This window comes from Triticum urartu, chromosome 3A, assembly GCF_056163025.1.
Source record: "Triticum urartu cultivar PI428250 chromosome 3A, HENAU_Tu73, whole genome shotgun sequence".
Classification (NCBI taxonomy): Eukaryota; Viridiplantae; Streptophyta; class Magnoliopsida; order Poales; family Poaceae; genus Triticum; species Triticum urartu.
This window is the reverse complement of record NC_141875.1, coordinates 438,106,220-438,178,308: the sequence shown is the minus strand read 5'-3', so window position 1 is coordinate 438,178,308 and position 72,089 is coordinate 438,106,220. Positions and strand designations below refer to the sequence as shown.

The 72,089-nt window shown below is 44.6% G+C and overlaps 2 protein-coding genes across 2 annotated transcripts; both read right to left on the bottom strand.

The window, feature by feature from the left end:
• Positions 1-35,017: 35,017 nt before the first annotated feature.
• Positions 35,018-36,976, bottom strand: LOC147979999 (phospholipase A1-II 1). The gene is made up of 2 exons (XM_087547312.1): positions 36,375-36,976; positions 35,018-35,835 (listed from the first exon to the last, which is right to left on the bottom strand). Exons 1-2 carry the CDS (start codon positions 36,972-36,974, stop codon positions 35,251-35,253), a joined length of 1,185 nt encoding a protein of 394 aa, XP_087403438.1. The 5' UTR covers positions 36,975-36,976; the 3' UTR covers positions 35,018-35,250.
• Positions 36,977-39,185: 2,209 nt separating this feature from the next.
• On the bottom strand, positions 39,186-41,043 carry MEF1 (mitochondrial RNAediting factor 1). Its single transcript, XM_048707861.2, has one exon. It carries the CDS (start codon positions 40,982-40,984, stop codon positions 39,188-39,190), a length of 1,797 nt encoding a protein of 598 aa, XP_048563818.1. The 5' UTR covers positions 40,985-41,043; the 3' UTR covers positions 39,186-39,187.
• Positions 41,044-72,089: the final 31,046 nt, after the last annotated feature.

The window sequence follows — 72,089 nt, the reverse complement described above, 5'->3', positions numbered from 1 at the left end:
GCCTTCGTGAGTTACATTTCAGCATGTCTCAGTTTTCTCCAAGTCTGAAAACTGATTATGTTTTTGCTATGTTCGTCTGCTCGTTTATATATTTTGTGATCCCTTTTGACCCCAGGTCACTTTGGGACTTTTGTTAAGCTTGTTGAGTAGCTCCATGCCATGTTCTTACCTTTCATAATAAGATCATGTATCACGTTGGTTTGCTGCTCCGAAGAGGGCTTCGTGATCTGAAATTTCAGACAAGTGTTAATTTCACTAAGTCTGGAATCTGTTTTGCATTTGCGTTTTTGCCATGCTTGTTTGAACCTCTTAATGGATGAATTGGATGTGGCTCAGTGCTAGTCTTTTGTTAAGCATCTTGTGTGCATCCCTGCCATGTATTTTATTGTCATGTTTGGTGGCTTTAGCATGTTCATTGCATTGCATTTAGATGCCTACTTGCTGTAAATCGCAGACCGGTGTCATTCTTAAAACGCTTGCCATTTCCAAACCGTAACTCCGATTCCGGCGTTCTTTATATCGTTTTTAAGCGATTTCATCTCATCTTTCGAGTGGCACCCTTGGAATTCTAAGTTGAGGCCAGGTTCTTGCATTTGCTGTCATATCTTGCATTTTGCATCCCGCATAGCATATCATCATTTCATCATATTGCTTGATCTTGCACGTGGTTGATTGTATCCTTGTTGCTTGTTTGTCTTGTTGAGTAGAGCCGGGAGACGAGTTCGCTACCGAGGAGCCCGTTGAGTTTGCTTCTGAGGATCCATTCAACTCTGACAACTGTGCAGGCAAGATGATCATAACCTCGAAATCACTACTATCTTTGCTATGCTAGTTTGCTCGCTCTTTTGCTATGCCAATGCTATGATGCCTACCATTTGCTTGTCAGCCTCCCAATTGTTGGGGAACGTAGCATAAATTCAAAATTTTCCTACGTGTCACCAAGATCTATCTATGGAGTCATCTAGCAACGAGGGAGGAGTGGATCTACATACCCTTGTAGATCGCGCGCGGAAGCGTTCAAGAGAACGGGGTTGATGGAGTCGTACTCGTCGTGATCCAAATCACCGATGATCCTAGCGCCGAACGGACGGCACCTCCGCGTTCAACACACTACGGAGCAGCGACGTCTCCTCCTTCTTGATCCAGCAAGGGGGAAGGAGAGGTTAATGGAGATCCAGCAGCACAACGGCGTGGTGGTGGAAGTAGCAGGATTCCAACAGGGCTTCGCTAAGCGCTGCGGGAGGAGGGAGATGTGTCACGGGAGGGAGAGGGAGGCGCCAGGCCTTAGGTATGGTTGCCCTCCCTTCCCCCCACTATATATAGGGCCAAGGGAGAGGGGGAGGGCGCAGCCTTGCCCCTTTCTCCAAGGAAGGGTGAGGCCAAGGGGGGAGGAGTCCATCCTCCCCAAGGCATCTCGGAGGTGCCTTCCCCCTTTAGGACTCTCCCCTCCTCTTGTTCCTTTGGCGCATGGGCCTCTAGGGGCTGGTTCCCTTGGCCCATGTAGGCCAAGGCACACCCCCTACAGCCCATGTGGCCCCCCGGGGCAGGTGGCCCCACCCCGTGGACCCCCGGGACCCTTCCGGTGGTCCCGGTACAATACCGGTGACCTCGAAACTTGTCCCGATGGCCGAAATAGCACTTCCTATATATAATTCTTTACCTCCGGACCATTCTGGAACTCCTCGTGACGTCCGGGATCTCATCCGGGACTCCGAACAACTTCCGGTTACCGCATACTAATATCTCTATAACCCTAGCGTCACCGAACCTTAAGTGTGTAGACCCTACGGGTTCGGGAGACATGCAGACATGACCGAGACGTTCTCCGGTCAATAACCAACAGCGGGATCTGGATACCCATGTTGGCTCCCACATGTTCCACGATGATCTCATCGGATGAACCACGATGTCAAGGACTTAATCAATCCCGTATACAATTCCCTTTGTCTATCGGTACGACACTTGCCCGAGATTCGATCATCGGTATCCCGATACCTTGTTCAATCTCGTTACCGGCAAGTCTCTTTTACTCGTTCTGTAACACATCATCCCGTGATCAACTCCTTGATCACATTGTGCACATTATGATGATGTCCTACCGAGTGGGCCCAGAGATACCTCTCCGTTTACACGGAGTGACAAATCCCAGTCTTGATTCGTGCCAACCCAACAGACACTTTCGGAGATACCCGTAGTGCACCTTTATAGTCACCCAGTTACGTTGTGATGTTTGGTACACCCAAAGCACTCCTACGGTATCCAGGAGTTGCACAATCTCATGGTCTAAGGAAATGATACTTGACATTAGAAAAGCTTTAGCATACGAACTACATGATCTTGTGCTAGGCTTAGGATTGGGTCTTGTCCATCACATCATTCTCCTAATGATGTGATCCCATTATCAATGACATCCAATGTCCATGGTCAGGAAACCGTAACCATCTATTGATCAACGAGCTAGTCAACTAGAGGCTTACTAGGGACATGGTGTTGTCTATGTATCCACACATGTATCTGAGTTTCCTATCAATACAATTCTAGCATGGATAATAAACGATTATCATGAACAAGGAAATATAATAATAACTAATTTATTATTGCCTCTAGGGCATATTTCCAACACCAATTGCCATGTCAAACCTCTAACCCACCATGTCCTAGCAAACCGTTGATTGGCTATGTTACCGCTTTGCTCCGCCCCTCTTATAGCGTTGCTAGTTGCAGGTGAAGATTGGAGGCGTTCCTTGTTGGAACATCTTTTACTTACTTGTTGGGATATCATTATATTGCCATGTTATCTTAATGCATCTATATACTTGGTAAAGGGTGGAAGGCTTGGCCTCTCGCCTAGTGTTTTGTTCCACTCTTGCCGCCCTAGTTTCCGTCATATCGGTGTTATGTTCCCGGATTTTGCGTTCCTTACGCGGTTGGGTTATAATGGGAACCCCTTGATATTTCGCCTTGATGAAAGCTTGTCCAGCAATGCCCAACCTTGGTTTTACCATTTGCCACCTAGGCTTTTCTTTCCCTTGGGTTCTGCAGACTCAAGGGTCATCTTATTTTACCCCCCCGGGCCAGTGCTCCTCTGAGTGTTGGTCCAACCTAGAGCACCGTGCGGGGCCGTCCCTCAGCAACTTGGGTTACGTTGGCTCCCGTACGCTTAGCTTATCCGGTGTGCCCTGAGAACGAGATATGTGCAGCTCCTATCGGGATTTGTCGGCACAGCGGGTGGTGTTGCTGGTCTTGTTTTAACCTGTCGAAGTGTCTTGAGTTACCGAGATACCGAGTCTGATCAGAACGTCTTGGGAGGAGGTCTATTCCTTCGTTGACCGTGAGAGCTTGTCATGGGCTAAGTTGGGACTGTTGGAAATATGCCCTAGAGGAAATAATAAATTGATTATTATTATATATTTCCTTGTTCATGATAATCGTTTATTATCCATGCTATAATTGTATTGATAGGAAACTCAGATACATGTGTGGATACATAGACAACACCATGTCCTTAGTAAGCCTCTAGTTGACTAGCTCGTTGATCAATAGATGGTTACGGTTTCCTAACCATGGACATTGGATGTCGTTGATAACGGGATCACATCATTAGGAGAATGATGTGATGGACAAGACCCAATCCTAAGCCTAGCACAAAGATCGTGTAGTTCGTATGCTAAAGCTTTTCTAATGTGAAGTATCATTTCCTTAGACCATGAGATTGTGCAACTCCCGGATACCGTAGGAATGCTTTGGGTGTATCAAACATCACAACGTAACTGGGTGACTATAAAGGTGCACTACAGGTATCTCCGAAAGTGTCTGTTGGGTTGGCACGAATCGAGACTGGGATTTGTCACTCTGTGTAAGCGGAGAGGTATCTCTGGGCCCACTCGGTAGGACATCATCATATGCGCAATGTGACCAAGGAGTTGATCACGGGATGATGTGTTACGGAACGAGTAAAGAGACTTTCCGGTAACGAGATTGAACAAGGTATAGGGATACCGACGATCGAATCTCGGGCAAGTACAATACCGCTAGACAAAGGGAATTGTATACGGGATTGATTAAGTCCTTGACATCGTGGTTCATCCGATGAGATCATCGTGGAACATGTGGGAGCCAACATGGGTATCCAGATCCCGCTGTTGGTTATTGACCGGAGAACGTCTCGGTCATGTCTGCATGTCTCCCGAACCCGTAGGGTCTACACACTTAAGGTTCGATGACGCTAGGGTTATAAAGGAAGCTTGTATGTGGTTACCGAATGTTGTTCGGAGTCCCGGATGAGATCCCGGACGTCACGAGGAGTTCCGGATTGGTCCGGAGGTAAAGATTTATATATAGGAAGTCCTGTTTCGGCCATCAGGACAAGTTTCGGGGTCATCGGTATTGTACCGGGACCACCGGAAGGGTCCTGGGGCCCACCGGGTGGGGCCACCTACCCCGGGGGTCACATGGGATGTAGGGGGTGCGCCTTGGCCTACATGGGCCAAGGGCACCAGCCCTAAGAGGCCCATGCGCCTGGGGAAACCCTAAAGGAAGAGTCCCAGCAGGGGAAGGCACCTCCTAGGTGCCTTGGGGGGGGGGAGGACTCCTCCCCTGGCCGCCGCCCCCTTGGAGATTGGATCTCCTAGGGGCTGGTGCACCCCCCCTTTGGGATCCCTATATATAGTGAGGGTAGGAGGGCCTCTTGAGATACACCTTTGCCTTTGGTGCAGCCCTCCCTCTCTCCTAAGTCCTTCTCCTCTCCCGTGGTGCTTAGCGAAGCCCTGCAGGATTGCCACGCTCCTCCACCACCACCATGCCGTTGTGCTGCTGTTGGATGGAGTCTTCCTCAACCTCTCCCTCTCTCCTTGCTGGATCAAGGCGTGGGAGACGTCACCGGGCTGTACGTGTGTTGAACGCGGAGGTGCCGTGCGTTCGGCACTTGATCATCGGTGATTTGAATCACGACGAGTACGACTTCATCAACCCCGTTCACTTGAACGCTTCCGCTTAGCGATCTACAAGGGTATGTATATGCACTCTCCTTCCCTCGTTGCTAGTCTCTCCATAGATAGATCTTGGTGACACGTAGGAAAATTTTGAATTTCTGCTACGTTCCCCAACAGTGGCATCATGAGCTAGGTCTATGCGTAGTTTCTATGCACGAGTAGAACACAAAGTAGTTGTGGGCGTTGATTTTGTCAATTTACTTGCCGTTACTAGTCGTATCTTGATTCGGCAGCATCGTGGGATGAAGCGGCCTGGACCAACCTTACACGTACTCTTACGTGAGACCGGTTCCACCGACAAACATGCACTAGTTGCATAAGGTGGCTGGCGGGTGTCTGTCTCTCCCACTTTAGTCGGATCGGATTCGATGAACAGGGTCCTTATGAAGGGTAAATAGCAATTGGCATATCACGTTGTGGTTTTGCGTAGGTAAGAACCGTTCTTGCTAGAAACCCATAGCAGCCACGTAAAACATGCAAACAACAATTAGAGGACGTCTAACTTGTTTTTGCAGGGTATGCTATGTGATGTGATATGGCCAAAAGGATGTGATGAATGATATATGTGATGTATGAGATTGATCATGTTCTTGTCAAGGGAATCACGACTTGCATGTCGATGACGAGACAACTTCAAGAAGACACGATGATGGAGATCATGATGATGGAGATCATGGTGTCATGCCGGTGACAATGATGATCATGGAGCCCCGAAGATGAAGATCAAAAGGAGCAATATGATATTGGCCATATCATGTCACTATTTGATTGCATGTGATGTTTATCATGTTTATACATCTTATTTGCTTAGAACGACGGTAGTAAATAAGATGATCCCTCATTAAAATTTCAAGAAGTGTTCTCCCCTAACTGTGCACCGTTGCTACAGTTCGTCGTTTCTAAGCACCACGTGTTAATCAGGTGTGATGGATCCTTACGTTCACATACAACGGGTGTAAGACAGTTTTACACATGCAAAAACACTTAGGGTTAACTTGACGAGCCTAGCATGTACAGACATGGCCTCGGAACACAGAAGACCGAAAGGTCGAGCATGAGTCGTATAGAAGATATGATCAACATGAAGATGTTCACCGACGTTGACTAGTCCGTCTCACGCACAGATCGGACACGGCCTAGTTGACTCGGATCATGTAATCACTTAGATGACTAGAGGGATATCTATCTAAGTGGGAGTTCATAAGATGAACTTAATTATCCTGAACATAGTCAAAAAGGATTTTGCAAATTATGTCGTAGCTCGCGTTTCAGTTCTAATGTTCAGATATGTTCCTAGAGAAAATTTAGTTGAAAGTTGATAGTAGCAATTATGCGGACTAGGTCCATAAACTGAGGATTGTCCTCATTGCTTCAGAGAAGGCTTATGTCCTTAATGCACTGCTCAGTGTGCTGAACCTCGAACGTTGTCTGTGGATGTTGCGAACATCTGACATACACATTTTGATAACTACGTGATAGTTCAGTTAAACGGTTTAGAGTTGAGGCACCAAAGACATTTTGAAACTTCGTGAAACATATGAGATGTTTTGAGGGCAGAAATTGGGATTTGAAGCTCGTGCCCACGTCAAGAGGTATAAGACCTCCGACGATTTTCTTAGCCTGCAAACTAAGGGAGAAAAGCTCAATTGTTGAGCTTGTGCTCAGATTGTCTGAGTACAACAATCATTTGAATCGAGTGGGAGTTAATCTTCCAGATAAGATAGTGATGTTTCTCCGAAGTCATTACCACCAAGCTGCTAGAGCTTCGTGATGAACTATAATATATCGGGGACATGTATGATGATCCTTGAGATATTCGCGATGTTTGACACCGCGAAAGTAGAAATCAAGAAGGAGCATCAATTGTTGATGGTTGGTGAAACCACTAGTTTCAAGAAGGGCAAGGGAACAAAGGGATACTTCATGAAACGGCAATTCAGCTGCTGCTCTAGTGAAGAAACCCAAGGTTGAACCCAAACCCGAGACTAAGTGCTTCTGTAATAAAGGGAACAGCCACTGGAGCAGAATTACCCTAGATACTTGGTAGATTAGAAGGCTGGCAAGGTCGATAGAAGTATATTGGATATACATTATGTTAATGTGTACTTTACTAGTACTCCTAGTAGCACCAGGGTATTAGATACCGGTTCGGTTGCTAAGTGTTAGTAACTCGAAATAAAAGCTACGGAATAAACGGAGACTAGCTAAAGGTGAGCTGATGATATGTGTTTCCAATGATGATATAATCAAATATCGTACGCTCCTTCTACCATCGAGATTGGTGTTTGTGTTGAGCATAGACATGATTGGATTATGTCTATCGCAATACGGTTATTCATTTAAGGAGAATAATGGTTACTCTGTTTATTTGAATAATACCTTCAATGGTCTTACGCCTAAAATGAATGGTTTATTGAATCTCGATCGTAGTGATACACATGTTCATGCCAAAAGATAGTAATGATAGTACCACCTACTTGTGGCACAGCCACGTAAGTCATATCGGTATAAAACGCATGAAGAAGCTCCATGTTGATGGATCTTTGGACTCACTCATTTTTGAAAAGTTTGAGACATGCGAACCATGTCTATTGGTGTGTATGCATGAAGAAACTCCATGCAAATGGACCGTTTGGACTCACTTGATTTTGAATCACTTGAGGCATGCAAATCATACCACATGGGCAAGATGACTGAAAGCCTCGGTTTCAGTAAAATGGAACTAGAAAGCAACTTGTTGGAAGCAATACATTTTGATGTGTGCAGTCCAATGAGTGCTGAGGCATGTAGTGGATATCGTTATGTTCTTACTTCACAGATGATTTGATTAGATGTTGAGTATATTTACTTGATGAATCACGAGTCTGAATTATTGAAAGGTTCAAGTAAGTTCAGGGTGAAGTTGAAAGATCGTCGTGACAAGAGGATAAAATATCTATGATATGATCATAGAGATGAATATCTGAATTACGAGTTTGGCACAGAATTAAGACATTGTGGAAATTGTTTCACAACTGATACAGCCTAGAACACCATAGTGTGATGGTGTGTCCGAACATCATAACTGCACCCTATTGGATATGATGCATACCATGATGTCTCTTATCGAATTACCACGATAGTTTATGGGTTAGGCATTAGAGACAACCACATTCACTTTAAAGAGGGCACCACGTAATTCCGATGAGATGACACAGTATGAACTATGGTTTAGAGAAACCTAAGCTGTCATTTCTTAAAAGTTTGGGGCTGCGACGCTTATGTGAAAAGTTTCAGGTTGATAAGCTCGAACCCAAAGCGGATAAATGCATCTTCATAGGACACCCAAAACAGTTGGGTATACCTCCTATCTCAGATCCGAAAGCAATAAGGGATTGTTTCTAGAATCGGGTCCTTTCTCGAGGAAAAGTTTCTCTCGAAAGAATTGAGTGGGAGGATGGTGGAGACTTGATGAGGTTATTAAACCGTTACTTCAACTAGTGTATAGCAGGGCACAAAGAGTTGTTCCTGTGGCACCTACACCAATTGAAGTGGAAGCTTATGATATTGATCATGAGACTTCGGATCAAGTCACTCCCAAACCTCGTAGGATGACAAGGATGCGTACTACTTCAGAGTGGTACGTAATCCTGTCTTGAAAGTCATGTTGCTAGACAACAATGAGCCTACAAGCTATGGAGAAGCGATGGTGGGCCCGGATTCCAATAAATGGCTCGAGGCCATATAATCCGAGAGAGGATCCATATATGAAAACAAAGTGTAGACTTTGGAAGAACTACTTGATGGTCGTAAGGCTGTTGAGTACAGATGGATTTTAAAAGGAAGACGGACAATGATGGTAAATGTCACCATTAAGAAAGCTCGACTTGTCGTTAAGATGTTTTCCAACAAGTTCAAGGAGTTGACTACGATGAGACTTTCTCACTCGTAGCGATGCTAAGAGTCTGTTGGAATTATATTAGCGATTACTGCATTATTTATGAAATCTTGTAGATAGGATGTCAAAACATTGTTTCCTCGACGAAAGGTTGTATGTGATACAACCGGAAGGTTTTGTCAATCCTAAAAGATGCTAATAAGTATGCAAAGCTCCAGCAATCCTTCTGAGGACTGGAGTAAGCATCTCGGAGTTGGAATGTATGCTTTGATGAGATGATCAAAGATTTTGGGTGTATACAAAGTTTATGAGAAGCTTGTATTTCCAAAAAAGTGAGTGGGAGCACTATAGAATTTCTGATGAATATATGTTGTTGATCGGAAATGACGTAGAATTTCTGGAAAGCATATAGGGTTATTTGGAAAGTGTTTTTCAATGGAAAGCCTGGATTAAGCTACTTGAGCATTGAGCATCAAGATCTATAAGGATAGATCAAAACGCTTAATAGTACTTTCAAATGAGCACATGCCTTAACGTGATCTTGAAGGTGTTCAAGATGGATCAGTCAAAGAAGGAGTTCTTGCCTGAGTTGTAAGGTATGAAGTTAAGACTTAAAGCTCGACCGCGGCAGAATAGAGAGAAAGGACGAAGGTCGTCCCCTATGCTTAAGACATAGGCTCTATAGTATGCTATGCTGTGTACCGCACCTGAAGTGTGCCTTGCCATGAGTCAGTCAAGGGGTACCAGAGTGATCCAAGAATGGATCACAGGACAGCGGTCAAAGTTATCCTTAGTAACTAGTGAACTAAGGAATTTTTCTCGATTATGGAGGTGGTAAAAGAGTTCGTCGTAAAGGGTTACGCCGATGCAAGCTTTGACACTAATCCAGATTATTCTGAGTAGTGAACTGGATTCGTATAGTAGAACAGTTATTTGGAATAAGCTCCAAATAGAACGTGGTAGCTACATCTAGGAGATGACATAGAGATTTGTAAAGCACACACGGATCTGAAAGGTTCAGACCCGTTGACTAAAATCTCTCTCACAAGCAACATGATCAAACCCAGAACTCATTGAGTGTTAATCACATAGTGATGTGAACTAGATTATTGACTCTAGTAAACTCTTTGGATGTTGGTTACATGGCGATGTGACCTGTGAATGTTAATCACATGGCGATGTGAACTAGATTATTGACTCTAGTGCAAGTGGGAGACTGTTGGAAATATGCCCTAGAGGCAATAATAAATTGATTATTATTATATATTTCCTTGTTCATGATAATCGTTTATTATCCATGCTATAATTGTATTGATAGGAAACTCAGATACATGTGTGGATACATAGACAACACCATGTCCCTAGTAAGCCTCTAGTTGACTAGCTCGTTGATCAATAGATGGTTACGGTTTCCTAACCATCGACACTGGATGTCGTTGATAACGGGATCACATCATTAGGAGAATGATGTGATGGACAAGACCCAATCCTAAGCCTAGCACAAAGATCGTGTAGTTCGTATGCTAAAGCTTTTCTAATGTCAAGTATCATTTCCTTAGACCATGAGATTGTGCAACTCCCGGATACCGTAGGAATGCTTTGGGTGTATCAAACGTCACAACATAACTGGGTGACTATAAAGGTGCACTACAGGTATCTCCGAAAGTGTCTGTTGGGTTGGCACGAATCGAGACTGGGACTTGTCACTCCGTGTAAGCGGAGAGGTATCTCTGGGCCCACTCGGTAGGACATCATCATATGCGCAATGTGACCAAGGAGTTGATCACGGGATGATGTGTTACGGAACGAGTAAAGAGACTTGCCGGTAACGAGATTGAACAAGGTATAGGGATACCGACGATCGAATCTCGGGCAAGTACAATACCGCTAGACAAAGGGAATTGTATACGGGATTGATTAAGTCCTTGACATCGTGGTTCATCCGATGAGATCATCGTGGAACATGTGGGAGCCAACATGGGTATCCAGATCCCGCTGTTGGTTATTGACCGGAGAACGTCTCGGTCATGTCTGCATGTCTCCCGAACCCGTAGGGTCTACACACTTAAGGTTCGATGACGCTAGGGTTATAAAGGAAGCTTGTATGTGGTTACCGAATGTTGTTCGGAGTCCCGGATGAGATCCCGGACGTCACGAGGAGTTCCGGATTGGTCCGGAGGTAAAGATTTATATATAGGAAGTCCTGTTTCGGCCATCGGGACAAGTTTCAGGGTCATCGGTATTGTACCGGGACCACCGGAAGGGTCCCGGGGGCCCACCGGGTGGGGCCACCTACCCCGGGGGTCACATGGGCTGTAGGGGGTGCGCCTTGGCCTACATGGGCCAAGGGCACCAGCCCCAAGAGGCCCATGCGCCTGGGGAAACCCTAAAGGAAGAGTCCCAGCAGGGGAAGGCACCTCCTAGGTGCCTTGGGGGGGGGGAGGACTCCTCCCCTGGCCGCCGCCCCCTTGGAGATTGGATCTCCTAGGGGCTGGCGCACCCCCCCTTTGGGATCCCTATATATAGTGAGGGTAGGAGGGCCTCTTGAGATACACCTTTGCCTTTGGTGCAGCCCTCCCTCTCTCCTAAGTCCTTCTCCTCTCCCGTGGTGCTTAGCGAAGCCCTGCAGGATTGCCACGCTCCTCCACCACCACCATGCCGTTGTGCTGCTGTTGGATGGAGTCTTCCTCAACCTCTCCCTCTCTCCTTGCTGGATCAAGGCGTGTGTTGAACGCGGAGGTGCCGTGCGTTCGGCACTTGATTATCGGTGATTTGAATCACGACGAGTACGACTTCATCAACCCCGTTCACTTGAACGCTTCCGCTTAGCGATCTACAAGGGTATGTAGATGCACTCTCCTTCCCTCGTTGCTAGTCTCTCCATAGATAGATCTTGGTGACACGTAGGAAAATTTTAAATTTCTGCTACGTTCCCCAACAGGGACTCCCCTGCAGGGTTTGAACTTTCGAAAGTCGTGCCCGCGGTTATGGGCAGATGGGAATTTGTTAATGTCCGGTTGTAGATAATTTTAACCTTAATTAATTAAAATGAATCAACTGAGTGTGTTATCGTGATGGCCTCTTCTCGGCGGAGTCTGGGAAGTGGACACGGTGTTGGAGTAATGTCTGCGCAGGTTTTTCTCTAGCATTCCGCTCGTTCTTTGCCTCCTCTTCTCGCTCTCTTTTGCGTATAAGTTAGCCACCATATATGCTAGTCGCTTGCTGCAGCTCCACATATATTTGCCTATCCTTCCTATCAGCTTAAATAGTCTTGATCGCGAGGGTGCGAGATTGCTGAGTCCCCTGTGGCTCACAGATTACTATAACTCCAGATGCAGGTCCAGGTGATTCCGCTCCAGGTGACGAGTATGAGCTCAAGTGGGAGTTCGACGAGGACTCTCAGCGTTATTATGTTTCCTTTCCCGATAATCAGTAGTGGTGCCTAGTTGGGGTTCAATTCAGGGCCTTGTCGCATGTTGGGTTTTCTTCTATTTTGGCGCCGTAGTCGGGCCATGAGTGTTTGTATGATGGGTGTTATTTATGTACTCTGAAGTGACGTGGCGAGTGTAAGCCAACTATGTATCTCCCCCTTTTATTATATTTTACATGGGATGTTGTAATGATTGCCTGACTTGCGACATTGCTTTCAATGCGGTTATGTCTCTAAGTCGTGCCTCGACACGTGGGAGCTATAGCCGCATCGAGGGCGTTACAAAAGCATAACCCCAAAACGATAGCGGTAAATCAGTAAGAGACATCATAGATCGCACCATATCTAATAAAGTGCGGTTACGACGTTCAGACACACCATTACGCTGTGGTGTTCCAGGTGGCATGAGTTGTGAAACTATTCCGCATTGTTTCAAATGAAGACCAAACTCGTAACACAAATATTCTCCTCCACGATCAGATCGTAGAAACTTTATTTTCTTGTTACGATGATTTTCCACTTCACTCTGAAATTCTTTGAACTTTTCAAATGTTTCAGACTTATGTTTCATCAACTAGATATACCCATATCTGCTCAAATCATCTGCGAAGGTCAGAAAATAATGATACCTGCCACGAGCATCAACACTCATCGGACCGCATACATCAGTATGTATTATTTCCAATAAGTCTGTTGCTCATTCCATTGTTCCGGAGAATGGAGTCTTAGTCATCTTGCCCATGAGGCATGGTTCGCAAGCATCAAGTGATTCCAAAAGCCCATCAGCATGGAGTTTCTTCATGCGCTTTACACCAATATGACCTAAACGGCAGTGCCACAAATAAGTTGCACTATCATTATTAAACTTATATCTTTTGGCTTCAATATTATGAACATGTGTATCACTACTATCAAGATTTTGTAAAAATAGACCACTCATCAAGGGTGCATGACCATAAAAGATATTACTCATATAAATAGAACAACCATTATTCTCCGATTTAAATGAATAACCGTCTCGCATCAAATAAGATCCAGATATAATGTTCATGCTTAACGCTGGCACCAAATAACAATTATTCAGGTCTAAAACTAATCCCGAAGGTAGATATAGAGGTAGCGTGCCGACGGCGATCACATCGACTTTGGAACCATTTCCCACGTGCATCGTCACCTCGTCCTTAGCCAATCTTCGCTTAATCCGTAGCCCCTGAGTTCGAGTTGCAAATATTAGCAACAGAACCAGTATCAAATACCCAGGCGCTACTGCGAGCATTAGTAAGGTACACATCAATAACATGTATATCAAATATACCATTCACTTTGCCATCCTTCTTATCCGCCAAATACTTGGGGCATGTCGGTGTCAAAACCGGTGGATCTCGGGTAGGGGGCCCCGAACTGTGCGTCTAGGCCGGATGGTAACAGGAGGCAGGGAACACGATGTTTTACCCAGGTTCGGGCCCTCTTGATGGAGGTAAAAACCTACGTCCTGCTTGATTAATATTGATGATATGGGTAGTACAAGAGTAGATCTACCACGAGATCAAGGAGGCTAAACCCTAGAAGCTAGCCTATGGTATGATTGTTGTATATGGAGTTGATTGTCTACGGACTACAACCCTCCGGTTTATATAGACACCAGATAGGGTTAGGGTTACATAGAGTTGGTTACAATGGTAGGAGATCTTGAATATCCGCATCGCCAAGCTTGCCTTCCACGCCAAGGAAAGTCCCATCCGGACACGGGACGAAGTCTTCAATCTTGTATCTTCATAGTCCAGGAGTCCGGCTGAAGGTATAGTCCGGCCACCCGAACACCCCCTAATCCAGGACTCCCTCAGTAGCCCCTGAACCAGGCTTCAATGACGACGAGTCCGGCGCGCAGATTGTCTTCGGCATTGCAAGGTGGGTTCCTCCTCCAAGTCCTTCATAGAAGATTGTAAACACCAAGAGTAGTGTCCGGCTCTGCAAAATAAGCTTCCACATATTGCCATAGAGAGAATAATATTAACACAAATCAAATCTGCTGACGTGTTCCATAGTGCATCAACACACTACAGCCAAGTCCTTCACTCGAATCGTTTTCATTTTTCCACCTCAGTGTGTTTTGAGAGGCGGTTTCCTTGGCACGTCTTGTCAAAGCAGAGATCGTGTGCCCCCCTTTTACGGGATTCTCATCAATATGGACGTGGGTAACCCGATCGTGCCCGTTAGCTTGTTTTCTCGATTAAAGGTGAGTCCCAAACGGTTACGGGGAGGGCTCCTGGTATTCAACCTCTTATAAAGAGACCAGGGCCTTACTCCTTTTCTCCAATCCCAAAACAAGTTCGCCCGTCGCCTCGAGTTCCAACACCCTAGGCTCCAGATTCCGGGCGCCTCAGACCTTCGACAATGTCCGGTTTCGACCTTCAGGGCCGATGGATGCCCTCCTCCGTCACGGAGGAGGACGTGCTAAAGTTGAGAGAGGCTAAGTTCTTGACCGCCGAAATTCCGCACAGGTTGCCTGCTCAAGGGCAGGCTATCCCCAGTCCCCAGCCCGGTGAGAGCATGGTGTTCGTGTCTCACTTCCTTCGGGGGCTAGGCTTCCTGATGGATCCCTTTGTGAGGGGACTGTTGTTTTATTACGGGCTGGAATTCCACGACTTAGCTCCGGAGTCCATCCTCCATATCTCCTCGTTTATCATTGTATGCGAAGCGTTCCTCTGTGTTACCCCTCACTTCGGATTATGGCTCAAGACTTTCAAAGTGGAGCCGAAGATGATCAAGGGACGGCACGCAGAGTGCGGAGGCGCTGTTATAAGCAAAAATGCTGATGCTCCATGGCCCGAGGGCTCTTTTCAAGAGGAGCTAGGCTTGTGGCAACGAGAGTGGTTTTATATCACCACTCCCCGGAGCACCAAGTGGGTGGTGCTTCCTGCCTTTCGCTCGAGTCCCCCACCACGGCTAGCATCATGGGTTAATAGAGGGTTAGATTGGGGTTTGCCCAAAGACGTGCCCTTGTTACAGGGCCGCATTAAGGATCTCTTGGAAGGAGACCTCAGCCTGGTCAAGGTGACGCAGGTCATGCTGATTCGCCGAATATTGCCCGGCAAACGTCGCTCCCTTCGCTTGTGGGAGTTTAATCCAGAGGGACCGCGAGCTCTCCAGAATTTCATGGGCGCAACGCCCGCGCAGATGTATAAATTGTTCTTCGGATCACGAGAGATGTGTCCGGATTTAACCGAGGACGCAGGCCTAAGTTGCAATCGCCCGGATACTCAAGTAAGCAACCTTGTGCCCGGACCTTCTATCCGTATAATTGTCATAAACTTGCCCCTAAAAGAGCCGTCCTTTTAAACAGGAGTGGATAGCGAAGGCAAAGCTGATCAGGTGTCCGGCTCCCCTTCCTGAAACCAGGCCGGATCTCGTGCTGGTCAGGATGCTGGAAATAATGCCTTTGGAGGGGGAGGACAAGGAAGCTATGGCCTCCTCGAAGGAGGCTGCTCCGAAGGGAGGAACCAACAATTCCTCTCCTAAGGGGAAGAAGAGAGCCGCCTCTGACGACCCAGAAACCATGGCCTCGAAGCGGGGGAAAAAATCCTCGTCAGAGGGTCCGACGCCGGGGAGTTCCTCGGCCGGACTACGCCCTCAAGGGGATCAGCCCTCCAGTGAGCCGTAAGTAGAGAAAGATTTTCCTTTTAAGGGATGAGGGAAATCCTTGATTTATATCTGAGAAGATTAACCGAATTTTTACCTTGTAGCTCGGACCTCAGCCCTTCTCAGCAGAGCTCGTCTTCGGGGGATCTCCTTCCGGAGATGATGGAGAGCGGGACGCCTCCCCCTGCCGTGCCGCCTAGCGAGGCGGGCAACCCTGAGGTGTCGTCGTGGAGGGTTTCTCCGAATCCGGCAGGGGCGGAAGATAGCTATGTGGCCCCCCGAGGTTCTCCGCGTCCGGCCTTCGAAAGAGGTCGTGGGACAAGTCCGGCACCGTCTGGTGCTCGACCAGAGGAGCTAAAGATTCTGCTGGGGCGAGCTTCTATCTCGGAGGAGCACCGTGCATTGATGGGCACGGTGATTGAAAGGATCTCATCCGCAGAGAGCGGATTGCATGAGGCCGTCAAAAGTTTACTGACGGGTTTTGAGGTACATTAGATAATGTACACTTTTGTCAGTTGCGCATGAATAAGATGCGCCCTGTGTAGATAGTAGCCCCTGAGACTCTGCGCGTCGTCAAGAAATGACGGCACGCAGAGGATCATAATCCCAGGTCTAAGATGTCACCTTTGAATGTAGGCGGCAGGGTGTCCGGAATCGAGCCGAACTGAAGATTTTGCCGAACTAAAGTGGCAACTGGACGTGGCAGGTGCCGACATCACGCTTGTTAATAAGCGGCTTGATGAGGCTCAAGGTATGTAATTCCTCGGGCGGCATCAGGTAAGAACAGTTTTATGCATGTGTCTTACGATGTGTGTGTGTTTGACGCAGATGGTGCGGTCGCCGTGGAGAGTCTTAGGGCAGAACTTGCCCGAGCTAAAGAACAAGCCAGAGAAAGTGATGCGGCTGCCAAGAAAGCCCTTGAAGAGCTGAGAGCCGAACAGGCTGCTCATTGCCGAAGCAAGGAAGAGATGGCCGAGATGGCCAAAAAGTTAAAGAGTGCTGCAGACCGTTGCAGACTTCTTGAGAAAGAAGACCAGGCGAAACAGACGGACTTAGAGAAGGCCGTTGCCAATGCCAAGGACGCGCGCTCTGCGATGAGAGCTGCGAAGGAGGAGCTGCATCAGGCCAAACAGATTGCGGCTGGAAAGCCCTTTATGTTGCGAAGGAAATTTTGCGATCCGAAGTTTGCTCCGTTGGACCGGATGTGGAGTGTGGAGGATACCTATCTGGATTTGGCAGCAAGTGCTGCTGATGCGACCGAACACTTTCGAGATCAGAAAGATCACAAAGTGGAAAAGCTTTCTGGTCGCAGTTTCACAATCCAGAGCGTCCACTGGCAGTGGACGGTCGTTTGGCTCAATGGGCCGAACTGAATAGGTTGTCCGGACTCGCCATGAAGTACGTCATGGGTCATCTGTGGCCGGGGAGATCGGAGCTGAAGAGTTATTTCAGCTTGGTGCAGCAATTCCTTGACGCGGTGCCGCGTATTGATGCAATGAAGAGGTCAGCATGCATAGAGGGCGCAAGGATGGCTCTTGCCCGTGTCAAGACATACTGGGCAGAGATGGAGACCACCGTTGTTGCATCCCGAGATTCGGACAAAAGCCGAGTACCCTCCGAGCACTATTTTCAGGAAGCCCTTGAAGGCGCTCGTGTAATAGAGACGCAGTGCTCGAAAGATGCTATGTTATGAGAGCATATGTAATTATAAAGTAATATTTTGATAAACTGTAGTGGCCTTTTTATACTTGTGCCTTCAAGTATTGGGAACACCTCCTGTGCGGCCGTTTTAAGATATATATATACAAAATCTGAAAGATGGCAGTCGTTGGCTTCAGCCCCCACGCACATAGTGCGGGGGTGCTCGCAGAGGACGCATTTTCACACTTAACCCAATGTCTTGGTCCTACAAAGGAGGTGATAGCGCAGCGGGCTAGGCAACCGGACTATAATGCTTTAACACTTTCACTTAGCCATAGGAGCTTGACAGTGAGACTATTTAGGTAGCCCCTTGGTGGCGACTGCGCTCGCCCCAGTTCGGGGCGCATATGTGCCTGACCGGGAAGCGGCCCTTCGTTAAAGCGGAGGAATTCGATAGATTCTGATAGGTCATCGAGTGGCTGACCAGTCTCATGCTACATCATGACAGTTAGTTTTCGGCTTTCTCTACTGAGGTGCTCGCCCGGCCGAACCGGGGCACAATCGCAGTAGTTCTCCTGGTGCTACCTTAGCTGATAGAGCGGAACATAAGGTAGCCGAACTCAGGAGCCGGGCAACCCAACATTTGACCAAAGACATGATTCGGAGCTGATGCATATAATGCCAAAACTCGCGACGCCGAACACTCCCTAAGGTGTTCGGTCTTTATGAGTGCGGGCGAAACAACACTCTTTATTATTAAAAAAGCCCCTAGTGTCCAGGTACATGCAAAAATTCTGACGTGGCCACATGCCAAGACGCCAGCCTCCTCTTTGGTTATATCAGAAAGAAAAAACCAGGGGATGTGTAGCAACAAGAGACAGTAAAAAAGGTTTACGCAGGGTCTTAATCTAAAAAGAATCCTTTAGGACGGGTCCCTACTGCACGTCTGCGCCTGTGTCTCCGTTGTGCCGTATCCTGGACGGGCGTCGCGCGACGTTCATCTGTAAAAGAGAGGAACTGAGTTGAAAACGGGTCGTGCCAAACAAAAGTTTAAAATAAACAAAGTATAAAGTAAAATATATAAGATTGAGCTTTATTGTCTCTTATTGTATATGCGTGGAGCCCCTAGTGCGGGGGTATATGGCTTCTAGGCCTGCATCAATGATGATTTTGCGCCGAACTCATCTATCTGCGTTCGCGGTCTTGAATGACCTATTTCTAAGTTTTTTGGCCGGTGAGGCCATTTTGCTGTGGGGCTGTCAAAGCGGCCGCACAGTCCTCCGCTTGGGGAGGCGCACTTTAGTGCTTCCCCTTCAAAGAGATGATGCCTCATGGACCGGGCATCTTAAGCATGAGAGATGCATAATGCGGTATTGCGTTAAAGCGGGCGAAAGCTTCGCGTCCCAGTAGTGCTTGATAGCGACTTGAGAACGGGACGATATGGAAGGTTAGCTTTTCGTGGCGGAAGTTATCGGTAGAGCCGAATATAACTTCGAGCCAGAGAAAACCCATACAATGGGTGTCCGGACCGAGTGTTACCCCTTGAAAGGAGGTTTTACTGCGGCGGATTCTTGCTGGGTTTATCCCCATGTGATGGATTATATCCTGATATATCAGGTTTAGTCCACTATCGCCGTCCATAAGGACATTTGAAAACCGGAGTCTGCCAATTATTGGATCGAGTATCAAGGCAGTCCAGCCTACATTCTTGATATTTCTAGAATAATCTAGCTGATCGAAGATGATCGGTTTTGACAACCAGTGGCGGGACCCTTTGGGGATGGGCCGTGTGGTGCGTATCTTTACGGACGCCGCATGTTTTGTTATGTGAAGTGAGTTCACTGTTTTTACTTCTTGTGGGAAGTTCTTTTGTTTCCTGGTGCTCTGCTTTTGGGGTTCGTCCTCGTCTTCGCTTGGTGTGTCGAGCCCCTTGTGTTCGGCATTGAGTCTGCCGGATTGTTTGAAAACCCAACAGTCTCTGTGGGTATGGTTAGCAGGCTTCCCGGGAGTACTGTGTATCTGACATATCCTGTCCAGGATTTTATTTAGGTTGGATGGATCGTCCGTGTTATCCTGGGGGGCGATTTTTCCTGATTTTGTCATGAGCCTTTGAATCCGGCATTGACTGCCGTGCTCTTCGTACTTTTGTCCTTAGTCCAGCGACGGTCCTTGTTGCGTCGCGGTTTTCCGTTTCCATCCCTAATTTCGGATGTACTTGGGTCGCTGGGGCTACACCTTGCCAACCAGCTGTCCTCCCCTGCACAAAAGCGGGCCATGAGGCTTGTTAGTGCGGCCATTGTTCTTGGCTTTTCTTGGCCGAGGTGTCTGGCGAGCCATTCGTCTCGGACGTTATGCCTGAAAGCTGCTAAGGCTTCGGCGTCCGGACAGTCGACTATCTGATTCTTTTTAGTGAGGAATCTATTCCAGAACTGCCGAGCTGATTCTCCGGGTTGCTGAGTTATGTGACTAAGATCGTCTGCATCCGGAGGGCGGACATAGGTCCCTTGAAAGTTTGCTCGAAAAGCATCCTCGAGCTCTTCCCAGCTTCCAATTGTGTTTTCGGGAAGGCTTTTAAGCCAATGCCGGGCTGGCCCTTTAAGCTTAAGGGGTAAATATTTTATGGCGTGGAGATCATCGCCTCTAGCCATGTGTATGTGGAGGATATAATCCTTGATCCAAACTCTAGGGTCTGTTGTTCCATCATATGCCTCTATGTTTACGGGTTTGAATCCCTCTGGGAATTCATAGTCCAGGATCTCATCAGTGAAACATAGGGGGTGTACGGCACCCCTGTATTTGGGTGTGTCAGATTCTGATGATGGCTTCATAGCGTTGCTTACGAGAGCTTGCTTTCTTGGCCCATAAATGGACCTGACTGGGCCATGATGCGAATCCTTAAGTGGGTCGCATGCCGATTTAGGTGCGGCGCCGCTTGCCGCTTTATGGGGTCGTCTATCCGACAGTGTGGCTTTCTTATTTTTTGAATGCGAGGGCTCTAGGGCCTCTTCATCGAATTCAGGCAGTAGCTTTCTTTTCGGATAGCTTTTAGTGCGGCGACTGTCGCCGTATTTATCTGCGGTATTGATTACTTTGCTCCATCTAATCCAGAGTGCATCTTCCGCTGTTTTTAGCTTCCGCTTCTTCTTTTTTAGGCTGCGTGCAGTTGCAACGAGCCTCTCGTGGAGATTCTTCTACTCCATAGGTTTATCCGGCGTGAGGTCGTCCGGAATGCCGTTTTTGCCGGAGGAGGGATGTTCGGTTTCTCTATCCGTGTTGCCCTGTTTGTACGGTTGCTCTAAGGCCTGCTCGTCGTCTACCGGCTCGTCCTGCTCTATGGCTGGGTTTTTTTCGAGGCGGGGCTTGGGTCGGTGTTTACGCCGACGCATTGATTGCTTTTCGGGGGGTCGATCTCCCGTCCCATCCCCTTTTTCCTCGTTGTCGCTTCCTTTAGGGGTGTCCACCATGTACACATCGTGAGATGAGGTGGCTGTCCAATGCCCTATGGGTGTTGGTTCGTCGGTATCTCCTGCATCGTCATCCATGCTGTCGATGTCTCCGGAGTCGAAGTTGAGCACGTCGTTTAAATTGTCGACAGTGGCTACCAAGTGGGTGGTGGGTGGGCTTTGAATTTCTTCATCGTCCGTATCCCATCCTCGCTGACCGTAGTTCGGCCAGGGCTCTCCTGATAAAGAGAGAGACTTGAGAGAGTTCAGGATATCGCCAAAAGGCGAGTGCTGAAAGATGTCTGCGGCGGTGAACTCCATTATCGGCGCCCAATCAGATTCGATCGGCAGGGGCGTGGGGGGTTCGGAGTTTGGAAAGGAGTCCGGATCCCCGGAGTCACGGATCATGCAGAGTGCGGGGCTAGCGTTCGGCTCGATCGCCTTTGAGATCGAAGCCCCCGAGGTAACGTCCAACCGCTCATCCTCGATTGGCGCAATAGGCTCCGAGTTAGGGGTCGGAACCGATGCGTGTGCGGCCTCTAGGACACTGTCTGGGGGCAGAGCTAGATCATGCCCCTCGAGGTAGTGCGGCGCGCTTAGCCGTGGCTCGAGCCCGTCGAAGATCAAGTCTCCGCGGATGTTAGCCGTGTAGTTTAAGCTTCCAAACCTGACTTAATGGCCAGGGGCGTAGCTTTCGATCTGCTCCCGGTGGCCGAGCGAATTGGCCCGCAGAGCGAAGCCGCCGAAGACGAAGATCTGTCCGGGGAGAAAAGTCTCACCCTGGACCGCATCGTTGTTGATGATCAAAGGAGCCATCGGGCCTAAAGGCGACGACACAGAGGAACTCTCAATGAAAGCACCAATGTCGGTGTCAAAACCGGCGGATCTCGGGTAGGGGGTCCCGAACTGTGCGTCTAGGCCGGATGGTAACAGGAGGCAGGGAACACGATGTTTTACCCAGGTTCGGGCCCTCTTGATGGAGGTAAAACCCTACGTCCTGCTTGATTAATATTGATGATATGGGTAGTACAAGAGTAGATCTACCACGAGATCAAGGAGGCTAAACCCTAGAAGCTAGCCTATGGTATGATTGTTGTATATGGAGTTGATTGTCTACGGACTACAACCCTCCGGTTTATATAGACACGGGATAGGGTTAGGGTTACATAGAGTCGGTTACAATGGTAGGAGATCTTGAATATCCGCATTGCCAAGCTTGCCTTCCACGCCAAGGAAAGTCCCATCCAGACACGAGACAAAGTCTTCAATCTTGTATCTTCATAGTCCAGGAGTCCGGCTGAAGGTAGAGTCCGGCCACCCGAACACCCCCTAATCCAGGACTCCCTCAGGGCAGTTCTGCTTCCAGTGACCAGTCCCTTCGCAGTAGAAGCACCCAGTCTCAGGCTTAGGTCCATACTTGGGCTTCTTCACTTGAGAAGCAACTTGCTTGTCGTTCTTCTTAAAGTTCCCCTTCTTCCCTTTGCCCTTCTTCTTGAAACTGGTGGTCTTGTTGACCATCAACATTTGATGCTCCTTCTTGATTTCTACCTCCGCAGCCTTTAGCATCGCGAAGAGCTCGGGGATTGTCTTATCCATCCCTTGCATATTATAGTTCATCACGAAGCTTTTGTAGCAGTGATTGAAGAACTCTGTCAATGACACTATCAACCGCAAGATTAACTCCCAGCTGAGTCAAGTGATTGTGGTACCCAGACATTCTGAGTATATGTTCACTGACAAAACAATTCTCCTCCATCTTGCAACTATAGAACTTATTGGAGACTTCATATCTCTCAATCCGGGCATTTGCTTGAAATATTAACTTTAACTCCTGGAACATCTCATATGCTCCATGATGTTCAAAACGTCGTTGAAGTCACTGTTCTAAGCCGTAAAGCATGGCACACTCAACTATCGAGTAGTCATCAGCTTTGCTCTGCCAGACGTTCTTAACGTCATCAGTAGCATCTGCAGCAGGACTAGCACCTAGCGGTGCTTCCAGGACGTAATTCTTCTTTGCAACAATGAGGATAATCCTCAAGTTACGGACCCAGTCCGTGTAGTTGCTACCATCATCTTTCAACTTAGCTTTCTCTAGGAACGCATTAAAATTCAACGGAACAACAACACGAGCCATTTATCTACAACAACATAGACATGCAAAATACTATCAGGTACTAAGTTCATGATAAATTAAAGTTCAATTAATCATATTACTTAAGAACTCCCACTTAGATAGACATCCCTCTAATCATCTAAGTGATCACGTGATCCATATCAACTAAACCATGTCCGATCATCACGTGAGATGGAGTAGTTTTAAATGATGAACATCACTATGTTGATCATATCTACTATATGATTCATGCTTGACCTTTCGGTCTCAGTGTTCCGAGGCCATATCTGCATATGCTAGGCTCGTCAAGTTTAACCCGAGTATTCTGCTTGTGCAAAACTGGCTTGCACCCGTTGTATGTGAACGTAGAGCTTATCACAGCCGATCATCACGTGGTGTCTCGGCACGACGAACTGTAGCAACGGTGCATACTCAGGGAGAACACTTATACCTTGAAATTTAGTGAGAGATCATCTTATAATGCTACCGCCGTACTAAGAAAAATAAGGTGCATAAATGATAAATATCACATGTAATCAATATAAGTGATATGATATGGCCATCATCATCTTGTGCCTTTGATCTCCATCTTCAAAGCACCGTCATGATCACCATCGTCACCGGCTTGATACCTTGATCTCCATCGTAGCATCGTTGTTGTCTCGTCAACTATTGCTCCTACGACTATCGCTACCACTTAGTGATAAAGTAAAGCAATTACATGGCGATTGCATTTCATACAATAAAGTGACAACCATATGGCTCCTGCCAGTTGCCAATAACTGTGTTACAAAACATGATCATCTCATACAATAATTTTTATAATCATGTCTTGACCATATCACATCACAACATGCCCTACAAAAACAAGTTAGACGTCCTCTACTTTGTTGTTGCAAGTTTTACGTGGCTGCTACGGGCTTAGCAAGAACTGTTCTTACCTACGCATCAAAAACCACAACGCGGTATAGTGATTGCTTTTTGATCTTCATAAAGAACCTTGTTCATTGAATCCGATTCAACTAAAGTTGGAGAAACTGACACCCGCTAGCCACCTGTGTGCAAAGGACGTCGGTAGAACCAGTCTCATGAACGCGGTCATGTAATGTCGGTCCAGGCCGCTTCATCCAACAATACCGCCGAATCAAGAAACAACTAGTGACGGTACGCAATATGTATATATCCACGCCCACAACTCCTTTGTGTTCTACTCATGCATTTAACATTTACGCATAGACCTGGCTCGGATGCCACTGTTGGGGAACGCAGTAAAATTTCCTATGATCATGCAAGATCTATCTAGGGATGCATAGCAACGAGAGGGGAGAGCGTGTCCATGTACCCTCGTAGACCGAAAGCGGAAGCGTTAAGTAACACAGTTGATGTAGTCGAACGTCTTTGCGATCCAACCGATCAAGTACCAAACGCACGGCACCTTCGCGTTCTGCACACGTTCAGCTCGATGATGTCCCTTGAACTCTAGATCCAGCTGAGGCCGAGGGAGAGTTTCGTCAGCATGACGGCGTGTTGGCGGTGATGATGAAGTTGCCGATGCAGGGCTTCGCCTAAGCACTACGACAATATGATCGAGGTGGAAATCTGTGGAGGGGGGCACCGCACACGGCTAAGATCAACTTGTGTGTATATGGGGTGCCCCCCTCCCCTGTATATAAAGGAGTGGAGGAGGGGAGGGCCGGCCTCCTAGGGCGTGCCCCAAGGGGGGATTCCTACTCCTACTAGGAGTAGGTTTCCCCCTTTCCTAGTCCAAATAGGAGGGGGGGAAGGGAAGAGGGAGAGAAGGAAAGGGGGGCCGGCCCCCCAAACCCTATCCCAATTCGGATTGGGCCTAGGGGGCGTGCGTCACCTGGCCGCCTCCTCCTCTCTTCCACTATGGCCCATGAAGGCCCATTAACTCCCCGGGTGTTTCGGTAATCCCCCGGTACTCCGGTAAATGCCCGAATTAATCCGAAACCTTTCGGGTGTCCAAACACAACCTTCCAATATATCAATGTTCATGTCTCGACCATTTCGAGACTCCTCGTCATGTCCGTGATCACATCCGGGACTTCAAACTACCTTCGGTACATCAAAACACATAAACTCATAATACCGACCGCTATCGAACGTTAAGCGTGCGGACCCTACAGGTTCGAGAACTATGTAGACATGACCGATACTCATCTCCGGTCAATAACCAATAGCGGAACCTGGATGCTCATATTGGTTCCTACATATTCTACGAAGATCTTTATCGGTCAAACCGCATAACTACATATGTTGTTCCTTTTGTCATCGGTATGTTACTTGCCCGAGATTTGATCGTCGGTATCATCATACCTAGTTCAATCTCGTTAACGCCAAGTCTGTTTACTTGTTCCGTAATGCATCATTCCGCAACTAACTCATTAGTTACATTGCTGGCAAGGCTTATAGTGATGTGCATTACCGAGAGGGCCCAGAGATACCTCTCCGACAATCGGAGTGACAAATCCTAATCTCAGTCTATGCCAACTCAACAAACACCATCGGAGACACCTGTAGAGCATCTTTATAATCACCCAGTTACGTTGTAATGTTTGATAGCACGCTAAGTGTTCCTCCGGTATTCGGAAGTTGCATAATATCGTAGTCATTTTTAACATGTATAAGTTATGAAGAAAGCAATAGCAATAAACTAAACGATCATGGTGCTAAGCTAACGGATGGGTCAAGTCATCGCATCATTCTCTAATGATGTGATCCCGTTCATCAAATGACAACTCATGTCTATGGCTAGGAAACTTAACCATCTTTGATTAACGAGCTAGTCAAGTAGAGGCATACTAGTGACACTCTGTTTGTCTATGTATTCACACATGTACTGAGTTTCCGGTTAATACAATTCTAGCATGAATAATAAACTTTTATCATGATATAAGGAAATATAAATAACAACTTTATTATTTCCCCTAGGGCATATTTCCTTCGACGGGGGGGGGGGGGCAACAGGGGCCAAATTACGGTGATACACATATTTTTCCTAAATTATACGCTGTTCATCTCCTAATTAGGACAAGACTAAATCAGGGATGTAGGGGGGCTGCTGGTCCTAGGGGCGGACCCAGGACGAAAATGTCCTGGTGTCCCATGGAGTGATTGCTTTTATTCGAGGGGGGGTCGGGGCAGACTCTCTCAGCAGCTATAGCGGGTAATTTTTCACCGGGGATAGATGATATTTGGATGTTTTTGCTGAATTTGAGGATTTCATAGCGGTTGCCACATTGCAGTGCCCACGCCCGGCCGAGGCTCCCCTACAGCAATTGCATCGCTATCATGAAGATTTAGCAGACAATTTACAATCATGCTTGTAGTACATGGTTTGTATAAAAATAACACTCAACAATTTAAAATGGACGGTAGTAAAAATGCTTGCCAAAAAAGCAAAATGAAGTGTTTAACTAGAAATACTAGTTGAATATATATGTAAAAAATTCAAACTAAGGAAACAGAGATGATTGGTAAATTGGAAAATCACCATGAAAACCTGAAAAAGCAGTGTAATCCAAATCTCAAATAGATGTGAATCAGAATAATATTTTGGAATATCATAGTGATCCAATTCTAAAACAGATGGGAACCACTCCTCAAATTTGGATAAGTATCGTAACCTAATTCTCAATTGTAAGACCTTTGAGGTTCAAAACCCTAGCCAAGGATTGGACTTCAAAAATATGAGGGAGTTACCTTGCCTTAATATTTTCTCCACTAATCCAGCCATCTAGGGAAAAAGTCGGCGTGCCGCCATGCGATGGTGAGCCACGGGTTGTCCCATGGGATGAGGACGAGGCCATGAGGATTCGTTGGAGAGGAGGCGAGAAACTAGAAGGCAATATGCGCAGATACACACAAAGCGGATTCGATCAGATTTTCTTTGGGTCGATCGATTAGATGGGCTGCATATGGGCCATTAGATGGGTTGTGCAAGCGCTCAGTCCTAGTGGCTTCTCGCCGATGTCCAACAATAGATTTTACCGGTGTCACACGCCTACATGGGCTATAAATAACGTAATCGGAACAATTACCCGGTGTCCTGTGACACCGGTTGCTTGTACATAGGTCCGCCCCTGGCTGGTCCCCCTGTCTCCGCCATTGAAAGCAGGCCTGACAGTCCAACCGTCTCGCCATATCAATGTGCCACTGTTATTTACATGTTGTTAGTGTAGTGTTGGCTTGTAGTTTTCTTTGCAAACTATAACTATGAATGAAAACATCGAAATGTAGAATTTCACTTTGTGAACATCTTAGAAAACAATACTTATACTTTTGGAGGGAGCAAAATATCCGACAATGATAATTTACTGACGGTCACATTGCTAGCCTCAAGTGGTCGATTCTAACCACCTCGTTCTTCCTACTTTAGGGCTAGCAGAGGCTATCACCTTGGTCGGAACCATCCGGAAGACGAAAGCCTAGCATCGCTTGCCACTTTCCTTCCCCTCTCCTTCACGCTATCACTCCTACTCTTTTTCGCCATCTCCATCATGACTTCCCCTCCACAACGTACCCACCTGCACTGACCCCACCACCAACTTTAGCTATCCATGTGTAACGCCCTCGATGCAGCTATATCTCCTACGTGTCGAAGCACGACTTAGAGGCATAACCGCATTGAAAGCAATGTCGCAAGTAAGGTAATCTTCACAACAACCCATGTAAATAGATAAAAGGGGAAAAGGTACATAGTTGGCTTACACTCGCCACGTCACACAAATACATGAATAACATTACAATCATCCAATACACTCATGGTCCGACTACGGTACCAAAATAAAGATCAACCCCCACATGCGACAAAGTCCCCGATCGCCTCAACTGGGCACCACTACTGATCATCTGGGAAAGACACATAGTAACGACGCGAGTCTTCATCGAACTCCCACTTGAGCTCAAGCGCATCGTCTGGAACGGTATCATCGGTCCTTGCATCTGGTTTTGGAAGTAAACTGTGAGTCACGGGGACTCAGCAATCTCGCACCCTCGCGATCAAGACTATTTAAGCTTATAGGTAAGACAAGGTATGATGTGGAGCTGCAGCAAGCGACTAGCATATATGGTGGCTAACATACGCAAATGAGAGCGAGAAGAGAAGGCAAAAGCACGGACGAACAACTATGATCAAGAAGTGATCCTAGAGCAACCTACGTCAAGCATTACTCCAACACCGTGTTCACTTCCTGGACTCCGCCGAGAAGAGACCATCATGGTTACACACGCGGTTGATTCATTTTAATTAAGTTAAGTTTCATGTTATCTACAACCGGACATTAACAAATTCCCATCTGCCCATAACCGCGGGCACGCCTTTCAAAAGTTCAAATCCCTACAGGGGAGTCCCAACTTAGCCCATCACAAGCTCTCATGGTCAACGAAGGATATTCCTTCTCCCGAGACATTCCGATCAGACTCGGCATCCCGGTCACAAGACATCCTCGACAATGGTAAAACAAGTCCAGCAACACCGCCCGAATGTGCCGACAAATCCCGATAGGAGCTGCACATATCTTGTTCTCAGGGCACACTCAGATGATACTAGCTACGAGTAAAACCAACCCTCAAGTCTCCCGGAGGTGGCCCCGCAGGCAGCTCAGTCGGACCAACACTCAGAGGAGCACTGGCCTAGGGGGGTTTAAATAAAGATGACCCTTGGGCTCCGAAAACCCAAGGGAAAAAGAGGCTAGATGGCAAATGGTAAAACCAAGGTTGGGCATTGCTGGAGGAGTTTTATTCAAGGCGAACTGTCAAGGGGTTCCCATTATAACCCAACCGTGTAAGGAACGCAAAATCCGGGAACATAACACCGATATGACAGAAACTAGGGCGGCAAGAGTGGAACAAAACACTAGGAAAAAGGCCGAGCCTTCCACCCTTTACCAAGTATATAGATGCATTAAGATAAACAAGATAATATGGTGATATCCCAACAATAAACAATGTTCCAACAAGGAACGATCTCAAATCTTCACCTGCAACTAGCAACGCTATAAGAGGGGCTGAGCAAAGCGGTAACATAGCCAATCAACGGTTTGCTAGGACATGGTGGGTTAGAGGTTTGACATGACAATTTGGGAGGCATGATAAGCAAGTGGTAGGTATCGTAGCATAGGCATAGCAAAAAAGCGAGCATCTAGCAAGCAAAGATAGAAGTGATTTCGAGGGTATGGTCATCTTGCCTGCAAAGTTGTCAGAGTTGACTTGATCCTCGTAAGAGAACTCAACGGGCTCCTCGTTCGCGAACTCGTCTCCCGGTTCTACCCAAACAAGAACAACAAGCAAACGGAACACAATCAACCACGTGCAATGCTCAAACAACATGATGCAAACATGGTATGATATGCGGGATGCGGTATGCGATGCATATACAAGATTTGACAAGAAATGATTGAACCTGGCCTCAATGTGGAAATCCAAGATTGCCATTTAAAAGGTGAGGAGATTTCGGTTGAAATCGATATAAAGATCACCGGAATCGGATGCACGGTTTGGAAATGGCAAGCAAAACAAATATGGCACCGATCTGTGATAATCAGCAAGTGACCAACTAAATGCATCAAGATAAATACGCTACAGCACTCAAACATGACAACAAAATACATGGAAGGGATCCACTCATGCTTCTTGACAAAAGATGAACACTGAGCTACGGCTAATTCATCCAATAATAGGTTCAAACAAGCATGGCAAAAATACAAATGATAACAGGTTTCAAACTTAGTGAAATTAACACAAGTCTGGAATTTATCATCAAGAAGCACACTTTAGAGCATGAAAAGTACATGCTACAGGAACTTAACATGGCAAAGCAAGGCATTGCATGAAGCTACTCAAAGCACTTAATAAAAGTCCCTTAGTGACCTTGAGCCAAAAGGGATCAGAAAATACAATTTCAAGTATGTGAACATGGCAAAAACATAAACAGATTTCAGACTTAGTGAAAAACTGGAGCATACAAATCAGTTAACGAGTAGGCATGTTTACGAGCTCGATGCACTCACTACAGAGCATGGCATGACAAACTAAGCATACACCCATCAAGAAGACATGGCAAGAACAAGAACATAGCATGCACGGATCAATAGCAACATCCTCGGCAAAATCGCTAAACATGTCAACAATTTGCCAGGATTCACGATATAGCAAAAGTAGAGCTCGATTGACTTAAGCTAGGGTGCTCCATAAATGCAAACAAAGACATGGATAGATATAGCACCACAATGTTAACAAAACATCCTTACTGATCATCCTCAAAAGAGGCACGGATCACTAGGAAACAACAGGAACATATGGCATAACAACAAAATCAGGACAAGGACTTAGTGAAATTCTAAGTCCCTGAAATCAGCATTACCGATTACGCTACTTTGCAAGCTTGTTCTAGTCACCACAAATGTCACAAAAATACATCGTAAGCATCCTTGTAAAGATGGCATGTCATATAATAAAACACATGTAGAGCTCAGGATCATAGCATGCACACATTAATCATGGCAAAAATGACAAATAGCTATTTGCTGAAACAGATCTGACAAATTCCTCACATAGCCCTCTTCCAACAACATTTCGGGCATCAAGATGAGCTCAAATGAAAATGATGCAATGAGATGAAATGATGTACTCGTCGAGACAAACATTTTGATATGCTACACGTACAAATCGGAGCTACGGATGCGGAGTTATAGCATGCCAAAGTTTGCAAAAAAAATTAGGGTTCGGGGATGAAAAGTCAACCGTCTCGAATCTGGATCTGGATCGGATCCGAGCACTATAGCTGCACTGTTCACCGAAGTCAAACAACGTCACCGCAGAAGAAGGCCGGAGCTGGGGCGAGGTGGCCGGAGCTCCGGTGGGGGTCGGGGGCGGCGCCGGCGGTGGCCGGACGCGACGAGGCCGGCGGAGGTGCGGAGCGGCGCCGGCTCGGGTCGGTGGAGAGGCCGGGGCGGCGATCTGCATCGGGGGTGGCGAGGAGGCGAAGTCCGGCGAGGGGCGGCGCTCGCCGGCGCGGTGGCGGAGCGGGCCGGCGCCGGAGTCGATGGCGGCGGAGGGAGAGGAGTCGGGCGGCGCGGGCGTGGAACGGCGGCGACGGACGATGGGCTCGCGGGGGCCCGACTTGGGCCTCCCGGGCCGGAGCGGTGGGAGGCGGCGGGGCCACGTGGCAGTTCCTAAGTGGCCGGGCGCGGCGGCGCGGGGCATGTCCGGCGGGAGCAGACACGTCCGGCGGCGGAGGAGACGAAATTTTAGGGTTAGGGTGGTTTTGGATCCGGGATTTTTGGGGAAGAGACCATTTTATAGGTAGGAGGAGCTAGGAGGCTCCAAATTGAGCACGGTTTTCGGCCACGCGATCGTGATCGAATACTCTAGATGATGGAAGGGTTTTTGGTGGGTTTTGGACCAAATTGGAAGAGTGTTGGGCTGCAACACAAACTAGGCCTTCTCGGTCCCTCGGTTAACCGTTGGAGTATCAAACGAAGTCCAAATGGCACGAAACTTGACAGGCGGTCTACCGGTAGTAAACCAAGGCCGCATGGCAAGTCTTGGTCTAATCCGGAAATGTTTAACCCCCACACACGAAAAGAGATAGAAATGACCACCGGAGGAGATAGGAGCGCCGGAATGCAAAACGGACAACGGGGAAAATGCTCGGATGCATGAGACAAACACGTATCCAAATGCAATGTACATGATGACATGATATGAGATGCATGACAAAGACAACAACACACGAAGACAAAAACCCGAGACCGAGGAAAATAAAATAATTTAGTGCCAGAAACGACAAGAGTTAGAGTACAGATAAGGTAAATTACATCCGGAGTGTTACACCGTGGGTCGGCATTGTTGGTGCACCACCTCAACATCCGTCTCTGGGACATTATTCTAAGCCCACTCCTCCTCTCACGCACCTTCCAAGTGTCGGGTAGCCACTCCCACACGAACTCCAACCGCAGCCTTGCCTCCACCGTCCACGGCACGATTGGCTGCATCATCTCTGGCTCTGGCTCATTCCTAGCTCGCTTGTGTCGTCGATGGCGGCTTAGGCTCAAACATGGGTCGCCTACATCATCGCGATTTCTGTCTTGGTGCAGTGCCACTATGGAGATGATATCAAGAGGAGAAATAAATGAGTGACAAGACAAGGAAAAGAGATGAGAGAGAGAGAGAGGTCAAATCAGAAAACATTATGAGATGACTATAAGATATGTGGCTGTTTTTTCAAGAAAAAAACACAGTTGAATGTGATTTAGATATAGTGCAGTCATTCTTTTCGTTTTTTCCTTTGTTTCTGCATACACTCACCAACGCCCTTATTAATACTAAGAAGAAACAATTATTTTACTAAACTACCACATAAACAACAAGTGCACTTGTAGAAAGAAAGAAGTGTAAAAAGTGTAATTGCAAAATGTATGCCTAATAAATAAGAAGAAAACTAAAAAAACATATCGGCAACAAAAAAAACCTTGCAAATAGCGATTGTACAAAAAATGTGAACTTGCCAAACAAAAAAAGAGTGTAATGCACAAAGTACAATATGTTAAAAAGGTGACGTTGTACAGGCATGTAAATTTTCAAGTTCAAAGTAAAAAAAATATCCATCACAAAAGAAGAGAAATTCATTTGAGAGATACAAAAGAATTCATGAGGGAACAGTGATAAAAAGCGCAACATCCTTATTCATGCATAATTATTTTTTGCCTGCCAAATGAATATTAGTTTGAACATTAAATTTTGAACTGTAACACTTGCCATGATCGAAAGTAAAAATTAACTTGTAGCGCAAAAAAATGCTAGTGATCTTTAATTTATTTTTGCCATCCGCATGATCTGGACCAAATGATTGCGGGGGCGTTCCCTGGGACCTCCTAACCTCCCAAATTATCATTTCTCTAAATTTTACATGTTAATGTAACGTCACCTTTGTAACTATAAAAAATTAATACATTTGTAAACATGGTTTCTATGAAGTCCTCATTATAATCTGGTTTCCACCAGATATTTTCTTTAGAAGCAGTGAGTACAAGGTTCAACTTCTCAGCCATGATGTTCTTTTCTCATAATAAAATAATGAGTTCAACATAGGAGGAGCTGTGCTCAAATTAAATAGGAGGTGGTGAGGCTCGAAAAAAGTCACCTAAGCATGACCGAAATAATTATTTCTTTTGATTCAAGCATGACAGGCATATTAGCTGTGCTAATTTAAATATGATAGGCTTCCGTTCCCTACCATCTAGGACAACCCCTTTCGGTCTTTCTCCTGCCTTTTCAAGTTAAGAACTTTTGTGGTCTCATCTCAAACAAAATAACAACTTTTCTCCCTAAAAATGAACAACTTTTCATTGTCTAAGAAAAAATATTAACTACTTTTCCAAAAGCCATCTTCTGGAATAAAAATAAAAACGCCTTTTTCCAAAAGCCAAGATGAAAAAGTGTCCAAAAGGCAGGATGAAAAGGTGGTTTTGGATCTATGACGCACTCAAGCAAGAAAGATAGAATGAAATGGAAGCAATAAGCTATATCTTGAGGCGAGGCACATCGTCACCTTTGATTTTATAACCTTCCTTAGCGCCTGCGATTGGAGAACAAGGTACGGTGGCCTATCAAACTGACTGTTCGTGTCGCATGCAATCGGTGGCAATATTAAATCGACAAAAGTGGAGAAAGAAATGCAACACAAGAGATATGGGACCGGGTACGGGGAAGCCAAGTGGACCGGAGAGATAAATGGCGTATTTACTGGGTGATTAAGAAACAAATCTCAGCGTATCCTACATTATTTTCCTACTTTGAACCGTTTTTTAGGGAATACTTTGAACTGTTTCCAAGTGGGTTGGGTGGCTCTTGTTTTGTGTTTTCTTTGGAGATACACTATGGAACTATGGAACGAGCTGGCCATGGCTGTTGTTTTCTTTCAATTAGGAAAATGGTCCAATTTTTACTGTCTCTTAGATTTGATACAAGGAACGAGACATCATAACATGGGTCTGATACCAATGGTTTATCCAAAGTTGGGAAATTACCTTGCAAACATTATTTATTTTCTTTGAAGAATTTCTAGTATTGAAGAAATTAACTTATGAGGTTAGCTTTTTGACGAAAACCCATCATGTTTGGATGTTGTGAAACTGATTACGAGTACTGATGATGACAGATCAGCTCATACAATGATGGTGCAAGAAATTAGATCACACCTTCAGAAAGATAGGGAATTTTTAGTCAAGCATGTTAGGCACGAACAAAACTCAGTTAGTCATTTTTAGCAAATTTTGGTAGAATAAAGAAATGCACTGTCGTGTGGCTTCGCTCAGGACCAGGCGAGGTGCCTGATCTTTGTAATGCAGACTTGGCCGCCGCTTGATTAATAAATTCTCTTTCTCCTCGCAAAAAAAAAGTCCCGTGAGTAAGACCCCGTGCATTAATTTCTCCTAAAACATTCATTTCTTTTGTCATCCCTCCTCACCCCACACCGCCTTCCGTTTTGCCGATTTTTTCCAACGGTTTTACTTGAAAATCACCTCACTTATTGGCTTACCAAATTTACTTTGGTAAATCAATAAGTACTGATTTAATTAGCAGCTAAGTCCATTTTCGGACATATACATTCATACTAAAACGACAGATAAATCACGGTGATTATGTACAAAATATTTGTGGCCTCATTGCATTGCACGTGCAATTATCTAGTGGATTATCAGATAATGAGTAAAACACCTTTGATACCGGGAAAATTGATACACCTAACATGCGACTATGTGCATGTTACTTGTTATTAGGAAATAATCAAATAATGCACAAAGCACACAAGTTCCTTAACGTTGTTCATGCAGGGAAATGTCACACAGGCACAGCTAAACAAATTTAAGACTTTATTACAGCAAGATCGAACAGAGTTCTTTAAACTCACTGGTCCCGAAAGCAAATAACTTCACTGAAAAATATGAGTTGGAACATAACAGGATGCATTTCTTTACTCTCAAACAGTTAAAAGAAGACATGCAGAATATTTCCCATGTTCTAAAGGAAAGCTCGTTGGTTGCAACTTGTTGCCCAGCTGTCGCACTGAATTGCATCACGTAAAAGGATCAGTCATCATCATCCTCATGGTCGGCCAGATGCCACCGACCATCCTTGCCTTTCACCATACCTTTGTTCTGAACCACCCACCAAGACGGTGGGATCGAATACTCCTTCTTCAGTGCATCTTCGTGTTTATTCACCAACGCGATGTCCCGATCAACCTCCAACTCAAACCCTCCGTTGCTCCCTTGCGTCCCGGCAACCCCATGCATGTAACACTCCATATCATGCCATGTTAAGGGGTTCCCAGGGCTCTTGATGTAGGGTGATTCCCCTGTGTCGATCATGAGCTCCGTGCCGGCGTCGCTGTATCCCAGCTTTGGCCAGTTTGGGACCACGTCAGGGGAGTTCCGGACACGGAGCAACCTCAGATCTTCTGCACTGTCAAATGCTTTCTGGAAGTCGGAGTTGCCCACTCTGGGGCTACCAAACACGAAGGCCGAGACCGGGCAGGTCTTGTTGTAGCCGTTGGAGACAATGTCGGTAGCACTAATGGTTGCAAGAGCGGCCCCAAGGCTGTGACCTGTTATGGTGATGCTGGTCTCCTCTTGCTTGTACAGATCCTGCAGCCTTTCAACTTCATCCAACACCTGATGCAAGCTTGTTAAATAGTTTGACCGAAGGCCACGTCAAATATGCATGACTAGTAAGAGGCACAATTCAACATCTACTTGATTAAATAAATACCATGGCCCCAGTAATCCAAACTGTCTTAAAGTGCACGTTGTGCTGTGCCATGATTGTCTTTATGCAAGCTAAACTTTAGATGGATAATAAGGGGAATCACTCCCCGCCTAAAAACAATCATGATGTTTTCGTAGTGCAGTAAGGCTGAACACGGAAACACCAACGACTCGCTGGTGTAAAACAGGAAGCAAGACTTGCTTTCCCGACAGACTAATATGCATGTCTTTTGTTTCCTTTTCTTTTGCTTCACTTCAAATGGAAGAAAACTGAAACTTCAAGCACATGCATCATTACAAACTATACACTGATTAGATCATGGGGTTTAACACGCACAAAGATCAACTATATCCTAATTTAGAGGTTTGTGCTTCAGAACATGAGGCAATCTATAATACTGATTCTGGTGATATACTAATGCTGAATCAAGAATAACAAGAATTACCTGATATCGTGCACTCTGTTTATTGTACCGAGACCCTGGGTCAGTACTCGTGTAGACGGACAACCATCCTCCATGAACACGGGGGTCATGGGCACTGCCTGGTCGTACTATTTCTGAAGCAGGCACCAAGGAAATATCAAGGTCATCCATCCACTCTAGCACCCGTATTGTCCCACGCCATGCCACCACCACATCCCGCCTCCCGAGCACTTCCTTACCCTCGTCGGTGGCCACAGCAACAAACCCCATCCAATTTGATTGCTTGCTCCATGCGGCCTTTGACAGCGGCTTTATCATGAAATCATCCGGCAAGCTCACCGTACACATTGCATATATAAACTTCGTAATCTCATATAGATTAGGGTTTGATACATCTACCCTGCTGAGGAAGTCCTTGCGTCTGAAGAGGCAAGACCCAGCGTACCTTGACCTTCTCTCTCTGTTGAGCCCAGTGTATGCTGCCTGTGAGAGCTCACCATAGTTGATGATATTCTTCCGGAGGTCGACGTCAAGAGGATCAAGTAGCCCCTTCCAGTAATTCGCACCGTTGAGTTCTCTCCATCTTCTGGCGATATTTCCAAACCCTCTTAGAGAACTCATATTTGACAGGAAATGCTTCTGTTTGTGTTGCTTACAAGAGCCCACAACTTAAACCTTTTGTATATATATAGGACATGCTAGACTGCTGGCTTCCCCATGAAACCTGCAGGCTGCAGTTTGATATGCGTGTTGAAGATGAGCTCCCCTGTCACTCTCTAACCCTACCAAATCTCTCACCCACCTGGCAACCATTCATCCTGTATTTCAAAGCATAGAGAAGCTTGCAAGGATCAACTAAGGACCCAAAGATAATTCTATCATTCTATTCATACCAACTGGCACTAGCCCGAACAAGTAGGGAAGACAAATAACGTGCAACACACCATATCTTTGTGTGGTTCAAAAGAGAGGGGTTCACCAATCATCATTTGGGACCAGCAATGAACAGTGTCTTCTGCCCAAAATTTTACTCTGACCAATAACACCAGTGATTGTGTACACAATCAGTCTGCAAGACATTTTCCAAACGAAATGCATCCATCAAATCATGCCAACTAACCAAAAGATTCGATATTAAAACCCGTACTACCCATGATTAATAAATATATATATGATACCTAGTTCCTTTACAGAAGAATTACAGATAGTGACACTGGCCATACAATAATTGAAACTTATGTTTAGAAAGACATAACCACCAGTGTAGGATCCAACCATCATTTCCCTGTTATTGAGAGCATGCTTCCCGGAAAGTTGCTGTATGAAAAAGATGGCAAACCACATTAATCAGGTAAGAAAATTGCAAAAATAAGGTGAGCTTAGCAGTAAATCTATTCCACCTAAAGATTCCCTCCATTTTAGGTTAAGACAGGTCTAGATGGCTCAAGGTTTTTCAATTCTAGAAGTTTTCTTATCTGTATACAGCCCAGCATCTGCCTATCACTTCGAAAGTACAATCTATTAAGGTAGTAAGAACTTACTACCAAGTCTTGGCCTACTAATTCCCAGCAGCCAATAGCAACATTTAATCACGTATAAGCTCACATTATGTAACAGATATGTAAATAAAGAAATTAAGAATTTCTTAACTTGATCAAACTAAGTTTTGGTTCTATGATCAGACAAGGAAAATGATTTAGCACCACATAAAGAGTAAATTCAAATTTACTGAGGAAATAGGATCAATAGAGCATCATAAAACATTTTATATAGTAGCCCCCCCCCCCCCCCTCCCTCCCTCCCTCCCCTACTGTTTTTCAGTTTAAAAAGTATATCATTCCACAGTGTTAGGTACGATCATATCATGAAAACGTAAAGAAATTATACTCTACCATGCTGCATCACTTTCGTTGGATCACTCAAACTAGTCCAAAGAAAAAAATTGGGTAGCTTGTTAAATACCTCAGTCATTCTTCTGTGCAGAAGGAAGTGGCGTCAAATCATTGAACTGAGGTTGACCATAAGGATATCCTGTTGAAGGACCTGTCTCACAAGAGCATGTCTAAGCCCAGCAGTTTCAGTATACAGATACAGGTGACAACATCCAATCCAAAGAAATCAATCTTTTGCAGTTTCGGTGAAACCGGAGAAGCAGCTCTTTTAGGACTTGCAGGGCATTGGAATGAAAGTGTGCATACTAAATGCAGATTATCAGACAAGCCCAAGAAAAAGGCATGCACACATGGGTCTGCCAAAGCATGAAGCGGTCGATTTCACAACAGTGGAGAGATATGCACAATAGTGTGTTTAGTGGCCCATTTTGATCTTCTCCCAGATAAAATGGAATAAACAAGTGCAACTAAATGTTCGATCGCTCTGTGAGGGGCTATGGTTACACTCATGTGAAAGCAATATGCACCACAGTATGATGCCATAACTCATAAGATAATATCATGAGTTCTTCTCTAACTAGTCAACAAAAAATGCTATGTTCAAGTGGATCCATGGTACATTGTATGAATACTGTAAATAAGAAGGCCACAGAGTCATGTTGACCCTGAATAATAGCAGCACTATGTGGCAATCTTCCATATCAAAGAATTGTTTCATCCTAAGTGACCAGACTTATTGCAAAATTTCCAAGCAGCCCTAAAATTGAATCCATCACCTCACTATTATGCCAAAATAAACTTTATGACTCGTATCAGCTTCTGAGTTCACATAGATCCATTTATCAAAGAAATGTACTTTAAGTGAAAGACCCAATCGATGAATCCATGTGAGCCAAACTGCCCAATAAGGACAATAGGAAAGAGAATGGTGTAGATCTAAGATCACCAGAAATCCCCACAAGAGCACAACCCATCTTCAAACCGGTGGAATCGACGGTTATCCCTGAGAACCACAACTCTTCCTGTACACTTACTGAGGTACTTAACTGCATTGTGACAATCATCACACACTCTTAAGTTCTTCATAACTCGGATTGGCACACCTTCCGGAACAATCAAGAGCCCTAACCCTATTGCTAGCCTTTCGCTGTGATACCCCAGTGATGCGCACTTCTCATCTCTGTCCACATCCTTAACTACTGCACTAGTGTCTGCCACATAACCAGCTGCCGCCATTTTCTTACCAACTTTCTCCAGCACATTATAAATTTCGCTGCTTCTTGGATGTCTCCTGCAGTTTGAAACAAAGGTATGCACCTCTCCTGCAGCCTCAAGCCAGCTAAGACCAGTCTCTTTCCGTATACCTGCATCACGCATTGCCTTCCTTGCAAGTGCTGCATCGACATGCCTTCCTGCAGCTGCATACGTGCTTGACAAGAGCATGTGTGCACCAGAGCTGCGAGACCCTGTCTCAAACAGTCTCTTTGCAGCAATTGCCGCAGTGTCTGCATCCTTGAACATGCGACATGCCATTAGGAGTGCACCCCAAACAGAGTCAGGTGGTTCCATGGGCATTGACTCAATAAGGTCCAGTGCTTCAGTTATACGTCCTACACGACCAAGTAGGTCAACCATTGCAGCATAATGTTCAACCTGCGGTTCAATTCTATATTCTTTCATGAGGGAAAAATATCGCTTCCCCTCATCGACAAGACCAGCGTGGCTACATGCTGTGAGTAAACACAGGAAGGTAATGAAGTTAGGACGGAACCCGGCATTCTGCATCTTTGTGAAACGTTCAAATGCTGTGGAAGTATGGCCATGCTGTGCAGATGCAATGAGCACTGCGTTCCAAATCCCAAGGTTTCTCTCAGGTGCTGCACTAAACACCTGGTAAGCACAATCCACAAGGCCACACTTGGAGTAGAGAGAAACAAGCGAGCTGCCCACAAACGGTGATGCATCAAGTGCTGTCTTTATAGACCGGGCATGCACCTGTGCCCCAAGCTCAAAGAGTGTGGCTGCAGCACACACACGGACAATGCACGAAACTGTGAAGTCATTGACCTGCACAGCCTCCTCCAGTGCCGAGCGGAAGATGCAGAGTGCTGCAGGGTGCATCCCAGCATCCGCGTAGCCACCAATGAGGGCAGACCACGAGACCACATTCCGCTCCGGCATTTCGTCGAACACCCGGCGGGCGTCCGCAAGGTTCCCGCACTTGGCATACATGTCAAGAACCGCCGACCCCACGAACACGTCGCCCGCGAACGGCGTCTTGGAGGCGAGGCCATGGAGAGCATGCGGGGCAAGCGGAGGGCGCGAGGAGTCTGCGGCAGCTGCGACGGCCTTGGCGGCGGGGGGGATGGAGCGGTCGGTGGCGGGGACCCCGGCCGCGAGCATGCGGCGGAAGGCGTCAAAGGCTGCCTCCGGGAGGCCGTTCTGGGCGAAGGAGGATATGAGGGAGGACCATGCGGCGGGGGAGGGGGCAGCGGGGAGGTCGAGGAAGGCGCGGAGGGAAAGCTCGGGGAGCGAGCAGCGGGCGTAGAAGGTGAGGAGGTGGTGGGCGAGCAGCGCGTGCGAGGAGGCGACGGCGGGGAGATGGCCGCCCTTGAGAAGGTGGCCATGGAGCTGCTGGCCCTTGGGAAGCGCGCGGGCGGCTGAGAGCGCGACTAGGAGGTCGGCCAGCGTGCGCGCGCAGGCGGGAGCCACGGCGAGCGGCGGCAACGGCGGGGTCATATGGCTCGAGTTCGCGACTTAACTGCCGCCGCTTGAACTTTTTGTGTCTACGTACTAGGCTGCGAGGACGGAAAGGGTAGTGCTGGCATGACGCCGGCATCTTTTTCTTTAGAGGGACGGCATTGCCATTGTTTACAAAAAATGTAAAGACTATTTATTTAGAGGGGGAATAAGTTTAACTGTTTAAGTCCCTCTGTTTTTATTTACTGCTCTTATTAGCTTGACCTGAATCAAACTTTATAAAGCTTGACTAAGTTTATCAAAAATAATCTCAACTTTCACAAAAGAAATACACTCCCTCTATAGACAAATATAATACCATTTAGATCGCTATAGTATTATAGTAGTACATATGTCTATGCGATTGCAACTAGAAAGATAATTAACATGTCCGTAGTAGCAATGTGGCATAACAATATCCGAACGGTGCCACCCAACAATGGCAGCAAGACGCACGCTACCATAAATGCATATAAATCATACATTAAAAATCATCATGTATGATATTTTTGATACGATTTTTGTATAGCTGCTATGTTATTTAAAAGGCCTAATTTTCAAATCCTACATACCAAGGCATTATTTGGAAGTTGGTGCAATTTTTGGAATTCACACTGAGTCATAAAGAAATCTTGCTAAGTGTGTTTTAGTCCCTCTCACCTCTTCCAAATCCACTCTCGTGTCGTGCCCTCTTACCAAGTATTATTCTATTGCGTTATTAGTCCAAACGCTTATGTCATTGCTATTTGTCTTGCAGGAATTTATGTCGTGCACGGTCACCTTTTTAGATATCTAAGAGCAATTTCAACGGGCCGACCCAAACGGACGGCGCATTTGTCCGTTTTTTGTCCGTTTGGGTCGGCCGCTCGCCCGGCGTCCGCCCTGTTTTATATTTGGGTCGGCAGTGCGCCTAACGCGTCGACCTATTTTCATGTCCGCACTCATTTTTAAAAAAAGAGTTGCGGCCATGTCTCATGCTGGCACCATGCCAGCGCCGGCATACATTGCCGGCTTCAAAAAATATCGGCACACAGTTCATGCTGCCGCACTCGCCAGCGGGCGGCAGATATGCTAGCACACAAAAGGGGGTGATACTTGAGTTCGACCATGCCACCCGTGGTCATGCCAGCACACAAGCCGGCATAAAAAAAGAAGGTGCTCGCGGCCACAAGATCACTCGTCGGTGAACTTGAGCATGTCGGCCTGCATCTTCTCGAACCACGGCCTCTTTCTTGGCGACACGGTGTTGAGATCCACCTTCATGATCTCCATCTCGGTCATCATGCTCGCGAGAGCCACTTCTTTCGCCTTGGTCTTGGCATTGACGGCCTCGATCTCGAGCATCTTGGCTTGCTTCTCCGCCTCCATCTCGAGCATCTTGGCTTGCTTCTCCGCCTCCATCTCGAGCATCTTGGCTTGCTTCTCCGCGTTCATCTCAAGCCTCCTCCTTTGGATCTCCATGAAGGCGTTCATTTGCTGCTCTTTGAAACGCCGGCGCTCCTTCTCCATTGAGTCCTTCTTGTTCATCATGCCCTCCATGCTTGCGATCAAGGCGTTTGATGTCGCGCCCCGATTGTCCTCATTCTTGGATTTGGTCTTCCCCCGCGGCCGTGTCGGCTCGCCGTCCCCAACCCCCTCCATGGCTTTCTTCCCCCCACGCGACTTGAGGGTGGCATATTGCGCCTTGAACTTTTCCTCTTCTTTGATGACCCTGAAGCAATGGGAGAGGTTGAAGCACTTGCCGTTGTGTTGGACCTTGAATGCCTACAAAGCTTGAAATGCCTACAAATATTTTCATGCAAGCATATTGGCAAATGGTATGCAAATGAACCCGCAAGCATAAACTTGATGACACAAACGAGGGTGGCTTGCTAGCATACTGTGTCTTGCATGCCGATGCCGCTCACAAGGTGGGCCTTGACGCTCTCAAGAGTGGCACAAAACTTGTTGCACTCTTGTTGGATCACCCTCCATCACTTCGAAATGGACACCCACCCACGCGTGCTCATAATTTGGTAAGGAGGAAACTTCTTGCGCTCATGAAACTCCCAGTGGACACGAATCCAAAAAGTTGAATGTTTTTGTTCGGCGCCCGTCTTGGGGTCTTGTCCAATGTCTCGCCAACACTCGCAAAGAAGCTTGTCCTCGGCCGCCGTGTATGCCTTCGTGCGGGCCCGAGGAGAGGAGTAGGCGCGTGTGCGTCCGTCTCATGTCCGCGCCGATGCAAATCCGACTCAAAATGGACCGGGAATGGGTCGGCATACGGACGCCAAGTGAACGCGCGTCCGTTTGGGTCGGCGCGTTGGGCCGCCTTTTGTTCCCGCGCTGACCCAAACGGACACCAGCAGACGAAATGGGTCGCCCCGTTGGAGTTGCTCTAGTTCCTAGGTATTAATTTCTCCTTCATTTTATGCCCACTTGATGGATGAGACACACACACTTCATCCTTTTAGTTCTTATTCTTGAGGCGCCTTATTTGTCTTCAACACAACAATCTGTATAATTCTATATAAAATGGCGAGATGGTATGATGTGTCTCCATCGTATCTACTTTTCCAAACACTTTTGACCTTATTTTGGACTCTAACTTGCATGATTTGAATGGAACTAACCTGGACTGACGCTGTTTTCAGCAGAATTGCCATGGTGTTATTTTTGTGCGGAAACAAAAGTTCTCGGAATGACCTGAAACTTCACGGAGAATATTTTTGGAATATATAAAAATACTGGCGAAAGAATCAACACCAGGGGGCCCACACCCTATCCATGAGGGTGGGGGCGCGCCCACCCCCTTGGGGCGCACCCCCTGTCTCATGGGCCCCTTGATGCTCCACCGACCTCAACTCCAACTCTATATATTCACGTTCGGGGAGAAAAAAATCAGAGAGAAGGATTCATCGCGTTTTACGATACGGAGTCGCCGCCAAGCCCTAATCTCTCTCGGGAGGGCTGATCTGGAGTCCGTTCGGGGCTCCGGAGAGGGTAATCTGTCACCATCGTCATTATCAACCTTCCTCCATCACCAATTTCATGATGCTCACCACCGTGCGTGAGTAATTCCATCATAGGCTTGCTGGACGATGATGGGTTGGATGAGATTTATCATGTAATCGAGTTAGTTTTGTTAGGGTTTGATCCCTAGTATCCATTATGTTCTGAGATTGATGTTGCTATGACTTTGCTATGCTTAATGCTTGTCACTAGGGCCCGAGTGCCATGATTTCAAATCTGAACCTATTATGCTTCCATGAATATATGTGAGTTCTTCATCCTATTTTGCAAGTCAATAGTCACCTATTATGTGTTATGATCCGTTAACCCCGAAGTGACAATAGTCGGGACAATTATCGGTAATGACTATAGTTTGAGGAGTTCATGTATTCACTAGGTGTTAATGCTTTGTTCCGGTACTCTATTAAAAGGAGGCCTTAATATCCCTTAGTTTCCGATAGGACCCCGCTGCCACGGGAGGGTAGGACAAAAGATGTCATGCAAGTTCTTTTCCATAAGCACGTATGACTATATTCGGAATACATGCCTACATTACATTGATGAACTGGAGCTAGTTCTGTTTCACCCTATGTTATAACTGTTACATGAGGAATCACATCCAACATAATTATCCATCACTGATCCATTGCCTATGAGCTTTTCACATATTGATCTTTGCTTAGTTACTTTTCCGTTGCCACTGTTACAATCACTACAAAAACTATTACTATTAACTTTGCCACCGTTACCGTTACTTCCATATTACTTTGCTACTAAATACTTTGCTGCAGATATTAAGTCTTTCAGGTGCGGTTGAATTGACAACTCTACTGTTAATACTTGAGAATATTCTTTGGCTCCCCTTGTGTCGAATCAATAAATTTGGGTTGAATACTCTACCCTCAAAAACTATTGCGATCCCCTATACTTGTGGGTTATCAAGACTATTTTTTGGCGCTGTTGCCGGGGAGCATAGCTCTATTCTTTGAGTCACTTGGGATTTATATCTGTTGATCACTATGAGGAACTTGAAAGATGAAAGAACCAAGATTTTCCCCTCAACTACGAGGGGAGGTAAGGAACTGACATCTAGCTCTGCACTTGACTCACCTTCTGTTTTGAGTAAACTTACGACACCTACACCTGCTATTTATTCTGATATATCGCATGTTATTGATGATGTCACTTCTGCTTTGCATGATAATTATGATGAAACTACTTCTATGCTTGATAATACTGTGCCATTAGGTGAATTTCTTGATGAACAACTTGCTAGGGTTAGAGAGAATGAAATTATTGAAACTGATAATATTGATGAAAGTGATGATGAAGATTCTCTCCCTAGATATGAATTGCATGTTGTGCCTGAGGGTTATGTTATGGATGAAGAAACTGCTAGAGACTTTTTAGCTTGCAATGATAGATATGATCTTAAGAAACTGTTAGCTAAGCTGAAAGAAAAATCTTTGAATGCTAGAATGAAATATGATCCTGCTTTTGCTACTTCACCTATCTGTATTTCCGATAAGGATTATGATTTCTCTGTCGACCCTAAGTTAATTACTTTGGTTGAATCTGATCCTTTTTATGGCTATGAATCTGAAACTATTGTGGCACATCTTACTAAATTAAATGATATAGCCACCCTGTTCACTAATGATGAGAAAAATCGCTATTACTCTATCCTTAAGTTATTTCCGTTCTCATTAAAGGGTGATGCTAAAATATGGTTTAATTCTCTTGATCCTGGTTGTGTGCGTAGTCCCTAGGATATGATTTATTACTTCCCTGCTAAATATTTCCTTTCTCATAGGAAACAAACTGCCTTAATGGAAATATATAATTTTGTGCAAATTGAAGAAGAGAGTCTCCCACAAGCTTGGGGGAGGCTTATCTGATTACTTAATGTTTTGCCTGATCATCCTCTCAAGAAAAATGAAATACTTGATATCTTTTATAATGGACTAACCGATGGTTCCAGAGACCACCTAGATAGTTGTGCTGGTTGTGTTTTCAGGGAAAGAATTGTTGATCAAGCTAAATTGCTATTGAATAATATGTTGAGTAATGAAAATGATTGGACACTTCCTGAACCAATTCCTAAGCCAACTCCGAAGAAAAGGGGTATTCTATTTCTCAGTCCTGAAGATATGCAAGTGGCAAAGAAATCTATGAAAGAAAAAGGTATTAAAGCTGAAGATGTTAAGAATTTACCACCTATTGAACATATACATGGTATTGATAACCCGACACAGGTAGTAAATGCAAATTCTCTCTATAGATTTGATAAGGGTGAAATCCCATCTACCAAGTTTGCTAGCCAATGCTTGGATGAGTTTGATAATTTTATTGTTAACCAAGAAGACTTCAATGCTTATGTTGGTAGACAATTGAAACGTAATGATTATATGATTGAACACTTGAGTGATTATATGTCTAGAGTTAAAGGTGAACTTAAACTTATTAGTAAACATGCTTCTATGGTTACCACTCAAGTAGAACAAGTGCTTAAGGCTTAGAATGATTTGCTCAATGAATTAAATAATAAGAAAAATGATAATGCTGTTAGAGTTATGACTAGAGGGGGTAAAATGACTTAGGAACCTTTGTATCCTAAGGGCCACCCTAAGAGAATTGAGCAAGATTCTCAGAGAACTAATGTTTATGCAGCTAGTTCTTCTAAAAAGAAGAAAAAGAAAAATGATAGGACTTTGCATGCTTCTAGTGAACCTATCGTAGAGATTGAACCTGCTGTTGATCTTGATAACCCACAATCAAAGAATCAACGTTATGATAAGAGAGACTTCGTTGCTAGGAAGCACGGTAAAGAAAGAGAACCATGGGTTCAGAAACCCATGCCTTTTCCTCCTAAACCATCCAAGAAAAAAGATGATGAAGATTTTGAGCGTTTTGCTGAAATGATTAGACCTATCTTTTTTGCATATGCGTTTGACTGATATGCTTAAAATGAATCCTTATGGTAAGTATATGAAAGATATTGTCACAAATAAAAGAAAGATACCGGAAGCTGAAATTTCCATCATGCTTGCTAATTATACTTTTAAGGGTGGAATACCAAAGAAACTAGGAGATCTAGGAGTACCAACTATACCATGCTCCATTAAAATAAACTATGTTAAAACTGCTTTATGTGATCTTGGAGCCGGTGTTAGTGTTATGCCTCTCTCTTTATATCGTAGACTTAATTTGAATAAGTTGACACCTACTGAAATATCTTTGCAAATGGTTGATAAATCAACTGCTATACCTGTCGGTATTTGTGAGGATGTGCCTGTTCTGGTTGCAAACGTTACTATTTTAACGGGCTTTGTTATTCTTGATATTCCCGAGGACGATAGTATGTCTATTATTCTTGGAAAACCCTTTTTGAATACTGCAGGGGCTGTTATTGATTGCAACAAAGGCAATGCCACTTTTCATGTTAATAGTAATGAGCATACGGTACACTTTCCGAGGAAACAACCTCAAGTCCACAGTATCAATTCTATTGGGAAAAAAAATCCAACAATCACTATTGGAGGTTTTGAATTTCCTCTTCATACTGTCAAGAAAAAAAATATGATATTCTTATTGTCGGGGACATGCATATCCCCGTTGAGGTAACTTAGTGTTATTCAAAAATTCTCCAGTTTCATGTTATTCGAGAAGAGTTTGTTACCAAGACTTGATCAACCTTGTTAGTGGATTCCTTTTGATGAGCATGAGATGGATGAAGTTAGAAAGCACAACTCTATGTACCCTCTTTTTTACTTTCTATTACTTACATTGAATAAAGCAAAAATAGTATTTTCTATTTGTTTTCTGAATTATCCTTGCAATAAAAAATACCCCGAAAATAAAAGTTCTCCAAATGTCCTGAAAATTTTAGATGGTTTTTTGTAGAATATTTAAGAATTATTGGCACTGAGAACACACCAGGGGGCCACACCACCTGGCCACGAGGGTCCAGGGCGCGCCCCCTGCCTCGTGGACCCCACATGGGGCCCCTCCACTTATTCTTGCACCCACACACTTCGTCTTCCTCCAGAAAAAATCCTCCACCAGCTCAAACCCGAGTTCTAGCTCATCTTGCTGCCATTTTCGATCTCCTAGCTCAAAGCTCCATTCACAAAACTGCTTTGGGGGATTGTTCTTCGGTATGTGACTCCTCCAATGGTCCAATTAGTTTTTGTTCTAGTGCTTTATTTATTGCAAATTTTTGCTGCTTAGGTGACCCTGTTCTTGAGCTTGCATGTCAAATTTATGTGGTCAAAAGTAGTTTTAATGCATGATATGGCCTCTAGGCACTTGTAGGAGTAGTTGCTATCAATCTTGTTGAGTTTGATTCACTTTTATTTTGAGTCACTAAAAATTTCAGAAATTTTTCAGAGAAAGAAAATGATGAAGAGATTGTTGAGGGGCTCTTCGAGCCGAAGCTCAAATGATAAGAAAAGTGAAGAGAATAAGAAGCCAAAATATAATCTCCCTCGCACCGCGGAGGTTCGGCCGTGCGAATGGCCTTGTGATGAGTTCTTGAGAACAGCCAGGATTTATGAAGACTTTTATTATTTGGCTGAGAATGCAGGCCTCATTGACTTCCTCCGCGACCAGCGCGAACAGTATCTCCTCCTCACTAATATTTTCGTGCAAAATTTTCAGTTTCATGCTAAGAAATCACCACCTTCGGTGGAATTTCACTTATATGATGAGGTTAAGGAGATGTCACTATATGATTTTTGCCGGGTTTGTAAGATCCCCTTTGCAGGAAGCATAGAGGAACCACATCGTAATGATGTGGAGGGATTTATTGATATGATTGTTGTAGGGGAAACGAGGAAAGTTTCCGATGCAAGAATTACTAGCATCCATTTTCCTGTTCTACGTTACTTTGCAATATTTGCTAGTAGATGCTTAATTGGTCGTGGGAACAGTGGAAACCTTAGTGCCCCTGATATTGTTATTTTGCGCCATGCTTTGTTTTGTGATACCACTTTGAGTTTAGGCGCTATTGTTGCTAAACGGTTAAATCTGAACCGCACAAAAGGTCCCATCTTCGGAGGCATCTTTGCTTCGCGCCTTGCTGCACACTTTAACATACCTATTAGACATTATGAGAAAGAGGAAAAGTTGTTGTCTCCTATTTTTCTAGATTATAAGAGTATGTTAGCACATGATTTATATTGTTATGGATAAGAAGAAGGTGCTTAAGTATAGATACTACTATGAGATTATTACCTTGCATGTGCCCTCATTGTTTAACATATTTTCAGGCATGTACCTCGTTTTGCCGGAGGCCATTCATGCCTACCGGAGCCTGACATCAGCTCTAGAGCCCGAGCCGGAGACACCCCTTGATCCTTATCGACAGTCTGTTTATCAGTGGGATCCGGAGGAGATTGCCAACCAGTGGCACCCAGAGGACACTCCTCCATACACCGGAGAGGGCAGCTTTGAGCCATGTCCCTAGAACAACTTAGGTCAAAAGCCTAAGCTTGGGGGAGTACGTATTTCTCACCGACATTACATTCATGTTCACACACTCATGCCAGTTGTCGGTGCTCATACTTTTTCATTGTAATATCCATGCTAGTTTAATTTTCTTTTCCAGCATTCTTCTTGTGTGTTTGAAAAACCTTAAGAAAAACCAAAAAAATAGTTGTATCTTTTAGCTAGTTTACTTTCCATGCATGTAGTAGTAATTAAAAGAAAACCCAAAAAGATTTCTTGTTCTTCATTTTCTTGTTGGGAGCTTTCCCGTGTAAATAGTTTTGTTTCTTTTCTTTTCTTTGGGGGTCGAGAGGAGAAGACCATGATGAAAATGTTGAGTGGCTCTCATATGCATTATTGTTGATCTAACCAAGAGCCCATATTACCTTGTCTTCTCCTATGTATTAAATGCTTGCAGATTCCAGCTTAGTCCAATGCACGTGCACTATTACTATTATCCACACTGTTCGGTCGTGTAAGTGAAAGGAAATAATGATGATATATGATGGACTGATTGAGATGAGAAAAGCTGGTATGAACTTGACCTATCTTGTTTTTGTAAATATGATTAGTTCATCGTTCCTGATTTAGCCTATTATGAATGAAACATGTTTGCAATGAAAATTAGAGATTATAGTTGCTCATGCCATGCTTAATTATCTAGGAGTTTATAATGGTTACCTTGCAGGCCAACATGCTATTAAAATGGTTGTGATGTGGTATGATAGGGTGGTATCCTACTTTGAACGATTCGAGTGGCTTGACTTGGCACATGTTCACACATGTAGTTGAAACAAAATCAACATAGCCTCCACGATATTTATGTTCATGGTGAATTATATCCTACTCATGCTTGCACTCAGTGTTGACTAATTTTAATGCATGTTCATGACTGTTGTCACTCTCTAGCTGGTCACTTCCCTGTCTCTTTCTAGCCTTCACTTGTACTAAGCGGGAATAGTGCTTGTGCATCCACTTCCATGAACCCCAAAAGTTATTCCATATGAGTCCACCATACCTTCCTATATGCGGTATCTACCTGTCGTTCCAAGTAAATTTGTATGTGCCAAACTCTAAACCTTCAAATGAAATCCTGTTTTGTATGCTCGAATAGCTCATGTATCAACTAGGGCTGTCTATATCTTCCATGCTAGGCGGGTTATTCTCAAGAGGAGTGGACTCCGCTCCTCACTCACGAGAAAATGGCTGGTAACCGGGATGCCCAGTCCCATTCTTAAATTAAAATAATTGCAAACAAAACTCCCCCAGGATTGTTGTTAGTTGGAGGCACCCGTTGTTTCGGACAAGTCATGAATTGATGTTTGTTGGTGGTAGGGGGTATAAACTTTACCATTCTGTTTGATAACCGCATATAATGTGTGTAGCATGGAAGATATCGAGATCTCTCGATTTTTATGTTGACAATAAAAGTATACCACTCAAAATATTATCTATCTCTATTTCAAAATCGAGCTCTGGCACCTCTACAAATCCCTGCTTCCCTTCGCGAAGGGCCTATCTATTTACTTTTATGTTGAGTCATCACCCTCTTATTAAAAAGAACTAGTTGGAGAACACCGTTGTCATTTGTATGCATTATTATTAGTTTACATTGAGTATGACTGTGACTGGATCTCTTTTACCATGAATTACAATGTTTAGTCAGTCCTTGATCTTCAGAGGTGCTCTGCATTTATGTTTTGCGGTCTTAGAAAGGGCTAGCGAGATACCATCTTGTTATATCATATTATGATTGTTTTGAGAAAGTGTTGTCATCCAAGATTTACTATTATTGCTCGCTAGTTGATTATGCCATTGATATGAGTAAACATGAGACCTAAATGTTATTGTGAATATTGTTAGTTCATAATTTTTGCTGAAAACTTGAATGTTGGCTTTACATATTTACAACAACAAGATCAAACAGAGTTTGTAAAAGTTTTTCTTTATCACTTTCAGTTTGTCAACTGAATTGCTTGAGGACAAGCAAAGGTTTAAGCTTGGGGGAGTTGATATGTCTCCATCGTATCTACTTTTCCAAACACTTTTGACCTTGTTTTGGACTCTAACTTGCATGATTTGAATGGAACTAACCCAGACTGACGCTGTTTTCAGCAGAATTGCCATGGTGTTATTTTTTGTGTAGAAACAAAAGTTCTCGGAATGACCTGAAACTTCATGGAGAATATTTTTGGAATATATATAAAATATTGGCGAAAGAATCAACACCAGGGGGCCCACACCCTATCCACGAGGGAGGGGGCCGCGCCCACCCCCTAGGGCGCCCCCTATCTTGTGGGCCCCCTGATGCTCCACCGACCTCAACTCCAACTCTATATATTCACGTTCGGGAGAAAAAATCAGAGAGAAGGATTCATCGCGTTTTACGATATGGAGTCACCGCCAAGCCCTAATCTCTCTCGGGAGGGCTGATCTGGAATCCGTTCGGGGCTCCGGAGAGGGGAATCCGTCGCCATCGTCATCATCAACCTTCCTCCATCACCAATTTCATGATGCTCACCGCCGTGCGTGAGTAATTCCATCATAGTCTTGCTGGACGGTGATGGGTTGGATGAGATTTATCATGTAATCGAGTTAGTTTTGTTAGGGTTTGATCCCTGGTATCCATTATGTTCTGAGATTGATGTTGCTATGACTTTGCTATACTTAATGCTTGTCACTAGGGCCCGAGTGCCATGATTTCAAATCTGAACCTATTATGTTTCCATGAATATATGTGAGTTCTTGATCCTATTTTGCAAGTCAATAGTCAGCTACTATGTGTTATGATCTGTTAACCTTGAAGTGACAATAATCAGGACAATTACCAGTGATGACTATAGTTTGAGGAGTTCATGTATTCACTAAGTGTTAATGCTTTGTTCCGGTACTCTATTAAAAGGAGGCCTTAATATCCCTTAGTTTCCGATAGGACCCCACTGCCACGGGAGGGTAGGACAAAAGATGTCATGCAAGTTCTTTTCCATAAGCACGCATGACTATATTCGGAATACATGCCTACATTACATTGATGAACTAGAGCTAGTTCTGTGTCACCCTATATTATAACTGTTACACGAGGAATCGCATCCGACATAATTATCCATCACTGATCCATTGCCTATGAGCTTTTCACATATTCATCTTTGCTTAGTTACTTTTCTGTTGCCACTGTTACAATCACTACAAAAACTATTACTATTACTATTACCTTTGCCATAGTTACCATTACTTCCATATTACTTTGCTACTAAATACTTTGCTGCAGATATTAAGTCTTTCAGGTGCGGTTGAATTAACAACTGAACTGTTAATACTTGAGAATATTCTTTGGCCCCCCTTTTGTCGAATCAATAAATTTGGGTTGAATACTCTACCCTTGAAAACTGTTGTGATCCCCTATATTTGTGGGTTATCATGGTACTATTTAATGGGGTAGCATATCCGTCGATCAACTTTTTGAAGCAGGCCTAGTTTGAATTGGCCCACATTTTTTAGGCAGGATCTACCATCCATTAGTACAGTGGAACATGTGAAAAAGATTTGTGTATTTGTGCTGTGTTGCGAGTTCAACTCCCGCTCGAGCACCAATTCTTTTTGCCTCGCTCTAGGATGGAGCGTGAGCCAGCAGAAGCTCAGCCAGCCAACGCAGGCAAGACTTGGCCCAGCATGCTTCGGACATATAAAATATAGAGATATGGGCCAGCCGGCTGCTTCCCTTAGTTTTTCCTTTCTTTTACAAGTAGAACGTCTTGGTTTCCAATTTCCCTCAACAACAAAAAGATGTCTCGGTTTCCAATTAAAAAGTAGCATACGTAAAATAGTTAAAACACGACGAAACAAAGCGGAACCAAACCAAGAATACCTATTCCCTTTAATAGTAGGTATAGATTTATTCATAGAGTGAGTATATGGTATGAAAAAGCTAAAAAATATTAAGTGATGATGCTAATGGTATTTATTTGGTATTGTGGACTTACTAATTTTACATGGTTAGTTATAATCTTTGCTGAAAACCTGGGTGCTACTTAAGCTTATTTATGTAAACAAGAGCAAAAGAGTTCGTAAAAGTTTTTTTTTTCACTTTCAGTTTATCAACTGAATTGCTTGAGGACAAGCAAAGGTTTAAGCTTCGGGGAGTTGATACGTCTCCGTCGTATCTACTTTTCCTAAATTTTTTCCTCTAATTTGCATGATTTGAATAAAACTAACCCGGATTGATGCTATTTTCAGCAGAACTACCATGGTGTTGTTTTTGTGCAGAAAAAAATTCTCGGAATGGAAGGAAACTTTTCGGAGAATTTTTATACAATAAAAGAAGATTACTAGAGCCAAGAACCACCGGATGGGGGTCCCTAGGGGAGCACAACCCACCAGGGCGCCCCCCCTCTAACGCGCCTAGGTGGGTTGTGCCCACCTGGTGGCCCCGCTGACCCTATCTCCGACGCTATAAAATCCTATTTTTGGAGAAAAAATCAGGAATAAAGAATTATCGCGTTGCACGAGACAGAGCCACCGCCACCTGCTGTTCTTCGTCGGGAGGCTAGATCTGGAGTCTGCTCGGGGCTCCGAAGAGGAGATCTTCGATCTTCTTCATCACCAACCCTTCTCCATCGCCAATTCCATGATGCTCCCCACCGGGAGTGAGTAACTCCTTCGAAGGCTCGCTGGTCGGTGAGGAGTTAGATGAGATTCATCGTGTAGTCGAGTTAGTTTTGCTAGGGCTTGATCCCTACTATCCATTATGTTCTAGATTGATGTTGCTATGACTTTGCCATGCTTAATGCTTGTCACTTTAGGCCCGGGTGTCATTATTTCAGATCTGAACCGTTTATGTTATCACCATTATATCTATGTTCTAGATCCAATCTTGCAAGTTATAGTCACCTATTACGTGTTATGATCCGTAAACCCCGGAGTTACAGTATTGGGGATACTTTCAAGTGATGACCGTAATTTGAGGAGTTCATGTATTCACTATGTGCTAATGCTTTGTTTCGGTTCTCTATTAAAAGGAGGCCTTAATATCCCTTAGTTTCCTTATGGACCCCGCTGCCACGGGAGGGTAGGACAAAAGATGTCATGCAAGTTCTTTCCATACGCATGTATGACTATTTATGGAATACATGCCTACATTATATTTATGAACTAGAGCTAGTGTTGTATCGCCCTAGGTTATGACTGTTATATGATAAATATCATCCAACGAATTCACCGATCCAATTCCCACGAATTTTCCACATATTGCTTTTGCTAAGTTATTACAACTGCTGTTACTGTTACACTTGCTACAAAATCATTGATATCACTGTTACCGTTACTATTGATGTTACCAATATTATCATAACTATCATACTACTTTGCTATTGATCACTTTGTTGTAAATAATTAATCTCTAGGTGTGGTTGAATTGACAACTCAGCTGCTAATACTTGCAAATATTCTTTGGCTCCCCTTGTGTCGAATCTACAAATTTGGGCTGAATACTCTACCCTCAAAAACTGTCGCGATCCCCTATACTTGTGGGTTATCAAGACCTTTTTGTGGCGCAGTTGCCGGGGAGCATAGCTATATTTGTTGAGTCACTTGGGATTATTATCTATTTATCACTATGAAGAATCTAAAGGATACAAAGACCAAGATCATTCCCTCTAGAACAAGGGGAGGTAAGGAACTGCCATCACACTCTGCACTTGATTCACCTTCTGTTTTGAGTAGACTTGCTGAAGGAAATATGCCCTAGAGGCAATAATAAAGTTGCTATTTATATTTCCTTATATCATGATAAATGTTTATTATTCATGCTAGAATTGTATTAACCGGAAACTTAGTACATGTGTGAATACATAGACAAACAGACTGTCCCTAGTATGCCTCTACTAGACTAGCTCGTTAATCAAAGATGATTAAGTTTCCTGACCATAGACATGTGTTGTCATTTGATGAATGGGATCACATCATTAGAGAATGATGTGATGGAAAAGACCCATCCGTTAGCTTAGCATAATGATCGTTTAGTTTTATTGCTATTGCTTTCTTCATGACTTATACATGTTCCTCTGACTATGAGATTATGCAACTCCCGAATACCGGAGGAACACCTTGTGTGCTCTCCAACGTCACAACATAACCGGGTGATTATAAAGATGCTCTACAGGTGTCTCTTATGGTGTTTGTTGAGTTGGCATAGATCGAGATTATGATTTGTCACTCCGTGTATCAGAGAGGTATCTCTGGTCCCTCTTGGTAATGCACATCACTATAAGCCTTGCAAGCAATGTGACTAATGAGTTAGTTACGGGATGATGCATTATGGAACAAGTAAATAGACTTGCCGGTAACGAGATTGAACTAGGTATGATGATACCGATGAATGAATCTCGGGAAAGTAACATACCGATCACAAAGGGAATGACGTATGTTGTTATGCGGTTTGACCGATAAAGATCTTCGTAGAATATGTAGGAGCCAATATGAGCATCTAGGTTCCGCTATTGGTTATTGACTGGAGATGTGTCTTGGTCATGTCTACATAGTTCTCGAACCCGTAGGGTCCGCACGCTTAACGTTCGATACGATTTGTATTATAAGTTATGTGATTTGATGACCGATGTTTGTTCAGAGTCCTGGATGAGATCATGGACATGACGAGGAATCTCGAAATGGCCGAGAGGTAAAGATTCATATATTGAAAGGTTGCATTTGAACATCGGAATGGTTGCGAGTGGTTCGGGCATTTTCCCGGAGTAGTGGGAGGTTACTGGAACCCCCCGGGAGAAGTATTGGGCCTTTTGGGCCTTATTGGAGGAGAGGAGAAAGGCCACGTGAGAGGGGCGCCTCACCCCCTTGCCCAAACCGAATTGGACTAGGGGAGGGGTCTGCCCCCCCTCTTTCCTTCTCCCTCTCTCTCGCTTCCCCTTTTCCCTTTCCGGTGGAAGGAAGGAGGGGGGGGGGGGGGCGAATCCTACTTGGACTAGGAGTCCAAGTAGGACCCCCCTTATGGCGCGCCCCTAGGTCGGCCACCTTCCCCCCTTTATATACGGAGGCGGGGGGGGGGGGGGGGGGGGGAGGGGGGCACCCCAAAGGTACAACAGACATCTCTTAGCCGTGTGCAGTGCCCCCCTTCATAGTTTACCACCTCGGTCATATCATCGTAGTGCTTAGGCGAAGCCCTGCGCTGGTAACTTCATCATCACTGTCGCCACGCCGTCGTGCTGACGGAACTCTCCCTCATACTCAACTGGATCAAGAGCTTGAGGGACGTCATCGTGATGAACGTGTGCTGAACATGGAGGTGCCGTATGTTCGGTGCTAGGACCGGTTGGATCGTGAAGACATTCGACTACATCAACCACGTTACTAAACACTTCCGCTTTCAGTCTACGAGGGTACATAGACACACTCTCCCCTCTTGTTGCTATGCATCTCCTAGTTAGATCTTGCATGATCGTAGGAATTTTTTTGAATTACTACGTTCCCCAACACTTGCAACACCACCACATGTTATTAATCCTGATATGTCGCAAGTTATTGATGATGCTACTTCTATAAATACTACTCATGATGATGCTAGTACCTTGCTTGATGATCATGTGCCACTAGGTGATTTTCTTAATGAAAAAATTGCTAGAGCTAAAGAGAATGAAATTACTGAAACTGATGAGATCATTGAAACCGATGAAGTACTTGAAACTGAAAATCTTGAAACACCTATTAGACCTAGCTCTCCTAGATATGAATTGCCTAAGGTACCTGAAGGCTATGTTATGGATGTTGGGGAACGCAGTATTTCAAAAACTTTCCTACGATCACGCAAGATATATCTAGGAGATGCATAGCAACGAGAGGGGAGAGTGTGTCTACGTACCCTTGTAGACCGAAAGCGAAAGCATTAAGTAATGCGGTTGATGTAGTCGAACGTCTTTGCGATCCAACCGATCAAGTACCGAACGCACGTCACCTCCGCGATCTGTACACGTTCAGCTCAGTGACGTCCCTCGTACTCTTGATCCAGCTGAGGCCGAGGATGAGTTGCGTCAGCACGACGGGGTGTTGACGGTGATTATGAAGTTACCGAGGCAGGGCTTCACCTAAGCACTACGACAATATGACCAAGGTGGAAAACTGTGGAGGGGGGCACCACACACGGCTAAAGATTAACTTATGTGTCTATGGGGTGCCCCTCCCCTGTATATAAAGGAGGGGAGGAGGAGGGCCGGCCACAAGGGGCGCGCCCAAGGGGGGGATTCCTACTCCTAGTAGGAGTAAGTTTCCCCTTTTCCTAGTCCAAGTAGGAGAAGGGGGGAAGGAGGAGGAGAGAAGGAAGGAGGGGGGCGCCGCCCCCTCCCCTTGTCGAATTCAGATTGGGGCAAGGGGGGTGCGTGCCACCTCCTGGCCAGCCCTCTCTCTTCTGCACTAAGGCCCATAAGGTCCAATAGCTCCCGGGGGGAGGGGTTCCGGTAACCCCCGGTACTCCGAAACATATCCGAAACGACCCGAACCATTCCGATGTCCGAATGTAGCCTTACAATGTATGAATCTTTATGTCTCGACCATTTCGAGACTCCTTGTCATGTCCGTGATCTCATCTGGTACTCCGAACAACCTTTGGTACATCAAATCACATAACTCATAATACATATCCTCATCGAACGTTAAGCGTGCGGACCCTACATGTTCGAGAACTATGTAGAAATGACCGAGACACATCTCCGGTCAATAACCAATAGCGGAACCTAGATGCTCATATTGGTTCCTGTTGGAAATATGCCCTGGAGGCAATAATAATAAAGTGGTTATTATTTTATTTCCTTGTTCATGATAATTGTCTATTGTTCATGCTATAATTATATTAACTGAAAACCGTAATACATGTTTGAATACATAGATCGGTATATGTCCCTAGTGAGCCTCTAGTTGACTAGCTTGTTGATCAATAGATGGTCATGGTTTCCTGACCATGGACATTGGATGTCGTTAATAATGGGATCACATCATTAGGAGAATGATGTGATGGACAAGACCCAATCCTAAGCATAGCACAAGGTCGTGTAGTTCGTTTGCTAAAAGCTTTTCTAATGTCAAGTATCATTTCCTTAGACCATGAGATTGTGCAACTCCTGGATACCGTAGAAATGCTTTGGGTGTACCAAACGTCACAACGTAACTGGGTGGCTATAAAGGTGCACTATAGGTATCTCCGAAAGTATCTGTTGGGTTGGCACGAATCGAGACTGGGATTTGTCACTCCGTATGACGGAGAGGTATCTCTAGGTCCACTCAGTAATGCATCATCATAATAAGCTCAATGTGACTAAGGAGTTAGCCACGAGATCATGCGTTATGGAACGAGTAAAGAAACTTGCCAGTAATAAGATTGAACGAGATATGGGATACCGACGATCGAATCTCGGGCAAGTAACATATCGATGGACAAAGGGAATTGTATACGGGATTGATTGAATCCCCGACATCATGGTTCATCCGATGAGATCATCATGGAACATGTGGGAGCCAACATGGGTATACAGATCCCGCTGTTGGTTATTGGCCGGAGAGATGTCTCAGTCATGTCAGCATGGTTCCCGAACCCGTAGGGTCTACACACTTAAGGTTCAGTGATGCTAGAGTTGTTATGGGAAATAGTATGTGGTCCGTATGTCATGAGGAGTTTCGGAATGGTACGGAGGTGAAGAATTATATATGGGAAGTCCAGTTTCAGTCGCCGGAATAATTTTAGGGGTTATCGGTATTGTACCGGGACCACCGAAAGGTGTCCGGGGGTCCACCGGGTGGGGCCACCTGCCCCGGTGGGCCAAGTGGGCTGAACAAGGGTGGGAACCAGCCCCCTAGTGGGCTGGTGCGCCCCCCAAGGGCCCAACGTGCCTAGGGTTGAAAACCCTAGGGGGTGGGGGCGCCTCCCACAAAACTTGGGGGAAAGTTCCCCCCTTGGCCCCCCTCTAGATGCATCTAGGGGGGGGACCTCTCCCTTCACCCTATAAATAGAGGGGGGACGGCAGCCGCACCCTTCCCCTGGCGCAGCCCTCCCCCTCTCCAACACCTCCTTCTCCTCCGTAGTGCTTGGTGAAGCCCTGCCGGAGAACCACGAGCTCCATCACCACCACGCCATCGTGCTGCCGGAGTTCTCCCTCAACTTCTCCTCTCCCCTTGCTGGATCAAGAAGGAGGAGATGTCCTCAGGCTTTACATGTGTTAAACATGGAGGCGCCGTCCGTTCGGCGCTTGATCGAATCTTCCGCGATTTGAATCGTCACGAGTATGACTCCGTCAACCGCTTTCTTGTAACGCTTCCGCTTAGAGATCTTCAAGGGTATGAAGATGCACTCGCTCACTCTTGTTGCTAGCATCTCCTAGATTGATCTTGGTGACATGTAGGAAAATTTTGAATTATTACTACGTTCCCCAACAGTGGCATCATGAGCTAGGTCTATGCGTAGATTCTATGCACGAGTAGAACACAAAGTACTTGTGGGCGATGATTTGTTCAATTTGCTTACCGTTACTAGTATTATCTTGATTCGGCGGCATTGTGGGATGAAGCGGCCCGGACCGACCTTACACGTATGCTTACGTGAGACTGGTTCCACCGACAGACATGCACTTGATGCATAAGGTGGCTAGCGGGTGTCTGTCTCTCCCACTTTAGTCGGATCGGATTCGATGAAGAGGGTCCTTATGAAGGGTAAATAGCAATTGGCATATCACCGTTGTGGCTTTTGCGTAGGTAAGAAACGTTCTTGCTAGAAACCCATAGCAGCCACGTAAAACATGCAACAACATTTAGAGGACGTCTAACTTGTTTTTGCAGGGTATGCTATGTGATGTGATATGGCCAAAAGAATGTGATGAATGATATATCTGATGTATGAGATTGATCATGTTCTTGTAATATGAATCACGACTTTCATGTCGATGAGTATGACAACCGGCAGGAGCCATAGGAGTTGTCTTAATTTATTGTATGACCCGCGTGTCAATGAAAACGCCATGTAATTACTTTACTTTATTGCTAACCGTTAGCCATAGTAGTAGAAGTAATAGTTGGCGAGACAACTTCATGAAGATACGATGATGGAGATCATGGTGTCATGCCGGTGATGGTGGTGATCATGCCGCGCCTCGAAGATGGAGATCAAAGGCGCAAGATGATATTGGCCATATCATGTCACTTTATGATTTGCATGTGATGTTTGTCATGTTTACAACTTATTTGCTTAGAACAACGGTAGCATAAATAAGATGATCCCTCACTAAAATTTCAAGAAAAGTGTTCCCCCTAACTGCGCTCTGTTGCGAAGGTTCGTTGTTTCGAAGCACCACGTGATGATCGGGTGTGATAGATTCTAACATTCACATACAATGGGTGTAAGCCAGATTTACACATGCAAAACACTTAGGTTGACTTGACGAGCCTAGCATGGATAGACATGGCCTCGGAACACGAGAGACCGAAAGGTTGAACATGAGTCGTATAGTAGATGCGATCAACATGGAGATGTTCACCGTTGATGACTAGTCCGTCTCACATGATGATCGGACACGGCCTAGTCGATTCAGATCATGTATCACTTAGATGGCTAGAGGGATGTCTATCTGAGTGGGAGTTCATTAAATAATTTGATTAGATGAACTTAATTATCATGAACTTAGTCTAAAATATCTTTACCATATGTCTTGTAGATCAAATGGCCCACACTAATGTTTCCCTCAACTTCAACGCGTTCCTAGAGAAAACCAAGCTGAAAGACGATGGTAGCAACTATACGGATTGGGTCCGTAACTTGAGGATCATCCTCATAGATGCTAAGAAAGCATATGTCCTTGAAGCACCGCTAGGTGATGCACCCATTTTCCCAGCAACTCAAGATGTTATGAACGCCTGGCAGTCGCGTAGTGATGGTTACTCCCTGGTTCAGTGCGGCATGCTTTACACCTTAGAAGCGGGGCTCCAAAAGCGTTTTGAGCAGCACAGAGCATATGAGATGTTCCAAGAGCTAAAAATGGTTTTCCAAGCTCATGCCCGGGTTGAGAGAATGAAGTCTCCGATAAGTTCTACAGTTGTAAGATGGAGGAAAACAGTTCTGTCAGTGAGCATATACTCAAAATATCTGGGTTGCACAACCATTTGTCTTAGGTGGGAGTTAATCTTCCAGATGACTCGGTCATTGACAGGATCCTCCACTCGCTTCCACCTAGCTACAAGAGCTTTGTGATGAACTACAATATGCAAGGGATGGAGAAGTCCATTCCTGAGTTATATTCAATGCTGAAATCAGCGGAGGTGGAAATCAAAAAGGAACATCAAGTGTTGATGGTGAATAAAACCACTCGTTTCAAGAAAGGCAAGGGTAAGAATAACTTCAAGAAGGACGGCAAGGGAGTTGCGCGCCCGGTAAATCAGTTGCCGGGAAGAAGCCAAAGAATGGACCCAAGCCCGAGACTCGGTGCTTTTATTGCAAGGGAAATGGTCACTGGAAGCGGAACTGCCCCAAGTACTTAGCGGATAAGAAGGCCGACAACGCCAAAGGTATATGTGATATACATGTTATTGATGTGTACCTTAGCAGCGCTTGTAGTAGCTCCTGGGTATTTGATACCGGTGCGGTTGCTCATATTTGTAACTCAAAACAGGAGCTGCGGAATAAGCGGCGACTGGCAAAGGACGAGGTGACGATGCGCGTCGGGAATGGTTCCAAGGTCGATGTGATCGCCGTCGGCACGCTACCTCTACATCTACCTACGGGATTAGTTTTAAACCTCAATAAATGTTATTTAGTGCCAGCTTTGAGCATGAACATTGTATCTGGATCTCGTTTAATGCGAGATGGCTACTCATTTAAATCCGAGAATAATGGTTGTTCCATTTATATGAGAGATATGTTTTATGGTCATGCCCCGCTGGTCAATGGTTTATTTTTGTTTAATCTCGAATGTGATGTTACACATATTCATAGTGTGAATGCCAAAAGATGTAAGGTTGATAATGATAGTCCCACATACTTGTGGCACTGCCGCCTTGGTCTCATTGGTGTCAAACGCATGAAGAAACTCCATGCAGATGGACTTTTGGAGTCTCTTGATTATGAGTCATTTGACGTGCGAACCATGCCTCATGGGAAAAATGACCAAGACTCCATTCTCCGGAACAATGGAGCGAGCAACCAACTTATTGGAAATCATACATACTGATGTGTGCGGTCCAATGAGCGTTGAGGCTCGCGGTGGCTATCGTTATGTTCTCACCCTCACTGGTGACTTAAGTAGATATGGTATGTCTACCTACTGAAACTCAAGTCTGAGACCTTTGAAAAGTTCAAAGATTTTTAGAGTGAGGTAGGGAATCAACGTGACAGGAAAATAAAGTTCTTACGATCAGATTGTGGAGAAGAATCATGAGTTTGGCACGCACCTAAGGAAATGTGGAATTGTTTCACAACTCACGCCGCTTGGAACACCTCAGTGCAATGGTGTGTCCGTACGTCATAATCACACTCTATTGGATATGGTGCGATCTATGATGTCTCTTACCGATCTGCCGCTATCATTTTGGGGTTATCCTTTAGAGACTGCCGCATTCACTTTAAATAGGGCTCCGTCAAAATCCGTTGAGACGACACTGTATGAATTATGGTTTGGGAAGAAACCTAAGCTGTCATTTCTGAAAGCTTGGGGATGCGATGGTTATGTCAAGAAACTTCAACCTGAAAAGCTCGAACCCAAGTCGGAAAAATGCGTCTTCATAGGATACCCTAAGGAAACTATTGGGTATACCTTCTACCTCAGATCCGAAGGCAAGGTCTTTGTTTCCAAGAATGGATCCTTTCTGGAGAAAGAGTTTCTCTCGAAAGAAGTAAGTGGGAGGAAAGTAGAACTTGATGAGGTGTTGCCTCTTGAACCGGAGAGCAGCGCAGCTTAGGAAGATGTTTCTGTGGTGCCTGCACCGACTAGAGACAAAGTTAATGATGATGATCATGAAACTTTGGATCAAGTTGCTATTGAACTTCATATGTCCACAAGGACACGCTCCACACCAGAGTGGTACAACAACCCTGTCCTAGAAATCATGTTGTTAGACAACGGTGAACCTTTGAACTATGAAGAAGCGATGGCGGGCCCAGATTCCAACAAATGGCTTGAAGCCATGAAATCCGAGATAGGATCCATGTATGAAAACAAAGTACAGACTTTGACAGACTTGCCCGATGATCGACAAGTCATAGAGAATAAATGGATGTTTAAGAAGAAGACTGACGGGAATGGTAATGTGACCATCTATAAGGCTCGGCTTATCGCTAAGGGTTATCGACAAGTTCAAGGGGTTGACTACGATGAGACCTACTCACCCGTAGTGAATCTGAAGTCCATCCGAATCATGTTAGCAATTGCCGCATTCCATGATTATGAGATATGGCAAATGGATGTCAAAATGACATTCCTTAATGGTTTCCTTAAGGAAGAATTGTATATGATGCAGCCGGAAGGTTTTGTCGATCCTAAGAATGCTGACAAGGTATGCAAGCTCTAGCGCTCCATCTATGGGCTGGTGCAAGCATCTCGGAGTTGGAACATTCGCTTTGATGAAATGATCAAAGTGTTTGGCTTTATGCAGACTCATGGAGAAGCCTGTGTTTACAAGAAAGTGAGTGGGAGCTCTGTAGCATTTCTCATATTATATGTGGATGACATACTATTGATGGGAAATGATATAAAACTTTTGGAAAGCATAAAGTCCTACTTGAATAAGTGTTTTTCAATGAAGGACCTTGGAGAAGATGCTTACATATTAGGCATCAAGATCTATAGAGATAGATCGAGACGCCTCATTGGTCTTTCGCAAAGCACATACCTTGACAAGATATTGAAGAAGTTCAATATGGATTAGTCCAAGAAGGGGTTCTTGCCTGTATTGCAAGGTGTGAAATTGAGCACGGCTCAATGCCCGACCTCGACAGAAGATAGAGAAAAGATGAGTGTCATCCCATATGCCTCAGTCATAGGGTCTATTATGTATGTCATGCTGTGTACCAAACCTGATGTGAACCTTTTCATAAGTTTGGTAGGGAGATACCAAAGTGATCCCGGTATGGAACACTGGACAACGGTCAAGAATATCCTGAAGTACCTGAAAAGGACTATGGATATGTTTCTCATTTATGGAGGTGACGAAGAGCTCGCTGTCGTGGAAGTGTCACGACAGATGTCCTCACAGAAGGACTTAGTTGTGGAACCATTGCAACGAGGTTAGCTTAAAGGGGTTAAAACGGGACAAAGGACACAAGGATTTATACTGGTCTGGCCCCTTGCGGTGAAGGTAAAGGCCTACTCCAGTTGAGGTGGTATTGCTAGGGTTTCGATTACCAGGGAGCGAATATGCTTTGCCTGGCTCTTGACTTGATGTTTCTTGCCCTAAGCCACTGTCAGGTCGTCCCCTTATATACACGGGTTGACGCCTGATACGTCTCCAACGTATCTATAATTTTTGATTGCTACATGCTATATTATCTACTATTTTGGACATTATTGGGCTTTATTATCCACTTTTATATTATTTTGGGACTAACCTATTAACCGGAGGCCCAGCCCAGAATTGCTGTTTTTTTGCCTGTTTTAGGGTTTCAAAGAAAAGAATATCAAACGGAGTCCAAATGGAATGAAACCTTCGGGAACGTGATTTTCTCAATGAACAAGACCCGGGAGACTTGGACCCTACGTCAAGAAAGAAAAGAGGAGGCCACGAGGTAGGGGGGCGCGCCTACCGCCCCAAGCGCGCCCTGCACCCTCGTGGGCCCCTGTTGCTCCACCGACGTACTCCTTCCTCCTATATATATCCATGTACCCTCAAACAATCAGAACAGAAGCCAAAACCCTAATTCCACCGCCGTAACTTTCTGTATCCACGAGATCCCATCTTGGGGCCTGTTCCGGAGCTCCGCCGGAGGGGGCATCGATCATGGAGGGCTTCTACATCAACACCATAGCCTCTCCGATGAAGTGTGAGTAGTTCACCTCAGACCTATGGGTCCATAGCTAGTAGCTAGTTGGCTTCTTCTCTCCTTTTGGATCTCAATACAATGTTCTCCCCCTCTCTTGTGGAGATCTATTCGATGTAATCTTCTTTTTGCGGTGTGTTTGTTGAGACCGATGAATTGTGGGTTTATGATCAAGTCTATCTATGAAGAATATTTGAATCTTCTTTGAATTCTTTTATGTATGATTGGTTATCTTTGCAAGTCTCTTCGAATTATCAGTTTGGTTTGGCCTACTAGATTGATCTTTCTTGCAATGGGAGAAGTGCTTAGCTTTGGGTTCAATCTTGCGGTGTCCTTTGCCGGTGACAGTAAGGGCAGCAAGGCACGTATTGTATTGTTGCCATCGAGGATAACAAGATGGGGTTTTCTTCATATTGCATGAGTCTATCTCTCTACATCATGTCATCTTGCTTAAGGCGTTACTCTGTTTTTAACATAATACTCTAGATGCATGCTGGATAGCGGTCGATGAGTGGAGTAATAGTAGTAGATGCAGGCAGGAGTCGGTCTACTTGTCTCGGACGTGATGCCTATATACATGATCATACCTAGATATTCTCATAACTATGGTCAATTCTGTCAATTGCTCAACAGTAATTTGTTCACCCACCGTAGAATACTTATGCTCTTGAGAGAAGCCACTAGTGAAACCTATGGCCCCCGGGTCTATCTTTATCATATTGATCTCCTACTACTTAGTTATTTCCTTTGATATTTACTTTCCCTTTATTTTACTTTGCATCTTTATCATAAAAATACCAAAAATATTATCTTATCATATCTATCAGATCTCACTCTCGTAAGTGGCCCTATAGGGATTGACAACCCCTATTTGCGTTGGTTGCGAGAATTTATTTGTTTTGTGCAGGTGCGAGGGACTCGCGCGTAGCCTCCTACTGGATTGATACCTTGGTTCTCAAAAACTGAGGGAAATACTTACGCTACTTTGCTGCATCATCCCTTCCTCTTCGGGGAAAACCAACGCAGTGCTCAAGAGGTAGCAAGAAGGATTTCTAGCGTCGTTGCCGGGGAGGTCTACGCAAAAGTCAACATATCAAGTACCCATCACATACCCTTATCTCCCGCATTACATTATTTGCCATTTGCCTCTGGTTTTCCTCTCCCCCACTTCACCCTTACCGTTTTATTCGCCCTCTCTCGCTATCCTCCCTCTCCATTTGCCTCTTTTTGCCCGCTTGCTTTTTGTTTTCTTGTGTGTTAGTTTGTTTGCTTGTCGTTATGGCTAGCCCCTTATCTTCTTCGTTGTCTCCCGAGAATGAAATTCTAAATTTTAAGCAAAGGGAGGGTGAAAATCTAAAATATGCTTGGTATAGAATTTGCAATGCTCAAAATAGATCTACTAGGAAGCAATCTACTACCATTCTCCTTCACAATTTTTATGTAGGCAATACTCCTTGGCACCGTTATGTTCTTGATACTATTACCGGAGGGAACTTTTTGGGTAGCCATACTTTTGATTCTTATAATGCTATGTTAGATTTATTTGGCTCATCCCCTCTCTTGGTTAATGGAACTATATTAACTTTGGAGCATGTAATGCAAACGCTTGAGATTATTGAAAATAAGGTTGCTACCATAGAGTTAATTGAAAATTTGGATAAAAAGATCCACAGCCGAATCTCTCAATATGGATCTAAAGTAGGAGTTACTTTGAAAGATATTAAAGAGAAGGAACCCATAGTTAATGAGAAAATAAATCACGATTCCGTTAGGATCGATAAACTTGAGAATATTATTACCAACTTGGGAACCACCTTTTCTTCCGTAAATAATACTCAAAGTCCTTCCCCTAAAGTTGCCAAGCTAATGTACGTTCCTAAAAATAAGGGTGAATCATCTAGTAAGGAAAATGCGGATCTCAAATCTATAAGTGTTCATCCCAATCTTTTTGCTATCATTAAGGAACCATTTGTTACAAATGAATTTTTCGATCTTGTGCCTAAAGGTTTGATAATCAATAAAAAGAAAGAAATTCCTAAAGATGGTAGATGCCTCATTGAAGAATTTCCTACCAAAGATGGCAATACCTAGATCTATTCTTGCTTGTTATGCCTAGCTAGGGGCGTTAAACGATAGCGCTTGTTGGGAGGCAACCCAATTTTATTTTTATTCCTTGCTTTTTTCTCCTTTTTAGTAATAAATAATTTATTGAGCCTCTATTTTGGTTGTTTTTTTGTGTTTGATTAGTGTTTGTGCCAAGTAGAACCGTTGGGAAGACTTGGGGAAAGTCTTGTTGAACTTGCTGTAAAAAAACAGAAACTTTAGCGCTCACGAGAACTGCTGTAATTTTTATTTGGAAAGTGATATTTAGTTAATTATTTTTGCAGATGATTAATAAATAAATTTCTCACGTCCAGCAATTTATTTTAGAATTTTTGGGGTTCCAGATCTTGCGCTAGCTACAGATTACTACAGACTGTTCTGTTTTTGACAGATTCTGTTTTTCATGTGTTGTTTGCTTATTTTGATGAATCTATGGCTAGTAAAATAGTTTATAAACCATAGAGAAGTTGGAATACAGTAGGTATAATACCAATATAAATAAAGAATGATTTCATTACAGTACCTTGAAGTGATCTTTTATTTTCTTTCGCTAACGGAGCTCACGAGATTTTCTACTTTAACTTTTGTGTTGTGAAGTTTTCAAGTTTTGGGTAAAGATTTGATGGATTATGGAACAAGGAGTGGCAAGATCCTAAGCTTGGGAATTCCCATGGCACCCCCAAGATAATCTAAGGACACCTAAAAGCCAAAGCTTGGGGATGCCCCAGAAGGCATCCCCTCTTTCGTCTACTTCTATCGGTAACTTTACTTGGAGCTATATTTTTATTTACCACATGATATGTGTTTTGCTTGGAGCGTCTTGTATTATTTGAGTCTTTATTTTTTAGTTTACCACAATCATCCTTGCTGTACAAACCTTTTGAGAGAGCCATACATGATTTAGAATTTGTTAGAATACTCTATGTGCTTCACTTATATCTTTTGAGTTATATAATTTTGCTCTAGTACTTCACTTATATCTTTTAGAGCACGGTGGTGGATTTGTTTTATAGAAACTATTGATCTCTCATGCTTCACTTAGATTATTTTGAGAGTCTTTATATCATGGTAATTTGCTTTAAATCCTAATATGCTAGGTATTCAAGAATAAAGAAATTCTCTTATGAGTGTGTTGAATACTATGATAAGTTTGATACTTGATAATTGTTTTGAGATATGAAGATGGTGATATTAAAGTCATGCTAGTTGAGTAGTTGTGAATTTGAGAAATACTTGTGTTGAAGCTTGTGATTCCCGTAGCATGCGCGTATGGTGAACCGTTATGTGATGAAGTCAGAGCATGATTTATTTTTTGATTGCCTTCCTTATGAGTGGCGGTCGGGGACGAGCGATGGTCTTTTCCTACCAATCTATCCCCCTAGGAGCATGCGCGTAATACTTTGCTTTGATAACTTGTAGATTTTTGCAATAAGTATATGAGTTCTTTATGACTAATGTTGAGTCCATGGATTATACGCACTCTCACCCTTCCACCTTTGATAGCCTCTCTAATACCGCGCACCTTTCGCCGGTATCATACACCCACCATACCTACCTATTATGGCATTTCCATAGCCATTCCGAGATATATTGCCATGCAACTTTCCACCATTCCGTTTATTATGGCACACTCTATCATTGTCATATTGCTTAGCATGATCATGTAGTTGACATCGTATTTGTGGCAAAGCCACAATTCATAATTCTTTCATACATGTCACTCATGAGTCATTGCATATCCCGGTACACCGCCGGAGGCATTCATATAGAGTCATATTTTGTTCTAAGTATCGAGTTGTAATTCTTGAGTTGTAAGAAAAATAAAAGTGTGATGGTCATCATTATTAGAGTATTGTCCCAGTGAGGAAAGGATGAGGGGAGACTATGATTCTCTCACAAGTCGGGATGAGACTCCGGACGAAAAAATAAAAAGAAAGAGAAAGAAAAGAGGCCATAAAAAGAGAAAAAAAGAAAAAAGAGAAAAGGCCCAAATAAAAAAAGGAAAAAAAATGAGAGAAAAAGAGAGAAGTGACAATGTTACTATCCTTTTACCACACTTGTGCTTCAAAGTAGCACCATGATATTCATAGTAGAGAGTCTCTCATGTTATCACTTTCATATACTAGTGGGAATCTTTCATTATAGAACTTGGCTTGTATATTCCAATGATGGGCTTCCTCAAAATGCCCTAGGTATTCATGAGCAAGCAAGTTGGATGCACACCCACTTAGTTTCTTTTTGAGCTTTCATATACTTATAGCTCTGGTGCATCCGTTGCATGGCAATCCCTACTCACTCACATTGATATCTATTGATGGGAATCTCCATAGCCCGTTGATACGCCTAGTTGATGCGAGGCTATCTTCTCCCTTTTTGTCTTCTCCACAACCACCATTCTATTCCACCTATAGTGCTATGTCCATGGCTCACGCTCATGTATTGCGTGAAGATTGAAAAAGTTTTGAGAATGTCAAAAGTATGAAACAATTGCTTGGCTTGTCATCGGGGTTGTGCATGATTTAAATATTTTGTGTGGTGAAGATAGAGCATAGCCAGACTATATGATTTTGTAGGGATAACTTTCTTTAGCCATGTTATTTTGAGAAGACATAATTGCTTTGTTAGTATGCTTGAAGTATTATTATTTTTATGTCAATATGAACTTTTGTCTTGAATCTTTCGGATCTGAATATTCATACCACAATTAAGAAGAATTACATTAAAATTATGCCAAATAGCACTCCGCATCAAAAATTCTGTTTTTATCATTTACCTACTCGACGACGAGCAGGAATTAAGCTTGGGGATGCTTGATACGTCTCCAACGTATCTATAATTTTTGATTGCTCCATGCTATATTATCTATTGTTTTGGACATTATTGGGATTTATTATCCACTTTTATATTATTTGTGGGAATAACCTATTAATCGGAGGCCCAGCCCAGAATTGCTGTTTTTTGCCTGTTTTAGGGTTTCGAAGAAAAGGAATATCAAATGGAGTCCAAACGGAATGAAACCTTTGGGAATGTGATTTTCTCAACGAACAAGACCCGGGAGACTTGGACCCTAAGTCAAGAAAGAAAAGAGGAGGCCACGAGGTAGGGGGCGCGCCTACCCCTCCAGGCGCGCCCTCCACCCTCATGGCCCCCCTGTTGCTCCACCGACGTACTCCTTCCTCCTATATATATCCACTTACCCCCAAACGATCAGAACAGGAGCCAAAACCCTAATTCCACCACCGTAACTTTCTGTATCCACGAGATGCCATCTTGGGGCCTGTTCTGGAGCTCCGCCGGAGGGCTTCTACATCAACACCATAGCCTCTCCGATGAAGTGTGAGTAGTTCACCTCAGACCTACGGGTCCATAGCTAGTAGCTAGTTGGCTTCTTCTCTCTTTTTGGATCTCAATACAATGTTCTCCCCCTCTCTTGTGGAGATCTATTCAATGTAATCTTCTTTTTGCGGTGTGTTTGTTGAGACCGATGAATTGTGGGTTTATGATCAAGTCTATCTATGAATAATATTTGAATCTTCTCTGAATTCTTTTATGTATGATTGGTTATCTTTGCAAGTCTCTTCGAATTATCAGTTTGGTTTGGCCTACTAGATTGATCTTTCTTGCAATGGGAGAAGTGCTTAGCTTTGGGTTCAATCTTGCGGTGTCCTTTCCCGGTGATAGTAAGGGCAGCAAGGCACGTATTGTATTGTTGCCATTGAGGATAACAAGATGGGGTTTTCTTCATATTGCATGAGTCTATCCCTCTACATCATGTCATCTTGCTTAAGGCGTTACTCTGTTTTTAACTTAATACTCTAGATGCATGCTGGATAGCGGTCGATGAGTGGAGTAATAGTAGTAGATGCAGGCAGGAGTCGGTCTACTTGTCTCGGACGTGATGCCTATATACATGATCATACCTAGATATTCTCATAACTATGCTCAATTCTGTCAATTGCTCAACAGTAATTTGTTCACCCACCGTAGAATGCTTATGCTCTTGAGAGAAGCCACTAGTGAAACCTATGGCCCCCGGGTCTATCTTTATCATATTGATCTCCCACTACTTAGTTATTTCCTTTGCTATTTACTTTGCCTTTATTTTACTTTCCATCTTTATCATAAAAATACCAAAAATATTATCTTATCATATCTATCAGATCTCACTCTCGTAAGTGGCCCTATAGGGATTGACAACCCCTATTTGTGTTGGTTGCGAGGATTTATTTGTTTTGTGCAGGTGCGAGGGACTCGCACGTAGCCTCCTACTGGATTGATACCTTGGTTCTCAAAAACTGAGGGAAATACTTACGCTACTTTGCTGCATCATCCCTTCCTCTTCGGGGAAAACCAACGCAGTGCTCAAGAGGTAGCAACGCCCTGCGGCCTACAGAGTCCCGGCCGGCTCATACAACGTGTCTGGTTCAGCGACGTATCTTACATGCCTTATATTACAAGTCTACATGTACATGGCAGTTTATACTTACGGGCCTTAAGCCGCCTCTGGGCTTGGGC

Coding starts and splice junctions, on each gene's coding strand:
- LOC147979999 (XM_087547312.1), bottom strand. CDS start 36,974: ATGAGTTCTCTAAGAGGGTTTGGAAATATCGCCAGAAGATGGAGAGAA. Junction 35,836..36,374: donor AACAGAGTGCACGATATCAG/GTAATTCTTGTT, acceptor AGCTTGCATCAG/GTGTTGGATGAAGTTGAAAG.
- MEF1 (XM_048707861.2), bottom strand. CDS start 40,984: ATGACCCCGCCGTTGCCGCCGCTCGCCGTGGCTCCCGCCTGCGCGCGC.